The 70,210-nt window shown below is 34.8% G+C and overlaps 1 protein-coding gene across 1 annotated transcript; it reads left to right on the top strand.

Annotated features, from left to right (window-relative positions):
* The first annotated feature begins 769 nt into the window (after positions 1–769).
* On the top strand, positions 770–57,259 carry LOC130048300 (uncharacterized). Its single transcript, XM_056144890.1, has 15 exons — positions 770–1,128; positions 13,654–13,757; positions 17,915–18,060; positions 20,978–21,089; positions 21,312–21,427; positions 22,624–22,721; positions 24,364–24,509; positions 24,785–24,952; positions 27,703–27,836; positions 34,130–34,272; positions 34,475–34,533; positions 39,214–39,334; positions 40,326–40,604; positions 50,791–50,979; positions 57,090–57,259. Exons 1-15 carry the CDS (start codon positions 774–776, stop codon positions 57,191–57,193), a joined length of 2,274 nt encoding a protein of 757 aa, XP_056000865.1. The 5' UTR covers positions 770–773; the 3' UTR covers positions 57,194–57,259.
* Positions 57,260–70,210: the final 12,951 nt, after the last annotated feature.

Genomic DNA, 70,210 nt, shown 5'->3' on the forward strand with positions numbered 1-70,210 from the left:
ACGATACATTACTTATGTCAGATTCATTCGCTGCTGCAAAAGGAAGCGATTGCATTACCTATTTAGGTCATTAGCATTTAGTATTTTAAAATTCAATTGAAATTACTTGTGTAACAAAAGTAATTTAAGAAATCAAATTGGTTGCTTTCAGATTTCTTGCTAGCAGATATTTTTAGTCTTCTTTATGCTCAATTAGATTATAAAAGTTTAGAAAGTAAAAAAATGTCAATATATTACCTTTCCATAGTGATGTAAGAGGAATATTTATTATGCTAATCAAAACCCTTAACAAATTGTTTCAAAATCTATTTCTAAACTTCCCGTATTTACATAATTGCATCTTAAATTCAGATCATAAGGACTTTATTGGAGAGAGAGAGAGAGAGAGAGAGAGAGAGAGAGAGAGAGAGAGACTGGTGAATCTTTTCAAAACCCCTATACCTACCGTATCGTTCTTTCCAGTATAAGTATTCTGATTATCAACTAGTATTGAAACTTTAGATTGCATAATATCAATATTCAAACTGTGTTAGGAAATGAAATTGCAGTTAGGATGATTTATGGCGGAAGCATTTTTCATCGAGTTTCATATAACGCATCAAAATGCACAATACTGAAATTTATACGTCTAACTCGCAGTTTTTGTTGAGATGTGTGGTGATGGGTTTGATACGTTTGTCGAATAATAATGAAACTGATTAGCAAATGACCTTGAGTGACAGAATACTTTCAAATATACACTAAATCACAATGCTCCAAATTTAATTAATGCAATGAAACGACAGTCTGGGTCCGTCACTCAAACTGTAGTGATCATTAGTTCCACATCGAAGATGGTGATTAGCAGTTTCATAGACTGCACAATGACTCGGTTTCTGGGAGTTCTTGTTTGTTTTCTCTCTACAGGTATAAGTCTATGTCGGGTGGTGAAACCATCTGGTAACTGTGTAAATGATGTGTGTCATTTTGAATTTAACGTCAACTATAAATTCACCATGATGCAATATAACTATTCCGATATCAGAAACCCTGAATATAAACCAGTGGTTGTGAAAGACAGCATTCTTCAGCGCCGTGCACCGAGTGTAGTGACTTGTGAAGATGAATTCACTCCTATTTCCAAAGAAGGTAAGTCACCACTTGAAAATGTTGATAACATTACTTACAATTTCAAACTGGATTTAACTATTTCACATCACAAATATAGTATAAATATATCGAAAGAACCACCGCACTTTTTCAAGTATACATCTTTGACAATAATATTTTGATTTCAACGTAATGAATTTTGAAAGTCAGAATACGAGTAAAACTGTGGTCCTGGCCTCGGGAACAAGACGGATTGTGTAACTTTAAAAATTATTTTTTTTCAAAATTTCAATACAGTCATTTTATCCTGAAGAAATTCAACTTTATATGAGTTGTGGCATGGTATATATACAACAGTGCATTCATAAATCGTATTTCCATTTTAACACCGTGTTACATGTCTATACATTATAAGTCAGTGAAGATTTATGTCGCCACGAACGATCGAAATTGATATTAAAGGTGATTCAAATATGCATTTTAAAAGAAAAAATATCCGTTCATATTCAGATCCTTTTTCTTCTTATTGCCTCTTGTATTTTATTCTCATTAAAGCGTTCAATATGCTGTTGTGAAAATGCTTGGATTATATCATCTGATTTACTTTCAGTGGCGTAGCTTCCATTGAGGCAACCGAGGCAGCTGCCTCGGTAAAAAAACCCCACCTTTTACGTTGTTAAAATGTCGATACCAGACCCCCTGCCTCGGTAATATTTGAACCCAAGCTACGCCTATGACTTTGCTTCCCGAAAGACATATTTAACATTTACAATTTTACATTTTTAATGATAGTGATGAACTAGATTGTGGTTAGCCAACAGTCAGATTAGGTGAACTATCTTCACACACATTGATTAGTATATTTAAAAAGTCAAAAGTTTCAGATATTTAACTTCAGTTTCAGTTAATAAGAATGATAAAGGAAACATAGATATGGGGCTCACGGCGGGTGTGACCGGTCAACAGGGGATGCTTACTCCTCCTAGGCACCTGATCCCACCTCTGGTGTGTCCAGGGGTCCGTGTTTGCCCAACTATCTATTTTGTATTGCTTGTAGGAGTTATGAGATTGATCACTGTTTATTATCTTCACCTTGCATAGAGAGAATGTAAACGATTGTTTAAATATTTTACATGCACAGCAAATCCTTCGTACCTGGGGAATAAACCGTAGATAGATTTGATTTATGTTCAACATGATAATTAATTATTATCATTATTTTGTAAATGATTATCTACAATTAATTCACATACACACATCTCTCGTTCATTGGGAATAAAGTTCAGCTATATCTAATTTATGTTTATTTTTAAACAATGCCTTGGAGAAAGTGTTGATTTTTGCATATAAATTTGTTACTTAGCTATGTAAAGAATCTAGACATAAATTGCATGTAAATATATTCTGTTATGAAATTGAGGCGTATGGTTGGTGTCTAAATGTATAACAATTCGATGTACGTTAATAGATGGTATGCATATTGTACGCTACTTTGATCGATATAGTGATATTACCATTACACGGATGTAGATAATGATCTTACCTTTATATGACTATACATAATGATGATTCATGTACAGAATGATGTTACCTGTGCCCGTACACAATCATGTCAGCTGCCATGTACAGAATGATGTTACCTGTGCCCGTACACAATCACGTCAGTTGACATATACATATTGATCTTATTCTTTCTAAGTTATCTTACCTATACATAATCATATTACCTCTGGGGAGGGGTCCCTGTACACAATGGTATTACTCATCCCTAACAATAAATGTATTGCCTGATGACAATTATCTTTTATTAACATTGTAATCTTGCAAGTACATATCCCTATTACCTGTCGACAATTATCTTTTATGCACATGATGATCTTACCTGTACATAAAGATTTTACCCATTAGAATCATTATAATCCATAGTATATGGTCTTATCCATGAAAAGTGAAGATAACGAACAGTGATAAATCTCATTACTCCTATAAGCAATACAAAATAGAGAGTTGGGCAAACACGGACTCCTGGATATAACAGAAGTGGAATCAGATGCCTTGGAGGAGTAAGTATTCCTTGTCGACTGGTCACACCTGTCGTGTGGCCTACATCTTGATCATGTAAACGGAGCTATCCTTACACTGTAGTCAAAATCAGTATGCGAAGAACAGCCTTACAATCGATATTATAGGTTGTGTTGACAAAGTAGATCGTCATAACAACCATAGAATTTGTAAAACGCTGACTTTAAACGATACTGTTGAAACTCCTGCACCATCACCTTGTTTGTCAGTAGCCTGCTTCGATTTAAAAACAGACTATAAACTTTTGAGTATCGAATCAGTTGGAGATATTAACACAGCAAGAACTTTTCTCTTCTCACGTAAACGTTTTTGAATAAATTCTTCTTCATAGGAATATAAACAGGTGTGCTAACAAAGGATCAAAATTCGTGCCCATGGGATTCCAACAGACTGTTGGAAGACCTGGCTCCGGGATCATGAAACTGTCTTAAAGTTAAGTCAAAATTTTGACTTTAAATTAAGATTTGAACTTAGCTAAGATTGCTGACTTAAATGGATCACAAAACGAACTTAAGCAAATCTTAACTAAGATTGTCTTAACTTAAGTCTAAGTCTAGAATCTTAAATTGCTATAGCAACAAGGAACTCTTTTGCGTAGAGGTAACAAAAAGATATAAAAAATAAATGACTTAAATAACATAGTCAGTGTCTAAAAAGTCTAGTTTATGATCACTAATGCTGACGCAGGCACATACATGTACCACCCCCACCCCCTTATTAAAAAGAAACTTATTTTCGTTATTACATACATGTGCATACAAATTTTGATGTATTGACCCCGTCACCTCCCTCTTTCTAAAAGTAGTAATGAATGAAAGTGGAAATGTAAGAGTGATTGAAGCGATAATTTTATTAAATTCAATGCCTTTATTTATTTTGTCGATTGTGTGTGTACATGTAGCAAAGAAGGATAACTCTAATTAATTTCAAATTCGGGCTCGGACTGCACATTATTCGTGTGCAAATGCAGACTGCAAGTAATGATTGTTTTCTTCTTCCACATTGTCAACAAACTCAGTCAGGTAAATACATGTTCTTTTGTAGTAACTTTTTAGTGAAACGGTCGTATGTGTACGTGCTACTTTCACATTTACATCTACTTTACGAACTAGTATCAGGCAGTGAAACGGACAATCGGGCGATCAATCCTGCGATATTTTGATCACATAAGAAGTCATATTTATGCATATATATTTGAAAACACCCGCTCTCAATTTTTCTGGGCTAGCGGTGTTACTTTTCGATTACATGGATTTGACTTCTTTTCCTGTAAACAAACTTTTTATGTCAATACTCTGCTTAAAGAAAAACAATTTTTTTTTTTCATTATATGATTTTCAACGTCTAGATCCTGTTTTCGATCTACCGACAGTCTATTGTTTCTTAAATAAATGATTTGTCCGCTTCATGGTAGGGACAGACATTTTCAACGACGGACATCACGTTAATTTTCTCTTACTCGCCTCAAAAATGCAACCAGTGCGGCCATTTTGAACGAACTTAGCGATAGTCTTAGAAAGTTAAGACAGCTCCAAGGCAGTCTTAAAATTTAAGACAAAATACCAATCTTAAGCCTAAGTGATTTTTTTGTGATCCACTTTAAGATCAGTCTTAAGATTTAAGTGCAACTTTATTGATTTAAGACAATCTTAAAGTTTAAGACAGTTTCAAGATCCCGGAGCCTGATCACCAAAGACTACGAAGATTTTGTCAATGAGGAACTCCAATATATATTTTATTTCAACTTCAAAGTACTTGTGCATGGAATCAGAATGGTGTTTAACTAAGCAGTTTTTTGGATGACTGATCAGTAGATGCGGATATTTCCGATTTCCATTTTTGTTGAAAAAGCAGCTGTCTATGATTTCAAATTGTATAGTCTTTAATTGATCGTGAGGAATGGTAATGTAAAGTGTTGAAAAAACGATTCGTTTTGATGTTGTTGATTTGAGAAAAGTATCACGCTCTCAGGTTTACTAAAAGTTGTTTAGAATGTTTTAGAATCCACAGAAGATTTACACCGCTTCTGGTATATGTAGTCGCACAGTACGTTTGAGGTTTCTCCTTCACAGTTGTTAATGTTTTTGTGACGAGCAAAGATAGGTGCTTGGTAGAACTGAATCATGATTTTGTAGAATTTCGTGTTTTGAAAGGGTAGTTGGAGTATAAGTACGATTAACAAATGTGGAATTAATGCTAAGTTCATTTAAAATACAGTTGTAATAATGAGGCTTACAAACAAAGACAATGTTGTTACAAGCTATGTCAGCTGGCACCAAAACATATTCCTCATGTAACCTATCTAATTCTTTTATTACTTCTGGTTTACTAAACACAGAAGGATAGATGGTACATACTTTAGTTTTAATACGTCTAATGCTGGATTTTGATATCTCTCTTATGCCTTTAATCCATTCTGACAATGTAAATAAGTAATTTTTGTTTAAAATGAATTACAATAAACAAGTAACATGAGCTGAAAAGCTCTTTAACCCACTCTATAGCATAAACCACTTAGCACAAATAGTATTTATACATGCACGGTCATAAAAGCAAACATATTTTAAATAAAAAGTAACAAAATACACATACTATATCAAGAGACCCCCCAGAACAGACATATGCAGGGGTAAAAAGTGGGTAAAAAGCAAAGCACTAATACAGATGGGATACATACAACATGCATATATATATACAGGGACTATATAAAATACAGATACATATAGAAGAATCAGGGATAAGAAGGGGTAAGATACAAAGAAATAATATAGATGGGAAACAAAAACATGCATATATATACAGGGATAATATAAAACACAGACATATACTACATGTAGTATAGAAGAATGAAGACACATACTATATCAACAAAAGAAAAAAAAAGAAAACAGAACAGACATATTCAGGGGCAGAAAGTGGGTAAAAAGCAAATTACTGATACATTTGGGAAACATAAAACATGCATAGATATACAGGGACACTATAAAACACAGACATATACTAGTATAGAAGAATGAAGGGTAAGATTCACAGCACTAACATAGTTGGACAAGTAAACTTTGACTGGTAACAATAATAGATTAGTTTGAAAATTCAAGACTTAGGCAGAAGAAACTGGAGTCTACATGAGCTACATTTACAATTTACTTCCCCACAACAATTTAGGATATAATTTGAGAACTGGCTGTATGATGAAAAGTGTGTGACATTATTTGGTAGAAAATTCCAGAGCTCTGTTGCCTCATATCTGAAAGCTTTAATCCCATACCTGGTTGTTCTTGATTTGGGTATTTCAGCTGTATTTGTGTATCTAAAATTATATGAAAGGGTTTTTATAACAACTAAATCTTGTAGAAAAACTGGACTGATATTGTGAATGAAAAGTTTCCAGAGCTAATGTTCGCATTCTCCTAGTTTTCAATGATGGCAATTTTGATTGATTTAATAAATTTTCATACATGCTTTTGTAATCATCATAAATAAATCTCTTTCCTGTATCTTTTCAATTTTGCTATCAACTTTGTATCAAGTTTTTTTTTAATATTTAACCCATCATCTGGCATAATCCTTGACATAATTCATAATAGAGATGAAGTTTTGTCGCCAATTGAAAGATCGAGGTTCTCTGTATTTAGGACCTTTTAGAAAAAGTGTGTTGAGGTCCTCATTTTCATCTAAATCAACATCGCCAGTAATGGCATGTCCAGCTGGACTATATATCTACATCACCAGTAATGACATGTCCAGCTGGACTATATATCTACATCACCAGTAATGACATGTCCAGCTGGACTATATATCTACATCACCAGTAATGACATGTCCAGCTGGACTATATATCTACATCACCAGTAATGACATGTCCAGCTGGACTATATATCTACATCACCAGTAATGACATGTTCAGCTGGACTATAGTTGAAAGAAGATGAAGACCAAGAACACGTAGGTGGATTAAGTATAAGATGGTCTATATCTAGGCACTGCAAAGTTTGTTTATAATTAAAAAGTTTGGATGCAATAGTAAAATTATATTTGTAGGAAATAATGGGTGTAGACTTGAACTTGAAATGAGTTGGAATACACGACTGAACTCTTTTATGACGAAGAAAGTTTCTTATGTTGACGGCATCTGGTCATTTGTTTGTAAATTTGAACTTACGGAATTTGCGGCATGATTTGGAAGGAATATCATCCATGACCCGTTGTGGCCTAAAGAGCCTGTGATTGGCAACATCCATAATCATATAGCTCAGTCTATATCCTGGTGTTGAAAAATCCAAGTATAGACTAGCTGTGGCTTCTTAAAATAACGTAGGTAACTCTCAATGGAACAGAGTAAACTTTTGTCCGAATATGATGTGTACCTAATTGTATGTTGACGTAAGGCAAAAGTGAGTCAAACGTATACTGTATATGTATTTTCGCTACACATACTATTTTTAAAATATAAATAATCAAGGTATTTTTAAAAAATATATATACCAGCCCAGATATTTATTATATTTTGTTTCAAGGCAAATTCGCTCTAGATACAAAGAACCCGAATATGCACTAAAACCTTGGACCCAAGCCCGAGAAATGGAGAGGGATGTCTTTATTTTTTGTGACCACTTGTAATATATATTTAGTACATCATAATACACGAAACGTATGTTGACGGTTAAGAATTCTACATATATTTTCCGTATTTATTTGAAAATAACTAGATGAATAGTAAAAAGATTTGTACTGATTTCTAATTTCATTTTTTCAGCGGCGGTTTATCTATGACTGGAACCGCCGCGGTGACCTAGGCATTAGAGCGTTCGCCCCGCATGCAGAAGACCGGGGTTCGAATCCCGGCTGCGACAGATCTAAGTCGTTAAAACAGGTAGTGACAGTTCCATCGCCAAACGCTCGGCATCAGGTGTGAATGTCACGGATCCTCGGAGTCGACCTTAAAAACGGATGCCCCTTTTCAGAGCAGGTGCTCAATGGCCGTAAGCGCCGAACAAAGGCCTAAATTTAAAGCCCTTCAACGGTGTTGGTGACGTCTCCATATGAGTGAAAAATTCTCGAGTGAGACGTTGAACAAGACACAATTAACCAATCTATGACCGAATGTGCTTTTGGTAATTTGAATTGTCAAACGTGTTGGGTGTTAGCAGTGTCACAACGAATAACATCCATTCCAAAGAAACATCATGTATACAGCATAAATGTATACATTAAGTTAAAGTATAACTTCACTGTGATATAAATATCATGGTCACAATTTACAATGACCGAGCGAATAATGTCACGTAATTTGCAAACGGAGAAACCTCGAGGTTTATTCATATTCCTAAACTGAATGTTGTCCTTGGTGTTAAGACCCGTCTACTTTGTTTATCATTAAGGATTACCATGATGAAAACTTTGAAAATCAATTAATATTTCGGTATTCCTGATGGCAAAAAGGGAACTATTACAATTCTTCAGTAGCCATCGTTTGTGGTGCCTATGTATAAACTTTTAAATTTTGTATAGTATAGTTGCTTTATTGACCAAGCGAAAGGGGGTCGACTCCCATAGGTGTTTTAAAATCTTCCTTTATTTTATCAACCTTTTCCATGAAAAATTGAAGATAACGAACAATGATCAATCTCGTATCATCCATAAAGAATGCAAGTAGGGAAACACGGACCCCTGGATATACAAGACTTTTGATTTAACCTGCCTCGATTGGAAAACTAATCATACGCAGAACAAGCTCGATCAGTAAAGAGATATAAACATAAAATACAGTTGATAATTGAATGTTGATAATAGATATGAGAGGTTGAGGATAGATAAACTGAAATCATGACATCTGTCATAAATTTGAGTTGTTAATTTGCCGTTAATATTCATTTTCAATACAATATCTAAATACAAAGCACATATGGAGGACTCTGTAGTGTCTTTTATCCCGAGTTCACATGGATATATCGAATCGACATATGAATGAAAATGATTATTGTTAATAGATAAAACATCATATATCTAAATGTCGAGTTGAAGGCCACAACAAGAGATTTTTTTTCTTTTTTGTTGAACCTATCAAACAAATTCTGTTTAATAAGAATATAAAAACATGTCAGCTGACAAATGAGCAGAATGAATCTGGCTGCATATGCATGCTTGGTTGTTATTTTTTAATATTCGTTGGGGTGGGTTCACCAATGGTTATATATATATACATTTTCCTATATGTAACATCAATCAGAAATATATATGTATAATTCTCTATTTCTATCATGACAGTTGCTGCTTGCCTGCAGTTGTGACAAAAATGCGAATAGTGGCATGGAACATCTACAAATATTTCAACCTGTACAATTCTTCCATGTCATTAGTAAACGGGAGCAGAGTAGAAATATTTTTACAGAATTTACCTCCCCATTTCCACTATGAAAAGCAATGATACAGGTCTGTGCATTCAAGAAAAAGATTATTTCACTCCTTGTGGTATGCTTTGTTTAGACTGAATATATTTTGAACAGTAGAACAAGCAGGTTTCCGATTCCGGTTTATTTTATCATTGAGTTAAAAAATGGAGGTATTTTGCAAACGTTTGTACCCATAATTCAATGTACATATTTTTGAACAAGTCAATAAAACAAAATCCTTTCTAAAGCAACAGGATAGAAACAAAATGATACTCATAAACAAGTTGCATTATTGATTAAGAAAGAAAATTCATGAAAATATTAAGGTAGTTTTAAAATTGATTACAAAATAAACTTTTAAATAGTATTAATGTATATAGTTCAACTATATGTGCATCATGCATATATGGTTTGATAAGTCAACAATGAATGCCACATTTCGACATTTTGATACGATGAATTATGAATAATCATTGTTAAAGAAGCTAGAAAAGTCTTGAATCATCTATCAATTATTTTTTGTATCATCCATTGCTGTTTAATTTTTTGTATTCTAACTATCCTTTTTTATGCAGACAGAAATACATACTTGTACAGCGATTATGCAATGTACATGTACCGGTACACACAAGTGCAGATGTAAAATATTTCCTAAGACATTTCAAGCTTCTTTATTTATTCCTTCCTTCTGGGAAGTGTTCACTAAAAGCCATATATGTTTTGAATCACTTTCAACAAAGCAAACAAACATCCACACGTCACATTTTATCACATGACGTCAGACACATTGACATGCGGATCGCGTTTTGTCACTTGCTTACATATTTTCTTGTGTCGGATTTACTTTTAGCGACAACGTTGCATCCAAGGGTAAGTTTTCATGTAGTAGAAGTTTTCACAGAGATAAAAGCCGCAAATTATTGCATTTTCTGATATTTGAAGATTTATTTTGGGTAGGCCTAAACAATGTAATTTCCCGTATTTTCTCAATCTGTCGGAGATGAGCGACTTCAAAGTCGATCTCTATCTCTAAAGGGAACGAAATACGCTTTACATGCATAGTCTACACATATTTTCTATCATGACAAACTTCACCTTCGATAGTCTACAATATTTTGATAAATGGGGTAGGCTCTGTAGAACTGAGATTAAAGATTGCGACCTTCACAGCTAAACGCTTCGAAGTTGTTGCTGATTCATTGCGCGGCTCAGTTGATTTGTATTTTTCCGAGTTTATGTACATTTTGATAAACGAATGTTAGTATCTTTGTAAGCGGATTATAAAAAAACGTACAATTGACGACCCAAAACAGGTTATACTCGTATAACTTGCTCCAGAATTAAAGTCATTCCTTAATTATCCACACAAGTAATAGTATAATAGAGTAAAATTAGAACGCCGAATATAACTCAACCGGTTTCATTTTCAATATGACATTATTGGTTAGTTACACATTATAGATTTAGCTATGGCGTCAAAAGTGACGGATTGTATTGACGCTTTAACAAAGATCATCATGACTTCATGATACAACGTTATATTTATATTACAAATCGCATTCTCCTCTATGAACCAACCATGCAATTTCAGCACGCGACACAATCCCTTCATATTGTATACGAACGGATTCTGAACCAGTTTAAAGCACGTGACTGAGATAGCGTAATGATTAGAAAAAATACTTATGTTACAAAGATCTCGCAAAGTCACACCTCGGATTAAGATTGTGAACTTACGTGGATTATCATTCGAATCTTGTTATCTCTAGCTCCAAAATACAGTGCACCGTGCACTGTTGATAAAAGACAGGGTAAGACGAAATGTGACGTTTTCTCTATGTTTTGATGTACGTCAGAATACGACTGTGACAGAAGCTAGTAGTTCGTTTTATGCAACAAAATATTTCCTGTCTTACACAAGCAATGTAAGCAAATAGTGCTTTAGTAAATGAATATAAATATAAGAAGTGAACAACACTTTCATGGTCAATATGAACGGATTTGAATTTGAGGCAAATTCTCTGTGAATCGCTCAAAAGTGTTGTTTACATGTACCTCTTAAATGAAATATTATATGAAAGAAAAAATAATAAATAAAAACACAGCCAGGCTTTGGTCTGTGCAAGATATAAAATATACAACATGTACAATAATAATGACAAGTTTGTTTACATAGCAGTTGATTTCTGACCTATGTGTTACCAATTAAATAAAACAGATTTATAATGTGTGAGAATGTTTCTCAATTTTAAAAAGTTTTGCATTTTATGGAGCGTTTAATGCAGGTTTGTATCCTCGAATAAACAACTTTTCTTTAGTTTCACGCTCCGTTTCCGTAGTATCTCTCAGGAATTTGTAAAAGGGAAAATAGTTTCGGACTGAAATTTTTGGCACAGTTTCGAATGTGTTTACCGACTTGGGTACCTTGGTATTTTGTTCAAGGTGTACATGTCATCCTGTGTTGTAGGGTATCGTTTATGATAATATTTTTTGAGCCTTTTGAGTGTTACATCTCGTTAACACCGACCTGTAACACTTTTGCCCTTAGGCACCGGAATTTGTACGGCTATACCAACACATGAGGAGAATATGCAATGAAGAACCTTCTTCGTGCTTATGGCTCTTTTGGCAACTACAGGTCTTCTACCGTGTTTAGTTAGCCATATTTTGTTTCCACTTCTTCTTACTGGTTCGATATAGTGAACCCATGTTTCGTCACCAGTAACAATGTTTGCAAATTGTCTGATTGAATTTGGGAAACATTTTGAGCAAGTGCTTAGCGGTTTGTACTCGTACCCGTTTTTGGTCATCTGTCAATATATGCGATATCCATCTGGAGGAAATCTTTTGTACTTTCACAATACGTTTCAAAATGAAATGCACCCGCGATAGCGATATGCCAATAGCTTTGGCAATATCACGAATCGTGTATCTGTTTTCACTTTCAATTATTTTCCTGATTTTTTGAGACATTTACAGTCATAGGTCTGCCAGATTTTGCCAGTCAGGCATTTCTTTCTCCACCTACGAACTGTCTCATAAGATACCTTATCAGACCCATAAACTTCCCCCAATTCAGTAAAAATCTGTATTACCGAATGACCGAGTTTTGTGCGAACTTTTATATAAGCTCTAATTTCCTCAATGTTCTCCACTCGTTTCCCAATCATTTTTACAACGATGGTCAACGACTGGCTCTATTGAAATGGCTTTAAGTTTAAAACTATATGGAGTTGAAGGATCGTGTTTATACCTTTGGAAAGGTATTGAATAGCGTTACTCAAGAGTATTGCACTGTGGTACAATGCACATTATATATTGAACAGTCCTCGTATGTGGCAATATAGAAGTCTGTTCTAATCGAGCGTCAAGACTGAACTCAGTTCAAGTTCAAAACAAAATCTTATATAATAATATTAAATTTCCGAGTTGCCCAATAGTTGTTTCCCTTTGTGGATCTCTTACGTAGATTGAGACGCAAAACATACTTTCATTCCACATGAGGTGGGTATAGATGCCTACCACTGTCTTCATATATTGCCGAAAGGATGATTATCCGACATCAAGCAACCACTCAAACTGCTTGGACACACACTTTTAGTAAGTTTATGAGTATTTGATAATAAAATAGCTCCAACAAAAATTAATAATCACCATCTTTCTTTGATTAGGGTATCACTCGAGCAGAAGAGGAAATAAAACAATAATTACAAATATGATTTAATAACCAAAACAAATATTACTCTTCATATAGTCACTTTAAAGCATACCAACAGCTGATATAAACAAAAATTACGATGTCACACAAATGTAACTTTTATCCTTATTAACATAGCTAGTCTATATTATATGCATACATCTTCTACCCATACAAGCGTTCAACAGTTCAATAGAAGACTGAACATACCTCCATGAAAGAAAATCTTATATCTCGGAAGTGGCGTATTGGGCGCTTACATGTATATCATTCTTGCAATCGTGAACTCATACGCCATAAGAACTACATATATGTACTTTAACGAACAATATTTTGGTGTAGCGATCAACCTTGAATACCTAACAAAGACTCATGGTTCACTTCTGTTTACAGAGTTCAGGGACACTGTGAGCCCAGGAGACGGAGATTACAAGTTAGTGTACGCTATCAATGGACAGATTCCTGGACCTGATATAGTCGTGTATGAGGACCAAGTGGTGAGTAAACTCCTGATATAGTCACCTCTGGTGTGTCCAGGGGTCCGTGTTTGTCCGACTATCTATTTTGTATTGCCTATAGGAGTTATGAGATTGATCACTGTTCGTTATCTTTACCTTTCATAGTGATGTAAGTTTATTGGTTGTATATTGCTGAGCACCTCACTTGATAATTTTTCACTCATATGGGGACTTCACCATTGCCGATGAAGGGCCGCAAAATTTAAGCCTATACTCAGCGATTACAACCTTTGAGCAGAAAGGGATCTTTATCCTGCCGCACCTGCTGTGACAGAGGACTTCGATTTTTGCGGTCTCATTGGAAGAACCCCCATTTATTCGCCTCTTGCGACAAGTAAGGGGTACTTAGGACCTATCCTAACTCGGATACCCACGGTATCATTTAAAGATAAAGTCTGTGAAAGTTGTTTTACATGTATTTAGTTTCTACATAATTTAGCGATTTGTTGATGTTAACGAATGATATGAAACTTCGTCGCAATTTTTCCAAACGAAGTGCACTGTGCATGTAATTTTAGAACTAAATGTTAGAGTTACTTTAGATCCAGCTATTCGTCAGGATCTTTGATACTTAAAGTAGAAGAATATGTCACAACGTCGTAACTACAGCAAAGATAGGGAACGACAGGGGGCTATTGGATTTTCTGTAATTGTTTGTGGGTCAGGGTGAGTAGTGTTATTAGCTTCAATTAGATATTCTGAAAAGTTCATTAATATTCTTTTAAAATGGTTTTCATATATACTTTTACATATTACGGTCAATTCTTTGAATTTGATAGACCAGTTGGTAAAATGTTACTTAAAACCTCTTCAATTGAAATTCATGACAAATAATAAAAGACATCGCAAAATGGTAATTCTTATTATTATTTTTAATGGGACAAGAAATAAATGTAGAAAGTTTTTATCGCAAACGTGTAAATGAGATATGAAGTTAGATAATATTTATTCACTTCAAAGCGACGTTCAATGATTGAACTATCGCACAATACCTTACACTAAAGAAGGTGCTATTTTTTATTGATGATATACTTTATTATGATTCATGTATTGGTTACTAGCCGTATTATAGTGAAGTTCAGCATTCTTATTGTGTACACAGTTAGTAAACGGCTGTAACAAAAATGTTACACTCAATTACAATTCAGAAAATGAAGACATTACATGTGACTTTATGATGTAACTATGAATTTTGAAATATTATGAATATGACTGACTGAATCATAATTAAATATTACTTTGCTTAATAACCCGTGGTTGACAATACTACACCAAAATTATCTATGATTTACAGAAGGAAATCAACACAAGATAACAAAAATACATGACACCAAAGGACTTGATAATAAATCTTTGCAAGTCTTGGTAAACAACAAAGAGTAGTTAAGTTCAGTATTCTTTATTGAGTACACAATTAGTAAAAGGCTGAAACAAAACCATTACGCTCAATTACAATTAAAAACATATAGACATTTAATATGACTTGATGATGTAACAATAATTTATAATAAGAAAATAAAAATATATGACTCAAAACGGCTTCATAGGAAATATTTGCAAGATTTGTAAACAAGAAAAAGTAGAAAAAAGGGAGAATATCTCTTACACAAAACACAAGTCATACCCTGAATTATTCATATATAACACCACAATACACATGTCCAAATCATTTATTATTTTGTTTACTGGTAATAAATCACATCATGTGATACCCTCACACAGTTCAAGTCCACACACGGATTTAACGACATTCAAATAATGGGATCAGGTCAGAGGGTCGATCTTATTCAGCCATTGAAATATCTACGTGAAGACGTGTTAGCTAAATGTTGTGTTCGGATATTTTCTGTTGTATAGATATTGCAAAAAAATAAAAGTGCATGTATGCTTCAATTCACGGAAAATGTTATGTGATGTCCCTTTTTATGAGAACAAAGATGAAAGGACAAGGATGTATTTGACTGGAGAAAATTAATTAACAAATGGATTTCACGTCAACCCGCTACGTGTTCTACATCCATCTGACTAAAGGGAAGTAACTGGCTATACTTACTATTGTAGCTACACGAGCAACCTGACTCCTGCGTTTCTACGAACAACTCACGGAGCGCAAATGGTCTCTAGATCTATGTGGAATAAGTGTCTCAATTTTTCCACAGAGAGCTTAACGTTCTGCAGCTACAATGCACGCTGCTTTACCTGCAGTGTTACTAAAAATAATTTTCCAGACAACACCGTTCGAAATTCACGTGTTCATGGTTTGCATGAAAAGGATGGATTTTGAATTACGAAAAAAAAAAAAAAAAGAAAAACCCACCAAATATCTCTGCATAAGGGATTTGAATGCGAAACTCAAATTTGAAAGTCGACCATACTACAGTTGGTTGATGAAATTTCCAATATTTCGGCTTGAGCATCACTCAAGAGACATTATTTGTCGAAATGCGCATCTGGTGCATCAAAATGGGTACACTGTACCGTATAACTTTTACATTACCATCCCTGGGTCGTGGCCTCTGCTGGTTGACTATTAGTCCCTGAAAGTCTCTATAGCCCAGTATCTAAGTACTTCGTCACTAGCTTGAAAATACGGATGCATATTTAATTGTTATGATAAAATTTAGAAATTCATTTCAAAGTTTTACATACAAATATATAGGAAAAATCTTTAAAAATCTTCTTTTCAAGAACCACTGGGCTAGAAAAGCTGATATTTACATGAAGGCTTCCAGACATAGTGGAGCTTTAAGTTTGTTAAAACCATGCCCCCGGTGGCAGGATGGGGCCACAAGGGGATCTAAGTTTTACATATAAATATATAGGGAAAATCTGTAAAAATCTTCTCCTCAAAAACTACTGGGCCAGGAAAGTTACATGACAGCTTCCTGCCATAGTGCAGATTCACGTTTAATAAAATGATGGCCACCGGGGGGTAAGATGAGGCGACAATAGGGGATCAAATTTTTACATACAAATATATCGGGAAAATCATTAAAAATCACTGGGCCAGAAAAATTTACATTCACATGAAAGCTTCCTGACATAGTCCAGATTCAATTTTGAAAACAATCATGGCCTCCGGGAGTAGGTTGGGGCCATGATAGGGATCAAAGTTTTGCATGCGAATATTTAAGAAAAATCTTTAAATATGAGCCAAGATGACTCAGGTGAGCGATGGGGCCCATATACCTTTTGTTTAATTTTTATTTTCTGAGAAAAATATTAATGACAAACGAGGGTTTGTCAACAGAAGTGCATCATTTAATGCCAGATGGATATCGATCTATATGCTTATTTCACAGACGAATTTCAGGTTAAGCTTTAATTTCAAATACAGAAAGATAAGAAATTTTTTCAAAATATGAAGAACATTAATGCCTTTCTTCCATTTACGCCCATATGAACATAAGAAAACCATATCTATTTTCTTCACGTGGCAATAACGGAAATGTAAACAAGAAGTGTAAATACCGGAGTTGGACAGGAAAATTTTCCGGAAATCGCAAGTTTCGGAAAATAAAAAAATTCGTGGCGGGCCGATTTTTGAGAGGCTGCTGATATTATAATCTATCAATTAAGTTGAATTGACCTTAGCTTAGATATGCAGAACGGTTTATCTCCCTCATGCATAGCTCTGATCCTTAGACAAATTTGACTCCAGTCTTTGGCACTCTGTTTTTTTTAGTTCTTACAAGTTTATTGTGATTTCGGATTTCCAATATTTCGGCTTGAGCACCACTGAAGAGACATTATTTGTCGAAATATCCATCTGGTGCATCAAAATTGGTACCGTTGATTTTAAACACGTCAGACAATACTCTACTGAATGACAATCAGAAAATCGTTATAACAACCATATGATTTGTAAAATACTGACGTTAAACGATACTGTACCATCAACTTATAGCCTCAACTCAGTAGCTTGCTCTATTTAAAACTACATATAGTATAAATGAAGAAATTTATTGGGAGTGGGATCCAGTTTTCGGCTATTTTGTTTATACCGCGAATACATTGATAACTTCAAATCCTCCAACTGAGGTAGATTTGCTATAGAAATCATATCGTTATCTGAGCCAAGAGAAAATTATCAAATGCAAACACTTCAATGCAATATGAATATTGTTTATTTTCAGATTTCCGTAACTGTCCGTAATCAGCTGAGGATTGAGGCACTATCCATACATTGGCATGGGATGATTCAGCGGGGGACTCCATGGATGGATGGGACGGCTATGATTTCCCAATGTCCAATTTTACCTGGGCAAACATTTCAATATAGGTATTTTTTAACATCAGGGTGAGCCCCGAGTATTTTGCTAGGGAGTGGGTCAACATTGATATCATTTTACATTAAACTGAAAAAGAAGCTCCGTTTTTTGCATATTTTAATCGGAGATCAACAGACTAGTACGTTCAGATGGACAATGCATTGCTTGGTAAATTATCCTGGGCCCGTACTCTATCTCTGTGTTAATGGTCCGTTTCAGTAAATCATCAAGGTCTGTAAGGACTTCTTATAAAACATTCAGTGACCCCCATATGAAATACATAAACATCCAAACTTTTACACTTGAGCAAAGCTGCATGTCTAAAATTCCATTGCGTGGTATCAGATATGATGTATATAATGTGTAAATGTATATAATTTTTTGTGCGAATGAATTGTAAGATTGTTTTTAAGGTGATATAAATGATATTGCATAATTAAATCACTGTCTGAAATAAAGTTGGCGGTGGCCTAATTCTTGGGACATTCACTCTACAAAGCAGAAGTTCCCAGGTTTGGAATCTGATCCCGTCGCATCACACCTAAAAGGTTTAACATAGGTTGTAATCGTTCCTTCTCCAAGCGATCGGCATCAGGAAATGGAAGTAATTCCTAGTATTTTTATATAACTTTAAACATGTAGGTTCCTTTTCACAGAAGTCCTTGGTACTCTTCGGCAATGGGGGCCATATACAGACCAACATCTGTGGTATACCATTTAAAGCAGATTACGAATCTATATAAGGTAAAACAATCCGAAATATGACGTACTCCAACATATGAAACTTCAAACATATGTTAGTGTTCATGTATCTAAGATTTCTTTTGTTTGTAAATGGAGTAAGACGTTGCGTGTAAATTATATTTACAGTATTTGCTTTCGTTCGTTTTGATTTCATTGGACAGAGGGGCGTGTCAGTAGAATTGCACAGTGAAGAGACTGTCACTCCCCTCCGTGGAATAAATTCCATACAAATGAAAGTATCTGTAAATTTCTTGTCATGAATATTCATATTATCATTGTGGAATTGCATGTAATATGACGTAATAAGTCAGATGTTGTCAAAAGTTAGAAGTAGGAACGAAAATTGCTACATTCGACATGAAGATGGATGACATTGACTTTTAAGAGTTTCAAAATGCTATCTATTACGTTATCTCAAATATGAATTATAATGGATAATGAAATCGCACGGATGACGGATTAGGCGCATTTCGCCTAAAGTATTTTGCATACTTTACAAAATACACTACAAAACGTGCTTTTTGCAGTTTAGAATCATTACACGCATTTACATATCTATCGATATGTGTGAATGGGCACATCAGTTTTGCTTCATTTTTCTATATGCTCCTTTTCTTATGCCTTCATCATTCAATGTCACAAAATTGTTCCTTTTCTGTGTTCATAGTTTGGAATTAATAGTCCGGTTCAGTGGACGTTATAGTACAGCTAAACTCCGCCCCTAGAAATTATAGTGTGTTGAACTTCTGTGAAATTAAAGGTTTCCTTCTGATTTAAAGTCTGGCTAATATCAAAGGAAACAGTACCGCACCATGACATTAAGTCAAATGCATTATATGTAGAAGTATATGAATGTTACATGTAAACATCATATCTCTATTCATCTTAAATATATCAGCAGGTGATAAATTAGACAGCGTTTGGTGATTGTTTTACTGAAAATTTCAACTGTTGTACATCAATTATTTCCAACTATTCAAATATTTACATCCATACAAAAATATCTATCCCTACAAAAACATCCATCCTTAAATTCGCTCATTCAGGTCTTTACCATTAATTTCCTCTAATATAATATGATTATCAACTTTACAATTCAGCTCTTATAACTTATTCAAGTCCCTCTATTCAGTTATAAATAATTATATTTTTACCCAACGGGACTGACGAGGTGGTAAACATAGCTTATCATCTGCGCATGTAATAATAACTGGATGGATATGATGCAATTCGGCGCTTGAGAAAGAACGAGGAATTTCGGGATGAAACTTGGTAATTATTAAGTACATCGATTTCATTATTTTACATCGCTTTCAAATGGAAATTAGGCCATTTTATAGATGCTAGAATGATTTCTACTATTCTAGAGGTATATTACGGGAAATGCAATACGATTTCGTTACACTTTTATGATATAAGGAATTCTCTGCTGCATCAGGTACCCGACACTTTATAATTCTACATATTGCAAATTCCATCCAACTAAAATAAAGTAAATCTTTTGCATTTTTTCGAGATTTTCAAAATTTCTTAAAACCCTTTGGTTATTATTGCTGTGCATGTACACATGCACTAATTGTGTGTGTGTGGTTGTTGTGTGAGGGGGTGTTTACTGAAATATGTATATCTCATGATTATGCTTAATCAATTGTTTTTAAATTTGAATAATTTCTGAGCCCACACATGGTGAAAACAACTACTACTAGACAAAAGCTTTTGTCATCATTACTCCGTTAAATATTTAACTCTCATAATAATGGTTAGCAATGCAGCCAATATTTATTCACCCAACCGCTTATCAGTAATCCTACAAACTCTCATGATTGCAAAATGATTTTCAGGAACCCTACAAGATGCAATGTTTAGTAATCCCTCTAATACTTAGTAATCTGACTAATTGTCAGTAATAGTTAGTAATTGTACTAATATCCATTAATCCCAGTAATACATGTATAAGAAATCCAAGTAATTCGTGTGTAAATGATTCCACTTTGCCATACGGTTTCTTCAACACTCCCCAAATCCGAAAACAAAACATTGGGTTCCACCCCCTTTTGCAAATGCTCTGGATCACCCTCGGATCACCCTCTTTAAAGTTTGAAATTCAATGGTGACTCAAAATCTTTTTCAATTTACTTTATATGCAATTTCTTACACCTTAGCAGTTAATTTTTGTTAATGCAGATTCCTTGCCTCGCCATCAGGGACCCATTGGTATCATGGACATACCGGCACTCTACGTTCTGATGGGATAGTGGGGGCTTTAATCGTTCTACCGAGGATTAGACCACCAATTGTAAAGAATGATATTACACAGATTTAATAAATACACGCAATGTGTTTAGTACCTGACATAAATTGCAAGGAAATTAAAACACATATTCTTAAAAGTCATATTCATTCCATATTCCTCTAAACATTTTGTTTAACTAAAACTGTTACAGTAACAAATTCACACCTGCATGTACTCAGCATCTTTATTCATGTTTTATTTCATGATATGTGTATGCATTTTTAGCATTTCCAGTCCGAGGCAATACCAGATGTCCATGCTGAGTTTATAGCCATCGTCACTAATTGGTTTAACGTTGGAAGTCTAGAAAAATTAGTTGCTGACGTATCAAGCTTTGGTGTGTAAGTACTAAAATTTGCATTGTGAACTTATGCTGCCCTGTCGTTGCCCGGTATATATTGTCGCCCATTCTCACATTTCATTGCCGACCATAATATTTACCGTGGTTGCTGATCAAAATACAGGTTTTATAAGAGTCGATAATGTGTGTATAAATACTTTATGTTGTCATACATTGTTATACCTTGTTGCCAATGACATAGTGTGCAGCGCAATCTCGCACAAATTACCACCGATAGTCATTCTGTAAAAATGATCATTACCTTAGTGCTTCGATATTATTACGACAGAGAATTTGTGTTTGAAGGTTTGTTTAAACATTTGCCTTTTTGGTGATTTTTTTATGGCTTATATTACCATAACCAATAGGGGCATGTTGAGATTAACAATTTCACTCAGAATTGACACCTGTCTACATGATCCCCATGAGCAATTTAATACAGGTATTTACCACCTATTCTACCATAGTTATTGCAAAGATCAAGGAATACCGCGGTCATTCTGCGAGATACCTTTATATGTATCATGTACATAACTGATTACGAATAAAATTATACACATATCACTTGCATTTCGTGTTTTGGTAATAGAGTCGATAACTGGTAATTCAATTTATAGTCATACAATTATTCAATATATGTTGAAAAACAAATTCATAAATAGATTAAGAATATTTGACATTCAATATTAATCAATCATCTGCATTCCGAGATCGATACATATGCAAACAAACATGGGGATGTACATGCAGAAAAGTTTAAGTTTTTGCACATTAGTGTAACTTTCTTGGACTGTGTATTCAAATTAAGCAGTGGATATAATCCGTCATCAAATCAGATACTTGAAATAATATTTTAAAAAATAAATGTTACCATACACTACCACCTCACCTTTTGGTGAGCAAAACACATTTATATGTGTAGTCTATTTTTAAAACTGGTATGACTTAACGAAGTTACCTAATTTTTAGCTCTATAGGCAATTATTTCTGAGACGCAGTTGGAATGACATTCTTGTTTTCGTCGATGCAGGATACCCTCATCGATCTGGAAATGCTATCACCTCGACTTTTATATTTCAAAGCAACATTTCTCGACCTTAAAGTTACCCGACATTATCCACAAAAACTCGAACTTTGTTTCTTAAGCATAATACAGGCAGTCTAATAAACCACCATCGTTTTATTTTCTTCTGTTAGCTTGGAAGAGTACGACGGCAAATGTGAACCACTTTTGCAGCATCCTGATGAATCAGGTGTGATTTATCATTTGAATACTGGTCTTGTCAATGGAAGAGGTATGCAAATTTAAAAGTTTTACATTATAGTTATTCAAACGATTTTTTCTGTAGCATTCCATTCAGAATAGATAATTGAATATATACTAGCGGAGAAAAGAAAATCCATTGTAAAATTCGGTATACTTTTTCTATATTTATTGTTTATATTTATAAAATCTAAACAATTGATAAAGGTAATGTTTTTGAACAATATCGGATAGTACCCGACTCAGATGCACGGACTTTTTCATGGTTAGTGAACACATGTTGTTTATTGAAGTGTTCTTACGCACGAGTTTTACTGGCCAATACTGTTTGGAATAAGAAGTGTAAAATGTTTGTTTGGACACTATTCGTTAAGGAAAGCACGTTCGTTTTAACAAAATTTACCATTCTGTCATGCCACGACTCAGCGAAAACCAACGTAATCGTGCTGTTGGGATGCTTCAAACTGGAATGGCACAAAACATCGTAGCAAGACAATTTGGAGTTCATCGGAGCACTATCCAGTCATTATGGAGACGTTTCCAACAATCTCGTAACACTCGGGATCGACCACGTTCTGGGCGTCATCGTGTGAGTCACGTCGACAGGACAACTACATTAGATTGTGAATCTGAGAAATCGTTTCCATACAGAGCAAATTTGACTGCTCGTAGCATTTCTGGACTTCAACCAATCAGTCCAAGAGTTGTGCTTAATCGTCTGCGCGAGCACAACATCAAACCAAGACGTCCAACGGTGCGCCCAATACTGCTTCAACGTCATCGTATCGCTAGACTAGCGTGATGCAGACGACATCTGCGATTCAGAATACAGGACTGGACCAATATTCTATTCACTGATGAATCCAGATTTCATTTGGAAAGCAGTGACGACCGTTGTAGAGTGTGTTGTCGTGTTGGGGAGCGGTACCAGAACGCGTGTGTTGTGCAACGTCGACAATTCGGTGGAGGTTGCGTTATGGTGTGGGGTGGAATAACAGCATGTGAAAAGATCCCCCTACAAATTGTCAATGGAAATCTCACCGGTGTACGCTATCGAGACGAAATTATTCAGCGCCATGTGATACCCTTCATACAGAAACAGCAAAATCACATCACTCTGCAGCAAGACAACGCAAGGCCACATGTTGCACGTGTAGTCAGGGACTTTTCTGTTCAACATATTGTCGATGTCTTGCCTTGGCAAGCTGTTTCCCTCGATCTATTGCCAATCGAGCACGTCTGGGATGAAATGGAAAGACGTCTACGCCATTTACCAACTCAGCCAGTGACATTACCTGATTTAGGCCAGGCTTTAACCAACATCTGGAACAACATTCCTCAATCATTTCTGAACACTTTATTGGCATCAAATGAGGCGCCGTTGTCAAGCATGCGTGAATGCAAATGGTGGTCACACGCGTTATTAACTTTGTTAATTCAAGTTCGAATACCAGTGTCTTTCGAGTGTGCTGAAATTGACGTCGTTCGATGTTAACATTAATGGATTATGAAATGTTTTAACGAACACATTTGTTAACAGTATTACAAAAAATAAGATTTGTTCATTGTTATTTTCTAAAATTATTTTTTCATATATTAAATAAGGCACCGTTTTTCCCCCGTTAGTATATCTATACAGGGAAGATATTCTATTATTACGTTTTCCTATGCAGGAAGAAAGTATATACTGAACGACATCAATGCCCCAGAGAAACCTTGGATACCACTGGAAAAATTTATAGTCATCCAGAATAGATACTATCGATTTAGAGTTATCAATTCAGCATTCACCGATCCTTTGGAAATTTCTATTGATGACGTATGTATGCTAGTATTGATAATAAATGTCAGTTTAATAAACGGTTTTCTTTTGGTGAAATGATAGTGATGTTTGTTGCATCTCACCGATGTAATTCTCACTGCATAATCAAAAATTAAAACTTTAGAATAAAGCGCGTATGTACAGCCCTCATCATAATATAAACATCCCCTCTACAGGTAATTTGATATATTCCATTCATTTTATACACTTATTACTCTGGATTTTTCGATTTTGTCTCTAACGTTGAGATATTTGTTCTTGGTCAATCGCAGCATATGCTCATCATTGTTGCATTTGATGGACAAGACGTTGATCCTTTCAAAGCTGACAGTGTGGCTATTCAACCTGCCGAGAGAGTAGATTTCATCATATTTACCGGACGACCAATAGACAACTATTACATCAACTTCTTTTCAACTGCAACAAAAAAAGCTACAGGGGTATATTCTTGGAGATCTTTACTATTACAATAGGTGTAAGCTATATATATATATATATATATATATATATATATATATATATATGTATAAAGTCTCTTTTTTTTTGAAGTAAAATACAGAAAAAACTCTAAACACTTTGTAGAAATATTTCGACCGTGTTACCGGTTTTCTTCAGTCGTGTTTATCTCTGATAGCATATATATATATATATATATATATATATATATATATATGGAATTATACACAAATCTTAATCTCTATGTTATATATATCTTAGGTTTTTTGTGCTCGTTTAACATTTACTGTATTCATAGAAGGTTCTAGATCTATTCAATTATCTATGCAATATTAATTTGAGGGGTCTTTTGCATTCATACTATATTGATCTTCAGTTTATGAAATCGTATTCTTTTGAGCTATATATTTACTACATGTAACAAACATATTTATACTACAGATATATTTTCATCTAAGCTTTATTATCTATGCTAGTTATTTGCACCCTGTGCACTTAAACTTAAAACTCTTTCACGCTTTATACGGCCATTCCTAAATTAAAAACAAGACTTTTTGACATCATAAATAGTTGCTTCTTTAGCAAAAATGAAAAAAAAAGATTCTAGTGATTAGTCATACATAAAAGGTATATATAACGAACAGTGATCAATCTCACAACTCGTATAAGCAATACAAAATAGATAGTTGGGCAAACACGGACCACTGGACACACCAGAAGTGGGATCAGGTGCCTAGGAGGAGTGAGCATCCCCTGTCGACCGGTCAAACCCGATGTGAGCCCTACATCCTGATCAGGTAATAGGGGTTATACGTAGTTAAAATCAGTGTGCCAAGAAACAGCCTAACAATCGGTCTGAAACACTCCGGACAGCATTTGACCCAATGATAAGTTGTATTGACGAACTAGATCGTTATAACGACCATATAATTTGTGAAATGCTGACTTTAATCGAGACTGTTGAAATCCTGTACCATTAACTTGTTTGTCAGTAGCTTGCCTCGATTTAAAAACTGACTATAACCAGTTGAGAGATATAAACACCATATGCGGGTGATAATGGAATATTGTTACATGAATATGGGAAGTTGACGATGGAGAAGCTGAAATCATCCCGTATGTCATACAGTTGAGTTGTCAATTTGCCATTAATATCTACTTTCAATAAAATATCTAAGTGTAAAGCAGAAGTGGACGACTCTGTGGTGTCTTTTATTTTGAGCTCAAAGGGATATATCGAATCGACATATATGTATGAATGAAAGTTATTATTGTTAATAGACAAAAACGCGTCGCTGATATATCTAAATATCGAATTTAAGGCCACAGCAAGATGGGTTTTTTTCTCACATAGAAGTTTTTGAATACATTCTGCTTCATATGAATATAGAAACAGCTCAGGTAACAACGGAGCACAATTCGTGCCCATGGGAATTTCAACAGACTGTTGGAAGATCTGATCGCCAAAGACTACGAAAATATTGTCAATGAGGAACTCGAGCATGTTGTTTTTGTCAACTTCAGAGTACTTGTGCGTGAAATCAGAGTGTTGTTTAACAAAGTCAGTTTTTGGATTACTGTGTTAAACAGCACTCATATTCCACGTGCAAGTACTCTGAAGTTGAAATAAAAGAATGTGCTAAATTCCCCATTGACAATATCTTCGTAGTCTTTAGTGATCAGGTCTTCTAAAAGTGTGTTTGTATTCTTGTGGGCACGAATTGTGCTCATTTGTTAGCTGAATTATCTTTATATTTTTAAGAAGCAGAGTTTATTGAAAAACTTCTACATGAGCAGAAACATATTTTGCCTTAGCCTTCAACTCGACATTTAAATATATCGATGACGTTTTATCTATTGGGAAGAATCATTTTCGTCCATATGTCGTTTCGATATATCCATCTGAACTCGAGATAAAAGACACCACAGGGTCATCCACATCTGCCTTCTACTTAGATATGTTACTGAAAATCAATATTAACGGCAAGCTAATAATTCAACTTTATGACAAACTGGATAATTTCAGCTTCTCCATCGTGAACTTCCCTTATTTATGTAGCAATATTCCTTATACTTGTTATGCGTTTGATCAGTTTCTAAATCGAGACAGGCTACTGACAATCAAGTTGATGGTGTAAGGGACTCAACACTCTTATTCAAAGTCAACAGTTCGCAAATTCTATGGTCGATATAATGATCTAGTTTACCAATACAACTTATCATTGTGTGAATGCTGTCTGACGTGTTTCAAACTGATTATTAGGCTGTTCTTGGCACACTGATTTTAGCTACGGATTTCTCCATTTACCTGGTCAAGACATAGGATCCATGTCTGATCAAGACAGGGCTCAGAACGAATGTGACTGGTCGACAAGGGCCGCTTTCTCCTCCTAGACACCTGATCCCGCCACTGTTGTGTGAAAGGCTCCGTGTTTGCCAAGTTCTTTATTTAGTATTCGTTTTATAAGTTATGAGATTGAACAATGTTCGTTATCTTCACCTTTATTAATCTGAGGTTCTACATTAAACATTCTATTTCAAATGTAAGTATTGATATTTGATGGATATATATATGGGGTAACTATGCTATATTTAATTGAGTTATCTGTATTAATATGTATCTTTGGTTTTTCTCTATACCTACCTTTCTATCTATACATTGGATGCATATTGTTTTCCCTATGCCTAAGCTGATACAACATCCTAACTCTTAGTTTATATGATAATCCCACAGGAACCTATTATTCATCCTGATCGTACACACGCTGTCTTGAATTATTATGGAGAGGATGATGAGCGTGAACCAAGAATCATGCCTCGACAGTGCCGACCTAGTTCTCCTTGTGTGGCTGTAAACCGTGTGTATGGGTAAGTAGACTATAAATAATGTTCTGTAAATCACGCATATGGGAAGCTAACTATAGGTTATATTATGTAAATATAGCTGACGTTTACGTTCCGTTCTTCAAGCCATATGTACCAGTAAGAAATATATGTGTCTGTTAGGTTTTAATCTGAAAATCATGTACACATGAAACTACAATCTGTATATCATTGGTACGAAAAATTGTTATCTGTATGTTAAGTGTGTAAATTTGTATGTATAAAATGTATTTAAAGTATATGTGGGTACAGTTACAATCTGCATATCACGTTTACAAACGTTACAGTCTGTAAACAATGTGTATGTTCAGACTCTGAAGTGTACTATTACACCAGTGGAACGGTGAATGAACGTTGTAAGGTTAAGGAACGAACGGTTTTATTTGGGAAACGAACAGTAGAATGGTTCTCAGCGAGAACGGAACACTTTTTATCGGGAACAGAACGCTTTGAGATTTGGAAGGAACGTTTTTCATGGAGAACAGAACGCTTTGGTCGAAGATGGGAATGAACGGTTTGGCCGGGACACTTTTTATATATGTAAGACTCCAAAGTGCGATTAGACTCCAAAATACAATGACCACGCCAAAGTGCGAAGGTCTGCGCCAAACTCTGATGGTTTGACACGCCAAAGTGCGATGGTCCTCACTCATGCGCCAAAGTTCGATGGTACACATTAATACACCAAAGTGCGATGAAGTGAAACGTACAAGTCCGTTGCTTTGTAAAAGTGAAACTGTACCAGCCGTGTATTGTGTCACTGATATATATATATATATATATATATATATATATATATATATATATATATATAAATGCAAAATCCATGCAAAATGGTAATAATGATAAAAACTTATTTCACTACCATTTAGGTGTCGTGTTAATAAACACAACATTTTCAAACGCGAAATCGCATAGGATGTTCTGCATTATAACATACTCCCTCAGACTTTATTATGTGTACATCACAAGTAGTGAATGATCATGAATTAAAGCATGTTTGGGCGAAGTAGATATGTACTTAAACTTTGCCGTTCCCACAATCCTCAACAGTGTAAGCCTTGCCCTTGCTATCGTCCATGCCAATCTTAATCACCCGGGCATGCCTCCAATATCCCGAAGACGTTTTTGTCAGCAGAAAGAACCTGCATTGGTGCAAACTGACGTTGCACTTCTTCGGTTTGATCTTAAAAGTCGTTGCCAATGACGTCATAATTACGTGATTTCACAAACTTTACTCTACCCCATACCATCGGACTATGGAGTGTCAAACCATCGCACTTTGGTGTGGTGCGCCTGCAAATGACGGGCCATCGCACTTTGTCGTAGTGTGCCTATAGGAGATGGGCCATCGCACTTTGTCGTAGTGTGCCTATAGGAGAGGGACCAACGCACTTTGGCGTCCGTAACGTCAACGAACCATCGCATTTTGACGTGACCATCGCTCTTTGGAGCGACTATCGCACTGTAGATTATCGTACATAGACATTGCGGAAAAGAGAGATATAAATTCCCGAGATAAAAGTTTAATTTGATTAATATTATGAATATCTTAAAATGAAATGACGGAGATGGAAATATATTAAAGGGTCATGGACACGATTTAAACTGACAATTTTCAAATACTATTGTTCCATATTTTTTTGCAATGCTTAACTAAAGTTTTTCTAGTGGTCAACCAAAATTTGAATATGAGTTATTGAGTTACAGGCGAGATAGAGCACTCGCAATTTTTTGAAATGTAAACAAAGCCCGTATCATGTTTTTGTTTACACATATATGGCTAAATAGAGAATAGCATGTTTAAAAGAAAGTGAGATGTGTCAAACACTAGAACCTATTTAATTGCATTCAGAATTAACTTTTGAATACAAAATGTGCTTTAAACGAACTTCTACTTATATATTTAACCTGTGTAAATAAAAAACAAGGCGCTAGCCTTGTTTACATAACAAACAATTATGAGGTATGTATCTTTGATGTGTCTTGACAACTGATATTCAATATTTGCTAAACATTAGAAATACAATGTAGCTTATTTAAGGATTCTAAATATTAAAAATAGAAAAGTAAAATGAGATAAACTTTTGCTCAAATCGTGTCCATGTTCCTTTAATGTATATAGTTATATGTGCCTTAAATTTCACCTGGGAATATTAAAATTTATGTAATGTAATCGATAGAAAACAGAATCACACTTTTAAAACAGTACAAATGGAATTGCGTAATATCTGACTAGCTCTGATTTTAATATTATGAAAGGTGAATATAGGGAATAGTGATCAATATCATACATGTATCTCATATAAGGAGTTGGGCAAACACGAGCCCCTGGATATACCAGAGGTGAGATCAGTCGCCTAGGAGGAGTAAGCATCCCCTGTCGACCGGTCACAACCACCTTTAGCCCTGTATCCCGATCTGGAAAACGGAATAATCCATAGTCAAAGTCAGTGTGTCAAGAACTGTATAGCAATTGGTATGAAACACGTCAGACAGCATGTTACGCTAGACGATTATAACGGCCATAGAATTTTCGAAATGTTGATTTTAAATGAGACTATTAAAATTCCTTTAACATCAACTTGCATCTCAGTAGCCTGCCTCAGTGTTACATTGTCACTCTTTACTCAAGAATGCTATTATTGTTTGTCGATTACTTAATGCACACGAAATCTTAAAGAGGAATTCAGTGTGTACATGTATTGCATACATTTTTGTTACCTTTAACCAATGGTTCATTTTGATGTACTAATGTAAATCACAGTAGTGCGGTAAACTGTTTGAAATTTTATCATATGCATATTTGATTGATTGATTGATTGATGTTTTTCGCCACACTCAACAATTGTTCAGTTATCTGGTGGCGCCCAGTTTTTTATTGGTGGAAGAGAGAACCCAGATACAATGTACCTGGGAAGAGACCAACAACCTTCCGAAAGTAAACTGGGAAACTTTTTTCATTTACCGGCGCGAGCAAGATTCGAACCCGCGCCGACAGAGGTGAGAGACGGTGTGATTTTGAACGCGATGCTCTAACCACTCGGCCACGGAGGCCCCTCCACTCATTTGAAGTAAATGTATCCAATTTAATAGAGCAATACATGTACATGTTATTCAATGATGAATGATAATTACGCAGCTCAGTTAAAGTTATCCGAGAAAAATCACAGTGCTATTATAAATGCACCTCTGTGCACTTCGCACCATATGACCTCACAATGAAAAAGTACGTCACAACGTACATGTACATATTCTTATTGTTGTATCGCGGGGAAAGTGTCATTTATTTTGTCTTTATTTACTACCGTTAACAAGTGATAAACTGTATACGTGAAAACTTTTCTTTTCAAATGGTTGTATATTACTCCTTCATGATATCAAATCACTCTCCATTTTAAATTAATAGTATGCACGAAAATGATTTTAATATTATACTGTGACCCTGAATTCGCCTCTAATCTGAATGACTGATGCGTTTAAAAATTTCCTTATATACATAAATTATCTCATTCAACAGAAACAATGGCAAAGTTCAGGTTCATCTGCTATAAAAAGCAATATAAATTTTTAAAAATATATTCTAGATATATTTATGCTTTTGAAAAGTGCAAGGCGCAATGTCTGTCTTATATATCGACGTTACATGTAGCATGTTTAGTTCGAGTATGCATTTGTTCCCAACATTTTTCATGTAAAAGCTTTTTATTTATTTCTGAGTATATCAACAGAAATTCAACTGGTAATCCGCATGAACCTGAACCTTAGTTTACAAATAGCGTCTCTTGCTGTTTCCCAAACAAAAGTGTTACGGGATATTCAACTGAGGTCACGAGAAATTACCCTGGGGGAAATTTACGGTAGCTCAGTCACAGTCAACATATGGGTAGCATCGTCTCGGTATTTAACCGTAACAAGTGTAAAGATACCTGTGAATTTGAGGTGTAATTTCACCCAATAATTATAGTGCATTTTATTATGGAAGCCCTTCTAACTTAGTTGCGTAAGGATTCTAATTTGAAAATCATTGATAATAATTATTTTCAATACAAATGATTTATTTTGTGTTAAAATCCTATAGGAGAATGCCTGCATTGTATCAATATCATGAAAGGTTGACGGTACATGTAATGGTACCCATTTGATACTTACTTAGTCCTCTTCGTGCTGGTTTGCACATAAGGCTTCCACTAGAGACATCCAGTATGCTCTGTCTTGAGACCAAGTCTTTAGTTGTCCCCAAGTCTATCCTTGTTCCTTCATCTCTCTTTCTACTTCTCTCCTCCATGATTCTTTTGGGCGACCTCTTTTCCTCTTCCCTGCTGGTGTCCATCTTAGAGCAACGTGTGGGATCGATGTGGGATCCATTCTCAAAACATGGCCTAGCCAGCGCCACCTCCTCTTCTTAATTTCCTCTGATACTGCTGTTGTTTTAGTTTTGTTGTAAATTTCTCTGTTTGATATTCTGTTTGGCCAAAAACTTTTAGAATTCTTCTTAAACATCTCCTCTGGAAAACATCAAGTTTATTGCAGACAGTTTTTGTGACTTTCCAGGATTCTGAACCATATAAAAGAACTGAAATTACATTGCTTTTGAAGATCTTGATTTTCGTGTAAAGTTTGATTTTTGAGGAATTTCAGATTTTCTTTAAACGTGCAAAGGCTCCTCTGGCTTTGGATAGACGGTGATCAACATCGATTTCTGAGTTTCCATCTTTTGTAATTTTACTTTCCAAATAAATAAAGTCATTTACATTCTCTACTGTCTGGTTGTTGATCAAAATAGGATCCATTTGATACATGTACATTAAAAGGGTTCTGAAGACATCTGTCAAAATTTAAAAAGGGATATCAAGAAAAGCCAATGTCACTTGAGACGGGGACCTATAGGGTGGACTCCGTGTCCACTCCCCCGTAGACTAGTGCATGTACACCGTTACTCTGGGAACTCTTAGTATCTCGATCACTTCATACCTGCTTTTTAAGATGACAACACGCGAGTAAGAATTTTAACAAATATTTCATTAAATTTAATTTTTCAACATTTGCAGCATTTTGAAACATGTTAGGCAAAGAGTTATGCGTACGTAAAGTAGATCTTATAATTTGACATTTTGTTTGTTTCGAACTCCCCAATCGACCAAAAAAAAAACCAATTAACAGTGATATTATCATTACTCGTCTATCCATGTATTGGTTTCAAAACGAATAATCCATTTTCACATATTTTCTTCTCCAGTAAGTTGATGATGTCCATTCATAATCTTGATGAAAGTAAATTTGACTTTTACCCCAAAATGAAAATACATTTATGCTCCGTTATGTTGTGATGAACTGTAAACTTTTACGGATTTGAACTGCAGAACTCCATTTTTGTACAACTTCAAAATATTGTGTACAATGAAGAGAGGTATTAGTCTTTTTCCAGCTGGCCAAAGCGCATATTGTCCTACGATAACAAACTGACGTTCGAATTCCAAATGATCATTAGAGAACGAACGGTTTGAGGGAATGATTGCTTTGAGAGAACGGACGGTTTCAGATGAAAGAGGAACGCTTTGGGCTAGGAACGAAAAACTGGACGGTTTGATATGGGAACGGAACGGTTTTTATCGGAACGGGACGTTTTAAATGGTGTAGTAGTACGCGTTAGAATCTGTAAAGTTAGTAACTGTAAATTACATGTATTTGTATGTTATGCTAGAATCTGAATATCGAGTACAGTGAGTTGCAAGCTGTATACCATGTGTAGGTAAAGTTACAGTTTGTAAATCATGTGTAGGCCTAAGAAAAGTTAGAAGCTGTAAATTATGTGTAAGCAAAGTTGGAATCTGTAAATTGTGTGTATATAAAGATAAATGCAGGAAATTTTGTGTATGTACAGTTAGAAGCTGTAAATTATGTGTATGTAAAAGTTAGAAGTTGTGAATTATGTTTATGTAAAGTCAGAACCGGCAAAATGCATACCTTATACTTGGCTCATAGATTTATTTTTGTTCCCCCGAACAATACACATAATTAATGTAATAACAATAAATAGAGAATACGATTTGATAATACAGGAATAAAGAAGGAGCGGGGTCCACTGAACATATTTTCTATCGTATACGGAGGAGAAATACACATTTTAACATCACTAATTTTGAACAATAATTTAACACGATGAAAAATATGTACCAATTTTGGATCCCTACACAAACAAGAAATTTAAGTTTGAAGACAAGGACAATAATCAGATTACATGATGATACAAATGATGACACGTTGTTTATCTGTAGGCTCTCACCAGCTGGTACTAACACCGTCAATGTGCCTCTGACACACCTAACGGCTACACAGTGGACGCTGAAACAAAATCCTGTTCCTATCGTGACACCAGGAGTTACTAAGCAATTGTTCTTTCTTAACTTTGCCCTTCTACGTAAGTACACATTTTCTGTGTTTCTCTGTTTAAATCACCCCTGTCTATACCTTAATTACTTTCTAGTGTAATGGGTGATGTTAACCCCATTTTATGGATTGAAAGGGAGATATAGAGAAAGAGAGAGATAACTTAGAAACACCATTGATTATTCATTTTATTCGTAAAGACAGATACACAACGGCAAATTGTTTCATTTCAGTTCCGAGAGGACCACAAATCAATGGCCGTCGATTTGTCAAACCAACATCACCCCTTCAGGTACTTTATACAATTATTGTCAAATAATTTAATTCTTATTGTATCCTTGTCTCTGATTGATCAAATTCCAATTGAGGAACGCAGCATATTTTTGTATAACCTGGTTTGGTATGGGGACACACCTTTTTGACAACCAGAAGCCGGAACTATTTTTTTCTCTCTCTAAATTTACATCGCAGCACTGTTTTCAGTCTTCTTTGGAATAGAAAGTCAACGTCTACAATAAGATACTTCGGTTTGATACACATACTGTTTTCTCGTTGTCAATTAGTATCTACTTGTACGCTAATCACTGTTGTAAATCACCTTTCTCTGTATGATGATCGAATAATTTTGAAATATATTAAAACAAAGATATTATATTCGAATTAATGATTTACCAAGTAAGAATTGTCCTGGGGAAAGGGGGGGGGTGTTTCATTGCTGATCCGCCTTTCAACAAAGCAAACAAAAAAAAAATCATACGTCACATTTTACCACATGACGTCAATCAAATTGACATGTGGATCGCGATTTGTTACTTGCTTACATGTTTTCTTGTGTTGGATTTACTATTAGTGACAACTTTGCGTGCAAGGGTAAGTTTTCATGCAGTAGAAGTTTTCACAGAGTTAAAAGCCGCAAATTATTGCATTTTCTGATATTTGAAGATTTATTTTGGGTAGATCTAGGCCTAAACAATGCGGCAATTTTCCGTATTTCCTCAATCTGCCGGAGATGAGCGACTTTAAAGTCAATCTCTAAGGGGCAGCGAAATACGCATTGCAAGCAAAGTGTACACATATTTTCTGTCATGACAAACTTCACCTTCGATACAATAATTTAATGAATAGGCTAGGCTCTGTTGAACTAAGACAAATTGACAACGAATTAAGATGGCGACCTTCAAAAGCTACATGTAAACACTTCGTCGTTGTTGCTAAGTGAATCATTGCACAGCTCAGTTGACTTGTATTTTTCCGAGTTTATGTACATTTTGATAAACGAACGTTAGTATATTTGTCTCCATTAAATTATAAGGAATTCGCCGATTATAAAAAAGCGTAAACTGACCCAAACCAGGTTATACTCGTATAACTTGCCCCAGAATTAAAGACATTCCTTAAATAGTGCTGATGACACTTTTCATATTTTACCAAATAATTATATAGCATAAATGATAATCATAATTTAAATATTAACATAGGAAATCAATAGACTTTTTTTTAATGATATGCCCCATTTTTATTCACTCCATTGAAAATTAAATCGCGGATTTAAATTCAATATACACTGAGTGGCCAAAAGTATTGCAACAAACATGGCTGACGTCATCACAATGTAAATAACAGCTGCATGGAAAAAACCAACTTTCAATGAAATAAACATTATTTATTTACCATTTTTTTCTAGTATTTTGTTGCAAAGTCTTTCTGAATAATAACTTATCGTAGTTTTGAAGATATTGAAGCATGGAAGCTACGGATATATGTTTGAGAGAGGCCATTCCAAATTTTTGTCACTGCAGCCATTAGGTCATCCCGGTTTTTAATATCATCAAACTCACGGGACAGTTTGATTTTGATACAACGCCAGACATTTTCAATGACATTAAGGTCCGGGGACTGTGCAGGCCAGTTGAATTTTGTAATACCGTTTTCTTGTTTCCAAGTATTGGTCTGTCTAGAGGAGTGAGGGTGGAATTATCGTCTTGGAAAATAAATTGCTGATTCCAAAAACTTTGACAACAACAGGCCATAAGTGATTATCCAGTAATTCAATATACTTTGCTGAGTTTAGATTTCTATCAACAGGTGCACGAACACCTATACCATAATAGGTAATACACCCCTAAAACATACAACTTCCTCTCACGGGCGTTTTGCGTTGGTTCAGACGGTAAGGTTTCCTCTTCTCGGACGATTTTCTCCACAAACTTACAGAGCTATTTTGTCCAATGACTACCTGTGTTTCGTCTGAGAAAATAACTTTCTACCACTGTTCTGTTCAGGTTTCCAATGTCTTTTCCTCGGCACCACAAAATTCGGCGTTGTTTGTTGACTTTAGCGATTGTAAGCGTTTTCTGAATTTTGCCCCTCCTGTATCCTTCCTGGTGTAACTTACGACGAACAGTTCTCATGGACACATTTGTACCTTCATTCCTATTAAAAGTTGATGTAATGTCTTGAAGAAATTGTCTTCTATTAGTTTTCAGAATGCGATAAAGTTTCTGATCACCCCTCTCATCTATCACTCGGGGCCTTCCACTCCGGGGATCGTTTTTAACACTTTCTTTTTGACGGAATTTTTTCAAAACTCGTCAAACAGTGCTTCAATGGATTCCCAATGATTCACTAATTTTGTTGTCATTAAATCCCTTTGAATTTAGAATTACAATCCTTTCTTTTACGTCCTTTGACAATTCTCTCTCATTCTTCGACATTGTTTTCATTCGATACCTTACCGGAAATCGTTTGCTACTTTGAATTACAAACGGTTCCCCATATAATTCGTACCCTAGTTAATTCGCATACCTGACATCACGACCCTAACTTACTTTGGTACACGTCAGCAATAAAAATATAATTTGAAGCGAGTAAAATTGTGATGACGTCAACCATGTTTGTTGCAATACTTTTGGCCACTCAGTGTAGTAATATTAGCATGACGTTGAATTTGTTCTGTATTTTGTTAACATTTCATAAATCCTCTCTATTTACTATGAAAGCCTCAAAAGCTAATTCGAGATTCAATATTCGAAATACAAGATTCGAAATTCAATATTTAGATTACCTAATCAAAATTTAAGCTACATTATATTATTTCAAAAAGAAAACATTTTAAAGAGACACTACAGCTCATTTCAATAAAGTGTTTTTAAAACCATGTATTGATAAAATGATAAATTTCATATCGAAACTGACAATTTTGAACAATTGGGATGCATCAATTTACTCTCAAATGCGCTTTGAAGATCGTTCGGAATTCAAAGGTTTCTTCATGCTGACTCGGACTTTTGAATGCTTATTTACATCACGTGGTTTTGAATGACAGCAAAGGTGTTCTGTAGGAAATTATTTAAATTCCCCTTCAAGGGGGTCCACACTCGCCTTTCAAGTATAAGATTATTTCCTGCTCCTTATAATAAGTAATTATAAATCATTATTTCAACAGAAACCTGCCTTGTTCCCACTGACCGATGTTTTTACAACTAACACGTGTCGTGTGCAGATAAAAATAGCACTTACTTTTAAACGTGGTGTCTTCGCAGTTAGTCTCAATGGCAGATTTAGGGGGCCAGGATCCCCCTCCCTTTTTACCCCACAGATTGTGAATGAAAATCCAAATTTTGCACCAGAATGGCCGATTACTTTGGCTAATCTTTGACTTTCACACCCCTCTTCGGAAATCCTAGATCCGCCACTGAGTTACATGTGTTTATCCGAGCTCTTTGTTTTCCAACGGTCAAACTGATACCAAGGTAAATTTTATTTCACGTATGAGTTTTATCTCATTCTAATTTTACCTCTTTTCTCACAGAATCTGTCAAATTTCTAGATCTATCAACTACACTTTCTCTCTCTGGACGACATGCTGCACTGTTTACTGTCTATGCGCATGCGTCTGAAGACTGAAAGGAGGAGACTCGATATTTTGTGTATAGGCCATCAAAAAGTATTAATTTTTACGTTAAAACGATAATTTTTAACTTTAGATAAGTGTTATTTTCGCAAAGTTCATACTTTCAACAATGCAACACAAATTGAGAAAGCGCTGGGAAAATTGTCATTTCATGATTTTTGCGCAAAATGAGCTGTAGTGTCTCTTTAATCAAACTCATTAAATTTTAAAAGATCACCATCTTTATTTTAAGATTAGAGGTGTGAGATTACATAAACTTGGAATATGACAGAAACCAAGTAAAACACTGTGCTTTTTACTTCTTTTATCCAAAGCTATGAATTCATGCTATACTTACATGCGCGATATAGTGTAATAGTTTTGGGTTACGTGACACTTCCATTTTGGAGAATTGATAGAGTTCCGAATCGAAACACATTGCTCAAATTTCACCATTTATTGTAATATAAACGTTGTATACATTTCCAATATACAGACCGTAAAATAAAGACGCTTCTTGACAGTTTTGGCAAGACATTTAGAATTATTCTTGCATACTCACACATGTTTCAACATCGACCTACCCGCCTACTTGGATATTGAATGGACCAATGAATATACCAGCTTTTTAAGATCCTTTATACAAACAAGCATGCATACATGTACATATACACAGTTCCGTGTTAGTATAATAAATATCAATAAATTGTCATCCAATGTTTCATCAACCGTATAAGTTTCATCTCTCTTTCAATAATCTAAATGTGTTAAAAATGAATGATATATACAGGTAATTGATGAAGAATAACTTACATTTGATGTAAAGCTGTTAATAATTTCAACTGCAAGTTCAAAAAAATAAATTGACCAAGAAGACATACAATGGAAACGAAAGGACTAACACATTGTCTTACAGTGCATTTTGTATTCTATAAAATGGAACTACGCATTTATATATATATATATATATATATATATATATATATATATATATATATATATAAAATGTTCATTTTCATCTTCTCTATAAGTGAATTTTATCAACATTTATCTTTATTAAAATATTCCATTGTGTTATAGACATATCCTGGAATGGATGCAATAACCCCCTGTGGAACATGTACTAGCAATGAGTGTGACTGTACCCATATCCTCAAATTTGATCTGGGAAATATCATTGAAATAGTTATTTCAGCGATAGGTAATATTTTATTTCATAGTACATGTATGCAGAAATATATGTGAACGTTTCGATGTATTTATATCGGTCGACAATCACTTGGCGGTAAAAGCAATCATTCTCTGTGGATTTTCCTGTAGCAGAGTAGATAAGGAACTATAGCTCTATAAGCGGAAATTGGATAGACCAGGGAGATGCGGGTATATCCTCTATTCAAAGCTTTAATTTATAGGGCAACCGATCTCTCCATACGAATCGGGACCTATACATTTGTTGTTTTTTTTAAATATCTCAAACGTTAGTATCAAACAATTACTATCACTTACATGTGCCATTTACATACATAATGTACCTTTAATAACTTTTCAAAAACTTCATTATAACTGAAAATTTACAGGACAATAAAATTCTCATGTTTAGATATTCATGCTTTCCCATTTAAAGCTACAGTTCTGCAGCTGGTAAGGATATGAAAGTATTCACCACTAAGATGGATTTATGTATCAGGAACCAAGAGTCATATGACCTATTACAATATGTATGTACTTGCCCACCCTTCTTATATGTAGTACATCATAAATTGTTAAACATTCTAAAAATTGCTATCAATTGGTCTATAGCAGTGCGCAGCAAAATATTAAGAGCTTTGGACGTCTTTACTAAAATGTGAAAATCGTGTCCCTTTGATTCTGGATTACGGTTCAGGTTCCGGCTTAGAAAATTGAGCTACGTATGATTACAATGTAATTAATATTTATTGATCATTCTGTTATTGTTTTACTTCTAATGTGACAGGAAAGCGACATGATCTTGGTAAAATAAATCAAAAGCTGAAACTCGCAATAAACAGGTTATTGTCTACAAGCATACAGAGATATCATTAAATGAATCAGGTAGAAACATTCTTCGAAATGACATAATTTCAGTCTTCTTTTGCATGTAGATTAACATTGTAGAGTTGGGTCACCCAAAAATTAAGAACGTGTTAATTAATGTTTCTGTACTATTTTAGGTGTTATAGGAATATCCCATCCTGTGCACATCCACGGACATCATTTTCACGTACTTAAGATGGCGTATCCACCTTACGATCCCGTAACTGGAAATACTACTGGACCAAATCCAGATATTAGGTGTTTAAATGAACGCTGTACAGAAGCAACTTGGGCAGATCCATCTTGGAATGCTGGGTACATACCGGGAGTAAATTTGGAGAATCCTCCACTAAAAGACACAATTTCGGTACCTGCGAACGGTTACGTCATAATCAGACTAAGAGCAGATAATCCTGGTACAGTAAAACTGTTTTTCTATGAATTAAATCTTAAATATCATGAAATATAAAGTTTTCCATCTGCAAAGTATGACAAATTGTATGGTTTATTGTAAAATGCTATGAAGTGGAATTGGGGACAATTCAGGGAGGGGATTAAGGGGCGTATATATACGGATTATGTATTGATTTCATGTAATGTTTAGACTGAACTGCATACATTATTTGATGAAGAAGTTCAAAAGAATTTATAACATGCCAAATGGATTGATACCACTGTTTTACAACACTTCAATTCATAGTCCTTCATCATTTGATATGTCATTCGTGATTTCCATGTATATCAACTCTGAACGATTTCGACCAATACTTGTAAAGGGCACGATATGAAGTGAACCAGTAATACGCCCGTCACGAGGTTATAAAGGTGGTTTTCGTATATTAAGAGCTGTAATAATTACTTAATGTAGTATCCATTATCATCAAACTGCGTAATACTTTATTTCGCATCGTGTGAGTAAAAGAACTCACCTTAAAACTGTGATAAGAAATAAATGTTCAAATCAAGATCTCTAATGTCTAGAATATCCCAAAAGTGATTATGCTCAAGGTGTATGTTTTGCAAACATTTAAGACGATTCAAATTTTTTAGGCTGGATGGTCAGTTGTATATTTTTCACTCATATTGAAATGTCATCCTTCCCGGTGAAGGGCTATAAAATTTAGGCCTGTGCTCGGCGCTTAATGCCTTTCAGCAATGAGGGGTCTTTATCGTGCCACACCTAATGTGAAACGAAACCTCAGTTTTGCGGTTTAATCCCATGGACTGCCCCATTTAATCGCCTCTTACGAAAAGCAAAGGATACTGGGAACCTACTCTAACACGGCCAAATTTGTTTAGGAATCAAACTCCTTGAAATACATAAATTTTCAAGACCTTTCTTAGCTTTAAATATGTGAGAGGAGTTGAATGAAAAAAATTGTAAACACTTTGTAACTCTTTTTGGGAAAAAATTATTGACTAATTTCAATATCTTGTAGATTTCTGAAAAATTCAAGAAAAACTAAACAAATAACAACGATAAACAAAATTGCCACATCATTAGCATTCTCATCTTTAATTCCCATACATGTTTTCTATAAAGGGTACTCACCAAAAACCCGTGGAAGGAGTTATACGGATAAATTATGAGCCCTCTATATAATGCTACAATAATACAGAATATGTCCCGTTTGATAACGGTCGTATAAAACATAGATTTATACCTTTTGTATTCGTAAAAACAATTTGATTTTATTAAGAATATACTCCTTTACTACAAAATGTTATGTGACTATGAGAGAAGTTCTTTCGGTGTGAGATAATTCAGTGAGGATTGTGGGTATGGATTTTCATGTTTTCGGATAAATGTACAAAATTTCTAGAGGTAAATTAGCTTCCACCATTACTTTACTTTCCAAAGCAAAATCAATGATGCTGAATACCAGAGTACCCTACACAGACTTTAAACTCATCATTTCACCGGTAACTCTCATTCAAAAGTAAGAAATACATCCTGAAAAAAGAAATAAAAAATGAATTTCCTATTGGATTCTAAGAAGATGTTTTCATATCGGAATTTCGCAAGTTTCTAGTTGAAAATGTTTTCTAACGAAAATCAATTTCCTACAGGAAAATAAATTTCCCATATGAAAATACATTTTCAAAGCATTTGCTTTGTATTTCAACAAAAATGCATGTTCTTTTAATTTTCCTGCATGAACTTTTGCTGGCAAGGAAACTTTCAGATACGAAAATCGAAATTATATTAGGATCTTTACTTTTCAAGATGATGTTTCTAACAACCTAAAAGATATTTCTTTTCCTATAAGGTCTGCTAGGGTATGTTAAGGCATATTCTATTTATGCACATAAATTACGTATCCTTTGATAAAATCTACCCTACACAAAAGGGAGGAAACTGTTAACCTCTTTAAACAATGTGGAGTGTTTACATGAAAAGAAAGTGTATCAAACATACATATAGTAGATATGTGCTCCCCTGTAAAGTTGTTACGTGTTTCTTGTAAATAAATCACAAATCTACTTTAACAAAAAAATGGAAGAAGCATACTACTATCCCTGGGGTTTAATCATTGATCAAACTGGCGATAATAACGGTAAACATCTACCTGTATCAGCAGTTTAACAATCGGTATGAAACATATCAGTCAGCATTTGATCCAATGACAGGATATACAGAACTGTATTGGCAAACTAGATCATTATAATGACCATATAATGTGCGAAATACTGACATTAAACGAGACTGGTTTGTCAGTAGCCTGTCTCGATTTAAAAAACTGATCATACGCAGAACAAACCCTTGTGTGTCGAATCAGTTAAAGCTGACATGAATTAATAAATATAGTATAATTCTATATGTCCGCCGTATTTCTTTGCTAATCCGCCATATTAGTTGGATATTCTATTGTTATATGTATCAGGGTTCGCATGGTATATAAGGGGACGAGTTTTGCTACGCTTCACTTCACATCAGTGTCTTCGATTTACCTGTGCGGGTCACAGGGGCTAAGTCCGTTTTGGGCCCGAACTCTGTGATACCATAAATATAGAAAGGGGTCTAACTCTGACACAGATAAAAAAAACTAACCACTCCTAACAAATGCCTAAAAAATCTTAAACTAGGTAAGCTATGCGTAATTTGCCGGTCTCCTAGCATATGTTAATGTTTTAACTACTTGCATGCCAAATTTCAAGTCACTGGTTCTTAAAATAACAAAGATATACGTCATCGTTCTCTCGATTTCACTTGTTTACTTTTACTAGGACATTTACCGGTCCAGGTCACGGAGTCGTTTCTCGCCTATGACAGCAGCGAAATTCAGACTAGTATGGAAGATTTCGGACCTGTCAATTAAAATTTCACATCAATTATACGCTACTTACTAACTCATATTTTAATAATGTTCTTCGTGTAGACGTTACACGACTTATTTTTCCTCAGCAGCATCAACTGTTGACAAGATCTGCCATTTTAATGAATACACTAAATACCCGAAATGTCTAAAACTTTAAAGAAGGGGAAAATGGGTAATAATAATCTAAAGGAAATAGAATAAACAAAAACAAAAAATTAAAAAAGCCAAGAAATAATGTTCAATTTCCTTCTCTACGTGCAATATCACAAGATTGATGTTTTGATCAGTTTTAAGGTATTTGAGATTTTAAGTCTATCGGGTATTTAGTGCGTTCATTAAAACGGCAGCTTTTGTCAACAGTTGATGCGGCTGAGGAAAAATAAGTCGTGTAACGTCTACAAGAAGAACATTATTAAAGTATGAGGAAGTAAGTAGCGTATAATTGATGTGAAATTTTAATTGACAGGTCCGAAATCTTCCATACTAGTCTGAATTTCGCTGCTGTCATAGGCGAGAAACGACTCCGTGACCTGGACCGGTAAATGTCCTAGTAAAAGTAAACAAGTGAAATCGAGAGAACGATGACGTATATCTTCGTTATTTTAAGAACCAGTGACTTGAAATTTGGCATGCAAGTAGTTAAAACATTAATCTATGCAAGGAGACCGGCAAATTACGCATAGCTTACCTAGTTTAAGATTTTTTAGGCATTTGAAGCGAGTGGTTAGTTTTTTTTATCTGTGTCAGAGTTAGACCCCTTTCTATATTTATGGTATCACAGAGTTCGGGCCCAAAACGGGCTTAGCCCCTGTGGTACGGGTAGTTTCGACAGGTAGCACGTACATCTCCGATACTAATTTATAGGACATCAAGAAGAAATGAAATCACGTTTTGAAACACCATGCAGTGCTCAAAATTACAATAAACATATCGTACAGTAGTAAATCATTCTAAAAGCTATGGATAAATAAATATAGAATGCCTTTTCTATACGTGAATGTGCGTACATTTGCAATAAATATGTCAAAACTATACAAAAACGCGGAGAAATATTTCATCTAGATCTATTGATGAAATGGAATAAGCAAAGGGTATAAAATCTATACCATTCACACTTACTTCAAGCAAAATGCAAATACATAAATGCTACTGTACGTATAAAGAAGACATGGTCATGTATGCTCGTCATGAAAAAGCATCGAATGCGGATGACTCGTAATATCTGTAAAGGACCGAAGATGTACGTGTACAGTTGTCGAAAATACTCAAAGTAGTAGTAAACCTCCCTTTATTAGCATAATCCATGAAACAAAACGATACACTCCATTTGTATTCCAACAGTAAACAACATTGTCCATTGTACAGACTGCGACACACTTAGCCCGTGTCGATCAGCTATCTTCAATCAGGGGAAGTATCAGAGTAGAATATTTACCCTGTATTGTGCATGAAACCTTATACCGTACGATTTACTTGTCAGAGTATTGCAGATTTATAAATCAGGAAATCATTTAGATACATACATTGTTTGTGCATAGATAATTTGCATATACAACACTGCACGAGTGTATGGAGAGAGAGAGAGAGAGAGAGAGAGAGAGAGAGAGAGAGAGAGAGAGAGGGGAGTTGCATTAAAGTGTAAGACTTATAATGATTTATTTGCATGTTTGAAGAAAAGTCTGTTTTAAAAGAAATGTTTATCTCAACCTAGAATATCCGTCCTTTTACAAGAACATTTATGCTAGGTCTAATAGGGTAACATATGAGAGAGAGGGAGGGAGGGAGGGGATTAAAACGATGATCTTGTAATAATCGCGCTCTTATTAAGACAAATGATATCGTTAATTCAATATAAGAGAACAGTAACTAATATTGCTCTCATTAATTGATAATACAGATTTATTTGATTCATTTAAAGCACGCAATAATTAAAAATTAAACATATCTTTAAATAATGTTATTTTCAATTATTTCATTTAAATGCTAAGTCGGCGCTCAATAGATCTTATATATCTATGCCATTTTGCTTTATTACATTCTGTGTTGAACTCGACGCAAATTGTAGTAATGTAAATGTAATAATTGAGTTTATCATATGCGTAGTTATCAAGCACATCGATTTTTTTTTTATTTAAACACATTTTATTGAGAAACTCAACAGGATTGGGCAAGAGGCATAGCCTATGTAGGCCCTCTCTCAAATACAAAGGTCAAGTACAAAGTACTTAGAATCAAAGGGAGGGGACAAGAATGTCTGTCCCCCACCTTTGATAACAATATCCTTTTTTTATGTTTTCCGCCACACTCAACAATTTTTCAGTTATCTGGTGGCACCCAGTTTTTGTTGGTGGAAGAGAGAAACCAGATACAATGTACCTGGGAAGAGACAACCGACCTTCCGAAACTTTCTCACTTACCGGCGCGAGCGGGTTTCGAACCCGCACCAACAGAAGTGAGAGGCCGTTATTTTGTAATGCAAGTAGAAATATATTGGGTGACACCCCCCCCCCCCCCAACTTTACCCCAGCTTGAAAGTTCTGATATAATAGTAGAAGACACACACCACCACCAAATAAGAAAATGAAGATATTATGAGGCACTCATAGTAGAGGACTCTAACCACCCCATCCCACCCCCAACGATGGAGGAAAATGGGGTGTAAGGGGAAATTATTGAGGCAGTCAAAGTAAAAGACTCTTAACCCTTCACCCCCACATTAGGACTTTGAACATCAGATAAAACATCTTGGTTTGTTTGGGTTTTTTGTTTTATTTTATTGTTGTTTTCGTTCATCGTTTTTAATTATTATTTTGAATGGCAAGACATTTTGAAGAATCCAATTTTCCATTTTTTTCTTCCTGTTGTATGTTGTACCACCCCCCCCCCCCCCCCCTGAAAAATGACGATACATGTACATTTTACTTTTCAACACATGCATGCATACTAATTGTATGGTGTAGAATTGCACCCTTTACCAAGTTTTCCTTCATTTACACAGTGTAAGGAATGGTAAACCAAAATCACAAAACAAAATGCATAAAGGCCAAGATAGTTTTAAGCGTAGGAACTTCATTCACGAATACATAAATACATGTATTCAGAAAAATCGCATGCATGCATTACAGGACTATATCATGTGTGTTTTAACGTTTATGTAACATGCCATAATGATTATTTTCATTTCGTAGATCTGGCGCAATGGATATATTCTGAAAATAGACATACCGCTGTACGTCGAAATTTCATATCCAAATGTATTCGATAAGATGTTAGTATATATTCATAAATCAGTAAAATTTATGTTGAGGTTTTATTTGATATGATACAGTGTCAATCTACTGTAATGCATTAGTAGGATATGCAAAAGGCAAGAGTATAAACATTTTCTAGTATCGATATCTATATGATCACGAGAAAACATTATATAATTGTATCCGGATTCATATGCCGATTTAGATATCAATAAAAACAAAGCTGCATAGTTTGGGGGAGGGGGTTCTAATGAGCCTGATGAAATTAAAAGAAGGAACCCCACATTTGCATTCAAACTAGATGTACTTCAAAATGAATTCATTTCTGCTCTAACTGAAAGCATGATTCTAAATTCGGGAACGAATCTTGCATACAAAATAATTAATAGGGGAACACATAAATTCGAGTTCCTTTGGAATTTAATGAAATGCAGATATGCACCTTTCTTTCAACACGAATTGATATGTTGTTTCAGGAACGTATACAGGGGGTTGGGGTGGGCAGGGAGGCTGGGCTGGTCTGCTCTCTCCACTTTTTTGACAATTTACTTTTTTCCGTTATTCTAACATACAAAGTCAGTATTTTCTACATGCAGTTTAAACTGATATATATTTTTTTAAAATTTGTAATGAATTCAATTATAAGCATCAACTCCTGTAACTTTTTAATATATTGTCAATAACACATTTTTAAATAGCTGGAATCTTTTAATGCTTGTAAGCTTACCATTATATCACTGATCAATTTTCCTTCCTTCTGTGAAATGATATATTGTACATCGAAGTAGGACAGTCTCTCTCTCTCTCTCTCTCTCTCTCTCTCTCTCTCCTGTTCAATCAATGAATATGGACATACAGAGACCGTAAATATTTATGTGGTTCCCAAAGAAACAATAAAACTATATTTTCGTTTATACATTTCCTTTTATGTGTGTCTTTGTGTAATCAACTGTTTATTATGGATTGCAAATGTAATACCCGCATTTTTTAACAGATGTATATTTTCGATCATTATTCCCTTATTTGTATATCCAAATTTGTATAATCCAACCAAATGCTCAGTGTATATGATTAGATTCCCGATTTCTATAAACTGCAAAACCACGACCAGACAAGCATTCAATACAGGAACATTTTCGACTCTGACATATCCCCTGATTGAAGACACCCTATTTGGCACGGGTGAAGTGTGTCGCAGTCTGTATAATGGAATGACAACGTGTTATAAAGTTCTAACGAGATACAAATGGAGTTTATCATTTTGTTTCGTAGATTTATCAGAATAAAGAGAATCTAATATTTTCGGTAAGTGCACATCTCCGATACCTGTTGAATAGACGTCTGTATTTGATACGGTGTATTTTGTGGCGAATATGCCATGTGCATTACATATTATGCATATGGCATGGACCTGTATTTTGCAAGAATTGATATAAATAATATGTTGTATGCTCTTTGCTTATTCCATTCTATCAGTATGTAATTGGCAAATGATTTCCCCGCATTTATTTCATAAGAAACTGCAAATACTTGCTTGCACTTGCAAGTATGCAAGAAAAGCTTTTTTTTTTTGCATTTTTTTTTTCTAAATTATCTAAACGTTCGGAATGTTGCATTGGTATACAATAAATATTTTGTAATTTTGAGCAAAGCATAATGTTTTAAAATGTGATTTTATTTGTTTCGCATTTCCCTATATATTACTATCGGAGATGTGCACTAGTCGAGTCCACCTAGAAAAATCACTCAGGTGTGACAATCACATTTGGAGTATATACGGGTAGAGTAAATTTGGCTACCTGAGAGAAATATGGCGGATAAGATGAGAAAGGTGTACGTATTTATTAATTCATGTCAGCTTTAAGATATATAAACACCATATGCAGGTAGTAATGGAATGTCGATACAAAATATGGGAAGCTAACGATGAAAAATTGAAATCATCACGTTTGTCACAAAGTTGAATTGTTATTTTGCTGTTAGCATCCATGTTTGATATGATATCTAATTACGAAGCAGATGTAGAAGACTCTTTAGTGTGCTTTATTCCAAATTCACTGTGATATATCGAATCGACATATGAATAGAAATCATTATTGATGGATAAAACGTTGTTGATTGATTTAAATGTCGAGTTAAAGACCATAATAAGAGCTTTTTTCTTCTGATATAAAAAGCTGTTTTAATCATTTCTGCCTCATCAAGATATGAAACAGATCAGGTAACAAATGAGCACATTTCGTGTCCATGGAAATTCCAACAGACTGTTGGAAGACTTCGTCACGGAAAAGCTACGTAGATATTGCCAATGAGGAAATCTAGCATTTTTAAATAGCAACTTCAGAGTACTTGAGCGTGGAGTAAAAGTTGTGCTTAACAACTCATTTTTTAAATGACAAATCACTAGATGTGAATACTTCCGGTGTTCCATTTTTATCGAAGAAGCCACTGTCTGTGATGTCAAAACGTCTACTCTTCAATTTATCGTGAGGAATAGTCGTGTAAAGTTTTAAGAATTCATACGTTTTAATGGTATTGATTTGAGAAAAGTTTGGGTGGGGGGGGGGTTGAAATTTACTATCCTTGATTTATTGTTATGCCATCATCAGTTTACTTTCATATTCATTAGACACAAATTACAGATCAACAGTAACATGGTTTCTGTATAAATGAAACTTAATTAAAATAAACTAGGAAGTAGATATGTGTACTGAGTGATGTGCTTATGTCAATGATGACCTCTCGTTGTTTTGTGGATTTCATAGCCTCTCATAACGTATTCTGCTAAGATGGTATGCTATTACACGGCACTGTTGTTATTTTAACTATTGCTATTTTAGAAGAAAGGAGTGGTATTTGCGATTTACCACTTTGGATTTGAAATATGTATTCGAAGAAATAAAATGGATCGTGTGTCTCGAAGAACTTTTATCAAATTCAAAATCAGAAAAAAAAATCCAAAATGGAAAACAAAACTGTACAACACAGGCAGTTGCTTCTTCAATAAAAATTGAATATTGAAATATTCATATCTTGTGATAAATTATCCTGATACTTACGTTATTAAACATCACTCTGATTCTGTGCACAGGAACGTTGAAGATGAAAAGTTCCTCATTGATAATCTCTACGTATTCTTCGATAATCTCGTCCTCTAATAGACTGTTATAATTACTTTGGACACGAATTGTGCTATCTATTAACCGATCTGTTTTTGTAGTCTTCCGAAAAAGAATTTATTTCAAACGCTTCAATTCTACATTTCGATACACCCATGATGTTTTACGTGCTACCCGTACTCACTTTCAGTCATATGTTGATTCGATAAAATATCCTAGTGAACTCAATATAAATTCTTTAAAGACATTTCAAATTCCGATATACATGTATCTCTAATAGTTGGGTATTTTGTTGAACAAATGTGTACGTTATGGCAAACAGAACGAATTCAGATTCTCTATCATCAACTTTCCATATATACGTTTTGATCAACTTCATGTAGAGTTTATGTCACCCGATAAACTATTGCATGTTCTGTGTGTTTTTCAATTTTTAAACTGAGACGGGCTATTGACAAATGAATTCGTGATACAATGGTTTCAAGAGTCTTGTTCAAAGTTCATATATTTCCTAAATTCAATGATCGTTATCATGATATAATTTGTAGATACAACCTGTCATTATGTCGAATGATGTCTGACGTGTTTCATGCCAATTCTTAAATCGCTCATTTTATACTCATTATGACGGCGGATTGCTCCATTTACGTGATCATGGTATCGGAAACACAGCGGGTGTGGCCGATCGACTGGAGAAACTTGATCCTCCTGTGCAGCTGATCCCTTCTTTGGTGTTTCTAGGGGTCTGTGTTAGCCTTATTTTCAATTTTGCATTCGTTGTAGGATTTCTGAGATCAATTACTACCTATTGTCTTAACGTTTTATTCATAGCGTTTGTATTCTTGATTTAGACCTTTACCAGGTATTGCAATTTTACATGATGAGAATAATCATGATCAGTTAAATTTTCAGGATTCTGGTTTCTTCATTGTCATTTTGCTCACCATCATTTGAAAGGAATGTCTTTGGTCATACAGGAGGGTGAGGTAGAGGATATGGCTCCAGTACCTTCTAACTTTCCCACTTGTAGCGACTTTCAGTTTAACGCTGTTCAATGGCAAAGAAGAATTAGAAGCCAAAGGACCCGGCTTGCGTCAAAAGGTAAATAAAACAAGAAATCTGCATTCGATTGATACACAAATGCTAGAATGCTTCATCCACACATTTTTATACGCCCGTCTTTAGACATTTATACGTCACGTATTATGGTACAGCGATGTCTGTACGTCCGTCCGTCCGTCCGTTCGGAGTTTCTCTTTATAATTTCATTTCCCTTTCACATAGCATGCTGAAACTTGCTGTGTGGCTTTTTTGTGGGTCACTGTAGATCATACTGCAATTTTGATCTATTTCGACCTTTGTTCCAGGAGTTTTGTCCCTTTATTTGGAAATAATTATTATATGGAGGGTACATAATTTGTCCGCTCTACTCCTCCCACAGTTTTCAAGTGAGAGCCTTCTTATTTTGTGGAGTGTTTGTATTGGTATTGAAGATGTGCATGTGGGATGGATTTTTGAATTTTCTACAATTTTTGAGAAAATTACAGGTTGTTGAACTTAGTTTATTTGGAAATTAATATTCTATGGAGGGTACATAATTTGTCCGCTCCACTCCTCCCACAGTTTTCAAGTGAGGACCATCTTATTTTATGGAGTGTTTGTATGAGTATTGAAGATATGTATCTGGGGAAGGATTTTGATTTTCTTCCATTCTTGAAAAAAAATTACAGGTTGTTGAACTTGGTCCATTTGGAGGAAATCTCGATTTTTAAGCTAAGACCCTTTGTTCATATGAACGTTTGTACTACCTGAAGCAAAGTTATACAAATTATAGCACAAGGAAAACACCCTATGTAAGCATTTCACGGGCGCATCATGTACCGTTTGCGGTACTCTTGTTTGCATTAAAATCTGTTGAATTTCATGTGGTTGATTCAAACTCGGCATGCATTCATTATAGAGGAAATCCATTTGAACAGTTGTATCAACGGGTTATCAAATTTAATGTGCCATTAACCCTGATGAGTTGATAGATCCTTGATTAATGTAACATTGAATAACGGGTTCATTAAATACCGTTCTACATTAAACACCCCCTACGATTTCTTCGCGGATTAATGGATGTGGGCGGAGCTCATCTATGGTCATTGTTACTTACCTGGAATTTACATGGCCAATATATCAGGGTGTTGTGTATACTTTTGATATATACAGGGCATGTATCAGGGCCGTCTGCAGAGTTTCTGTGGTCATGTTGATTGTATAATGGCTGTATTCCTAATGGCAGCTGGCACACAGTCTACACTCACCCCTCTTTCTCTCTCTTACTCTCGGTCATTGACTCAATAAATAATTTTTATACATACATGTATAGAGGTATCATCAATTGATAATATATATTATTTCAAGAAGTTACAAATTTTAGAAATTAATGTGCAAATAATTGTTTGATTTCTGATTGTGTAATTTACAATACATGTATACATAGGGGGGAAGTACAATGATATTAAAATTGCATTGTTCAGGGGTCATTTTGCAAATTTGGAGTTACGAGAAATAGGAGTTGCGGACAGGTACATGCTATCAAAACTCAGGTACACTGGGCTTCCAACACCTGTGGAACGCTAGTACTCGGAGAACGCTCGATTTGTATTGGCTTGTATCATATATTACAAAGATCTTAGAAAAATAACCTTCCACTAGCAGGCATGTAACTTCGTTTTTCGAGGGGTTGGAAGAGAATCTGAATTATCAAAATACTTTATTCACTACAAAGCCCCTTAATTTAACATGGTCTTCAAAATCCTAAATTGCAAGGGGTTGGAAAATTTATATGCTTAAACCGCTTTAAAACATTTCCAGATCAGTTCATGACGTTCGAGCTTACATACGTCTCATTCAACGCTATTATTAAAATCAGAAATAATAATCATTCTACGCGCCTGACTAGCATAAAAGCTGAAGGGAATTAAAATCTGAATTCAAAATATTGATTGATTGTTTGATTCTATCTTGCTTAACGTCCCACTCGATAATTTTTCACTCATATGGAGACGTCACCAAGATCGATGAAGGGCTTCAAATATAGGCCTATGCTCGGCGCTTACTGCCATTGAGCAGTAAGGGTTTTTTAGCGTGCCACACCTATTTCGACACGGGACATCCGTTTATAAGGTCATCTCTGAGGACCCGTGACATTCACACCTGATGCCAAGCGTTTGGCGATGGAACTGTCATTACATTTGAAGGATTAAGGTCTGTCGCGGCCGGGATTTGAACTCCGGCCTTCCGCATGCGGGACGATCGCTCTAACCTCTAGGCCACCGCGGCGGTGAATTCTAAAGAAAGTTTAACATAATATTTTTGTCTTAAAGAGGTTCGCAACTGAGATTTTGTGTGATGACATTTTTTTTTAGGAAGTTTAGTTTTGATTTCTAGATTGAAGGAGAATTAGGAAATTAAAAAGAAAAACTGGGGTCGCAATGCTTGTTATTATGCTACAGTGTTCTAAACATGACCTTTGTGCACTTAGAATTTGTTCAATCAAACTTGATTTGTGTGTTGGTGTCAACACAACATAAGCAACACAAATAAACGATTACATAAAATACAATGTATATACATAAACATGTCTTCTAACACTGCAGATAAAAAATAAGTTTACTACTAGTAATGGAAATAGATAATGACCTTTTTCACTTGATATGCAAAAAAAAAAAACAAACAAAAAAAAAAAAACCACCAAACAATCATGATATCAAATTTAAGAGTTTAAAAGGACATATGATGAGTAATGTCAATTTCTAAAATTTCACATAATTTTCAAAGTCTTGTCTTAAAATTTGAAATGGAACTAAAAAGGGGTGGGTTAGAGGCCAACTGTTTAAAATATTTGCGAAAAAATTGAATTTTTATATAAAATTTCTAGTAAATTATATTTAAACCTTTTAAATTCTGTATTCTGTTTATAACTATTTCAACCCGACTAATAAATTACAACATTGGAACTATTGCCAAGTCTGAACTACTTGTATCATAAATCATTAAACTGAATTACGCGTATAGGAGTATAAAAATAGAAGATATATTTGATGAAGCAGAAACTGTAAATTCATGCAAATTTAGAACTTTTGGATTAATCAATCCTTCCACCACAAAATATAGTCCCTGCAAAACCCTTTCAAAATTTGAATTGACACAAAGACGCTTAACTGAATGTTTTTACTATGTAAATATTGGGTAAATAAATTTGCTATTTCTTCTGGTTAAAGGACACAACGCACGTTTCTAAACTATTTCATTTTTTCAGCAAACTTAACTTTTTTTTATGCCTAAAACTACTTTAAATGTGTTTTAAATGAAATATTTTGCGTAGTTTTCGAGTTTGAAAGCGATGAAATTCAAATCTTGCGATATGCATATTTTCTTTCGCTAGTTCACTCGCCATTATGTGTGACGTCATATGCGCCCTCGGGTTTGAAAACATCTATTAGGCATTTCATGAACAGATTAGATTTAATCGACAAAAATCCAATTATCACGTTAACGGCTTGTAAATAATAATGCATTAAGATGTTTTGTGCCGTGCTCGGGTGTACTAGTTGTCGGTAGAAAGGTTTAAGACTGAGTATTTTTCAAAGGAAGGTACGAGAAAAAAGACGTGGATAATTTTTTTGTTAGAGCAAGAACTTCACCTTAAAAAAACCACCCAGTCACCTTTTCAAAAACCGCTTGGACAGAGACTCTGATAAACTTCGAGAAAATGGATATATCGAAGCTATAAGCACTGGTAGGTATATAGCATACATTCTGTTTTGCTCTTCAAATTCAATACACACACGGATCAACTGACCTTCACCTTGTAACAACATATATCGACGGTAACTTCTACCAACTGGTAGATTTCCCCAAAACATTAAAGATACAAAATAATTGAACTTTTAATTATACAAATAATAGAATATTGTATTTCCTAACTTTAAATTGAATTATAAAATTATTTCCTTATTGAACTCGTAGCATCTTGAGTGCGTCAGTAGGCTATAACGCCGTGCTCCCACTTCGTACTTCCTAAAGACGTGCTGATCACAATTCAAAAATAGTAATAAGATTGCTTTATCAAAATAAAATAATGTGATTTCCACTTTAGATTTGAATATTTTTATTGATTTGTGAGTGTGTTGTCTTTTTTCTTTCTTTCCGAAGTGCACTCGTGACAATAGCTTGGCATAGGGCCTAGTTGTCAACAATTTAACGTATCAGAATTTGTCTAATCCAAAAATAAATAATGATTGCACTGTTTATTTTAGGAAAACAGCGCCAATTACAGATGTATAAAGGAATAACATCACCAAACAGTTTGTAGACAGCGACCCATATAAAAATTATTTACTCGCAATATTGTCGATTTCATACACGCTTTACTTGCTGTATTTGGGTATTTACATCGTTATATGTGTGCACTGGTGGCGAACACATATAAAATTCGGACAATTTGTCAACATCGATTTAAATGTTGCCCATGGTAAATAAATTAGGCCCCTAAAAGTTGAGTTTTTAATAATATCTCGCAGTACTTTCACAATCCGAAGGGCACATGTGACGTCACTGTACCACGTGACTACCTACCTAATTAACTAGACTTTTTGAAATCGGGGCTTAGATTTAAGTCTGTATTGTGGTTAATTATCCCAAAATTTCGGCGAACGAACTATTAGAATTAATAACTATAAGCATAAAGAAGATGAAATGCATGTAATGTTGTATACTTTGAAAACACGAGATGTGTCCTTTAATGCTAGTCATTAAATAGTTTCTGATCTATCTGTCTAGGGAAATAGTCTCAAAACTATTTACCGGATGCTATATTTTCCCGCGTTTTCTTTTCTGTGACGTTAAGGAGGTATGCTACACTAGAGAAATTTGATGTAGATGAAAAGTGGAGGATATGTACAACAATATTTGAAGTTGAAAATTTTCAAATTTACTTTATTTTGTCAAAAAATACAGTTTTAGTAGAAGGTAATCTGAAAAAAATTTAAAACCCCTGCTGGACTCGAACCTACGACCTACATTTCAGCAACCGGTATTCTAACCTACTGAGCTACTCGGCTAGGTATTTAAATCGAAAAGGAAAAGTCAAATATTGCTGATATCGATTTTATCATCCATGTTTTTAAAGGAAGTCAGCCATTACGACGATATAGAGTACTACCTTAAAGTCTGATAACTCTAAGTAGTTTACCACTCGGATCACCTCGATTCCATCTAATGTCAAATGTTAGTTTACATCAATTTGGTATGTCTGACACAAGTAAAATCTACATTGGTATAACAAAACACCTAAATACTGACTATTTGGACAATAACGTGGAGATCCGAGTTAGAATAGGTCCTCAGTACCCCCTTGCTTGTCGTAAGAGGCGACTAAATCAGGCAGTCCTTCGGTTAAGACCGCAAAAACTGAGGACCCGTGTCACAGCAGGTGTGGCATGATAAAGATCCATCCCTGCTCCATGGCCCTAAGCACCGAGCATTGGCCTAAATTTTGCAGCCCTTCACCGGCATTGGTGACATCTCCGTATGAGTGAAATATTCTCGAGTGGGACGTTAAAATATTCAATGAATCAATTCAATGAATCAATCGGACAATAACAAGTTCATTGGCCTTCTCGACAGCAACTATTGCACAGACGTACGTTTGTAGTGTTTTCAGAACTTTTGTTTGAACTATTATCCATTGTATTTATTTGAGGTTCTGTAGACAGTACGTGTAACGTATTAGTTTTATCCCCAATAATGGGTTCATCCATGTCCGCGCAGACGGTATCCTCTCCGAATTTCCTAATCAATTCCACTTTTTGAGTGAAAATCGCTCTCAGAAGACACGATCGTTTTCTAGCCCGTCCTACTGTCCAAACATTATGTTAGCCACCATATTTAACGAAGACTTAAAGTAACTCCTAAGCCATCTTTAATATCAAGGATTTTAATTGTCGTTAATATGCCAATCTATGCATCTTAAATCGATGATACTACGGAACTTAATGTCACATTATTTATTTCCATTATTTCACGAGGCTTTAATGTCACATTAACGGGCCCTGGGTTACGGAAAGCATAATTCGTGCTAAATAAAACAATGTATGTTACATGTACAGTGCATATGCCAAGATGACATTTATGTTTCACGAATATTTTTATTGACACAGGTATAATACCGAATTTCAAATCAGGACTGACACTCCACAGTGAATTACAGAATGATGATCGGTGCCGTCTCAATCCATGGATGTGTAAAACCCAAGTGTATTAATGAAAATTAGCATGATGTCACAGCTTGTATTTCGCACTGAATTCTGCAATAAATTGTTGACGAAAGAAATGTTCAACTTTCTTTAGCCATGGCTTAGTAATCCGTCCCACCCTAGAAAGCTTGGAAGATCCCATCACTAAAATTTTATGGATCCCAAGTTCGAAATTTGGAAGTAACGAAACTGCATGTTACAACCAGAAAAGATAATACACAGAGAACATTCTGGCAGGAAGGTTTTTTGTTAATTCCTTGCTGTAAAATTTGTGGTGAGAAATTATAGATTAAGGAGAAAATACTGATGTATTTCATGCTCTCAATTTAGATATCAAATACTGTTTGAGAAAATCGGCTTACTCAGCCCCCCCCCCTACTTTGTTATTATCCCAGATAATGATTAACAACAATACACACCGTTGGTTGAAAAGTGTCATATGAAAGGTGATGATAACGAACAATGATCAATCTCATAACTCCTCTAAGCAGTTCAAAATAGATTGTTGAACAAACAAGGACCCCTGGATACATCAGAGGTGGGATCAGGTGCCTAGGAGGAGTAAGCATCCTCTATCGACTGGACACAACCACCGTGAGGTATCTGTAGTCAAAATCAGTGTGCCAGGAACGGTCTAACAATCGGTATGAAACATGTCAGACAGCATTTGATCCAATGATAGGTTGTATTGGCAAACTAGATCGTTATAACGACCATAGAAATTGTGATTTTTGATCGTTTTGATGTTTTCCGCCACACTCAACAATTTTTCAGTTATATGGTGGCGCCCAGGTTTTATTGGTGGAAGAGAGAACCCAGATACAATGTACTTGGGAAGAGACCACCGACCTTCCGAAAGTAAACTGGGAAATTTTCTCACTTACCGGCGCGAGCGGGATTCGAACCCGCGCCGACAGAGTTGAGAGGCCGTGTGATATAAGCGCAATGCTATAACCACTCGGCCACGGAGGCCCCTAAAAAATTGTAAAATGCTGACTTTAATAGAGACTGTTGAACCTCCCTGTACAATCAACATGTTTGTCAGTAGTCTGCTTCGATTTAAAAACTGACCACACACAGAACAAGCTCTTGGGTATCGAATCAGTTGAGAGATATAAACACCACATGCAGGTGATAATGGAATATTGCGACATAAATATTGGAAGTTTGACGATGGGGAAGCTGAAATCATTCCGTTTGTCATAAAGGTGAGTTGTTAGTTTGTCGTTAATATCTACTTTCAATAAGCTATCTAAATATGAAGCGGAAGTGGACGCCTTTGTGGTGTCTTTTATTTTATATAAATCACGAATGCATTGTTGAAGTTGTTAACTTATTTACAATTCCTAGAATAGGGCGATCCCCGAGCATCAATATTAGAACTCAGACAACCTAAATAAGAATAATATTTGGATCTCCCTAATATTTTTTGTTATAAATCTAGCCAAATACAAAGACCCCTTCCCGAAATGAATTTTAAGGTGGGTTGATCGTCATGTGACTTATCAATATTAATGGTTAAAAGTGGAAAAACTATATTAATTTCCACTCAATATAGTTTAATCTAATCAATAACCAAAGAAAATGTGTATGTTGACACTCTTTTAAAGATGTCAGACATACAAAAACAGAAGTATACATCAACATTAAAAAAAAACAACACATTTTCGTTAAACAGAATGGTGAAAATTAATAAAAACTTGTTGAAATGACAAATTTTAAATGTCAATCGTTAAAGAATTCTGATAATTGATAGATATATAAAAAGTGTGGATATTAGGGAAATCATTGTCATAGACATGCAGTAGAGGAAATTCCAGCATAGGAGTTATTGCCCTTGACAACATTTTTAAAATTATAAATAATTGATTATCTATGGAAAATAAAAACTTTTTCAGTATCAAAAGTTTACCAATTTTTTTATTTTAATCAGTGAATAAAATTCCTCTGAAAGATATATTTCAATCATGCGCAAAATTTAATTAAATAAAGATTTTGCAAAAACCTATGACATCACATGAGGATCGATCAACCTTAAGAGATGTCGTCAGCAGAAATAAATTGCTGACTTTTCATGGTTTGAATATTTAAAAAAATGAATAATTAAATTACCTCTTTGAATATTCAATATCACAATCGTAAAATATTTCATGTAAATTTCAACTCTTTTAAGCCAGTATTTCTTGAAAAGATTTTAAACGTTGTTCATATGCATTAGCACGTAAAACTTTTGATTCCGTACTGTGGTCCCACAACAGGAATTTCCACTTTTCTGTAACAGTGATAATGACAATAAAATTTGCGAAATGTGGACTTTATTCAAGACTGTTGAAATCCTTTAACCGGCCTTCATTTAGAAAATTTTGATTATCTCAGCCAGCAAATGGAGAACCTGCACCTGTCAGAAGTGAAGAACCTTAATGTGTGAGCAGCCAGATACATCAACTGGATGTAAAATTCTTTATTTGATTTACAGCACTTCTGGCAGATGTTGTGGCACACTGCGTCTAAAGTTTCTCTACCATAATAGTTATTATTTTTCGTGAGGAGTAAAGACATGGGCTTTGAAGTTAAACATGTACTGGATCCTGCAATGTACGAGCTCCGATCAAAGTTTTCGTACAATATTTCGTCGTTCAAATCTGAATTCCGTAACGCGTTTGATTTAGACGTCATTTTCAGTAATGAGAGAAGAGTTAATTCTCTTTTTCTATATATGAATTTGCTGTCGTTCAATATGTAAAAATTCAATGTACATTTATCACCTGGTTTCTCGTTGACATATGTCGCCAGTTTACCTACTTTGGATTGTGAAACAATCATGGGGCGAAAAAGTAAAGAATTACGAGGGATATTCTGAAACTATTGAGACGTTTCCTTTAACCCCTTAGAAGAAAGTGACCAATTCTAGAAAATCATTCGAGGACATATAAAACATATTTATCAAATTTTTACATGCAGTTAATTGTATCCATTCATAAGTCATGGTGCAAACTTGTATTGATCAATTGACCCGGAGCAATTAACAGACACTTTTAAAGTTGTCATCTAGTGATCCAACAGTATTTAATGTGGCTTGTTTTGATTTTGTGAAATCGCAGAATTGGGCGGACATTTAGTACAGGCTGACATATTGTGTAAGCGGACATATAGGGACTCAGCACTGTCTGACGCGTGTCATTCTAAAACAAAAACTTTGATTTTATTTATTGTCTGTATATCATTTGTTTAACGTGCCTACCTACCAATTCTAACTCAGGAACATAGTTTAGAAAGGAAAACAGACAGAGTACCTCAATAATGATAACATTAATAATAATAATAGCCCTCGTAAGTTTAGAAGAAAGACAATAAAATGTATCCTTAGAAAAAGCATATTTTCCACATTACATTAAATATAAGATATAGAAAGACCATCACCCACCCATATCGTTTTTAAGTATCAAGAAGATACTTAAAACAGACCAAGAAGTGGCCAACCTAACATGCTGCATAAAAGATGATAACCATTTTTCAGGTTGGTGAAAATGAACCAAGGACAAAGTTTAACGAATATAACAAATGCCTGAAATGAAGTTAGTCCAGCGCCTGTTTCAAAAAGTACTGTAAAGTGAATTTTAACTCGACGTTTCAGTGGAGATTTGTTAAGAAGAAAATGAGAGTGAGCGAAATGAAGGCAAAGAAGCGTTAAAATGGGGTATGAAATCGATGGAAAACTACTGGAAGAAAGTAGTTTTTACAGATTAGTACAAGGTCATGATTGATGAAGGACGACGGGTTTATATGTAGAGTAGAGCGGGCAAAAAATGGGACCTTGAATTCATTTTCTGATCAATATATCCAGACATTATCCGGTCGGTGACGCACACCGACCGGATAATGTTTGGATCCAATGATCAGAAAATGAATTACTTACAATGGTATAGGTACACTTTATGTTGTAAATGGCAATTAAAAACCGAGGAAAATATGGAAATAATTAACAATACTTGTTTGACCTCTTATTGTAGTACATTTTCCGTTCAGTTACTACATTTTGCAAGACTATGCACTCCCATATGCATAATATGAAGTTTGTCAAAGAGTTCATAGAACAAGATAATATTCCGACAATCGAATATTTACGAAACTTAAACAGGAATTGTGTGAAAGAGTTCAGAATTTAAGAACCACAAATGGAACTACAACCTGGAAATTGCCATTCGGCAGAGGTGGAGAGATAATTTCCCCAAGGTCTGTACAACACCACTACCCTCAGATTACAAGCAGTAATAGAGACTAAGGGATGTTTACAAAATAATTAGGTAAGGTTATACTTATGATAACGCTTGTACGGTACGGTAAAGTCATTTATATTCCTTTTTATGTAAATGAAATTTAAAAAAAACAATGCATAATCGAAAAGTTGATTTTGAAGTAATACAATTCATCCTCAATTCTTATGAGGCGAAACAGAATGAATTCAGATGCCGAATGACTTCACTGCACTACATCACACGGACTGCAAATATCGAATTTACACTGCTATTGAACACATAGGCATGCAGTCGTAATTTTTCGGCAATGTCTCCATATTGCAAGTTGGTATCAAATATATATCGTTGTTCTTGCAGTAAAATCCTGTGCGTGACGTTATTCGATACTTATTTTTTCAAATGAGTATTGGTACCAGTCTGTATTTTCTCGACTATTATGATAGAAATATACGGTAAGAAATACATAATGTCATATTATGACACTATAGTCAAACCTACACAGAGCATGTTATCTACAATAAATACCTTGATGAACACAGAATATCTACGTCGATATTGTTTTATGGATAATCTGCTTTTCTATTTTCATTTGCATTAATTGGCCTTAACTCAAATGCGAAGCAAAAAGGCTTGATGAACCTAGTTTTGTTTAATTCGCTGTCATTTTGTTTTAACAAATAGTAAGTCTTATGATCCGATACAGTATTTCTGAATGGGTGTGTGTGAAGTATAGAAATCCAGTATAGTAACGATAACTCAAATATATTTGCTCCATTGACAGGAATAATGAATGCGTTCAATAATGAAACATGATTTAGAATAATTTTTTTTGAAGGTGAACAAGAGTACATGTTCGATGATCTAATGTGCAACTGAATACAAGCTCTTCTAAAACATAGTTGCAAACTTTATGCATAATTACAATTCACTCCCACCTCTGGTATGCCCAGGGGTTTGTCTTTGCCCAACTCTCTATTTTGTATTCCTTATAAGAGTTTCGAAATTGAGCAATGTTTGTTATCTTCATTCTAATATTGCTAAATCAAAGTACATGTAACTGAAAATTTTCAAAAGAAAAAAAATGAAATTTAGTGCAAATATGATTAAAGGTAAATTGATTGAGTCATGTGCATTTCATGTTTGTATGAATGATGTCCATGTCAACACCTACGTCATTGTATATTGGGAAAAAAGTCCCATCACGTTCACATTATTCCTATGTGGACTTTTCCAAATATTCTACATTATCATTGTACCCATGTTTGCTGGTCACATTTCCTCATGTGTTTGGTATTGAAACTTCATTTAGAATAGTCAGCAACTGTTCCTTCGACATGTGTCTGATATTATAAGTAAAGCGGTTCACGGCGCAACACCTTACTTTCTATCCTTAGCTACAATTTGTAATTTTGGAGCATAACAACACTCCTTACTTTTGAACTCCTTACAGATGCCACATGTTTATATTGTTAATCTATCATCATAAATGTCGGAATTTCGGTTTTTAATGAATATGTAATTTGATTATCAACATTGTTTTTTGTTTCCGAATACCTAATTATGGACCATGTCTTGTATACATTAAAATATAAATGTGAGATAATTGCAAATATTTCATCTTGTCTGTACTGTTATCCAAGATTTTTCTTCTTCAAGGTAAATGACATTGTAGTTGTATTTAATAATTGTAAATGTTGTAGCATTTAAGTTCAGCTAATGTTGTAGATTTATGCTTGAAGATGTTGTATAATAGAAATATCTGTTCCGGGGATTCATAGACTTTACCCACTTCACTCTAAATTATCACAGCTCTGCTTCCCTTTTCCATCCTGTAATTATTCTGAAATATATTCACATTTTAGAGCAGATACTATAAGACATTCATCCAACCTTCCCCATCACTTTACTTCGTCGGGACGATTATCTGGAGAGCTCTTGTCATTACGTCCTCGTCACATATCAATGGAACTTTAAATTTGAATATATCTTTTGAAGTAAGCGGGTAGGGCTTTGGTATTTCACATTTAGGTTTCTTCCAACAAGTCCTTTCATTTCGTGCCAAACATTTGACCCAGTAACCTTAGACTTTTACCCACATTTCAAATACTTTGTCTTTGGCTATATATTTCGATTCAAGGAGGATATTGTAAATACAATCACGCTTCACAGATAGCTACCTTGACCTCTGAGTTCATTTCTTCTGCTGTTATGGGTTTTTAAAGATACCATTGACTGTCAGCACTCCTGGATGTTCCATACATGCACAAGTCGTCATAGTAGTATTCATGTTGGAATCAAAACCAAAGTTGGATGTTGAATTTATCCTATGTGGATCCTGGTTACAATAGGTCCTCAGTAACCCTTGTTTGAGTATGAGGCCACTAAATGGGGCGGTGCTTCGGATGAGATCGCATAAACCGAGGTCTCACGTCACAGCAGGTGTGGCACGATACCCCCCCCCCCCTTGCTCGATGACCCTAAATGCCGGGCATAGACCTAAATTTTGCGGCCCTTCATCGGCAGTGGTCTCCATATGAGTGAAGTATTCTAGAGAGTGACGTTGAAAAATATATAATCAATCAATCAAGGATGTAGAATCGTGATATTGAATGTTGATATACTGATGTTGATTTATGAATTTTCATTTTATACAGGTTCAAATCTAAATTAACATGTGTTGATTGTGTCATTAGCATAACTGCGATTAACCTAGTATGCAACTGACCATTAGACAACACATAAATTTTTATTTCAGTGGATAACCCCGGTTTTTCGACGACTTCACAGTTTAATTTGTTGTTTATATGTTTCTGACTGTTGTGGCTAATATCTACCAAACAATAAATTTTAAAACTCTTATAGAATGTTGTGTTTTCATTCTTTATGAGAAAATAAATATATGTTACATGGGTTCTATGGTCGTTGTGGCGATCTAGTTTGTCAGTGCAACCTATCATTGGGTCGGATGCTGTCTGACGTGTTTCGTACCGATTGTTGGACCGTTCTTGGTACACTGGTTTTTACTGTGGATAGTTCCGTTTGCCTGATCGGGATGTGGGACTCACAGCGGGTTTGACCGCTCGACAGGGGATGTTTGCTCCTCCTGTGCACCTGATCTCACCTCTGCTGTTTCCAGGGGTCCGCGTTTGCCCACCTATCTATTTTGTATTGCTTATAGGAGTTAAAGGGAAAGGCAACCCAATTTTGTTTTACATGATACATGATTAGAATAATTATATGATAAAGATTTGTCATACTATTCTGTTGATACACGGTCTAGATAAGCCTCAGTACTAATTTTAAAACATTAACAATTGAAATCCCCGCCATCTATAGAGGCTGCCATGAAGCGGAACTCTTTTGTATTCAAGACCACAAAATCAATAATTTTAACGTCGCACCGTCTACTCCGGTTTTGATGAGATTTTAAGATCATCAACGATGTGCATGTGGTAGAGTTTAAAAATACATTGTAAATATGTGAATGCCTTCTTGTCAAGCAGTTAATTACACGAATGCGAAGGGGAGATGTGAAAAAAGTTTTCCCCCCGAAAAAATGACCCAACAAAGTTATCTCAGAGAGTGCAGATAGACACAAGCAGTACGTGTTTATATATTTTATTTGGCGATAAAGGGCACGGTTGATTAAAGTATCAAAAGCAAACAAATCAAGCTCAAATTGTGGGCTGCCTCACACAAATGGCAAGCCCCAAAAGCATCATATCAAAATCAATATCAATTAGGGATGACCTTGACCCTGGGATATACAGAGGTCAATGTCAAATTCAAAAACAAATTCAACATATGACCTTGATCCTGGGAGATGCAGAGGCCAAGGTCGAGATTCAAATACATCAAACAAACATGGCCTTAAGCCTGGGAGGAGCAGAAATCAAGGAAAATTTTCAAATAAAATGTCATATTTGTAACATGTACATAATAAGCCGCTCGTTGGGCAATGTACCCATCCATCACACCAGTCATTGTTTCGGTATCAGCCGCATCGACATTTATTTGGGAAAGTGTAACCTGAAAAATAAAACAAGCACAAGCAGTATCCTGGTTTCAGAAGAAAAAGCAAAGACAACAGAACAATTCAGGGTGGATGGGTTTTGGTTTTGAAAATTCAGATATTAAATACAAATTCTTGTGAAATAGGAGAACACCAACCTGTGTGTAGTAGTAATAAATGGAAAAGGTTGATTTAATCCGGGACACTTAATTTATATATGCCCAAGGGAAGTAATTGGAAAGCAATGAAAGACAACTCAAATGGTTTGCAGCCTTCGATAACAGCATCTTATGTGAACATGCGTATCACATAGATGCCAAATTATTTGAAAAGAAAATACTATGTAAACTGTGGATCCATCATTTGCGTAATGAGAAGTTGAGGTTTGAGACATGTACATACAAGAAGAGACGAGTACCATCTGCCTGGTCTGCGACTGGACTGAACGTTTTGTTTTCTTAAATTCCTCTTGCGAAAGAACGGACTCTCCAAACTTAACTGTTCGTGACTTGTCTTGTTTACAGTGCTGCTGATGAAATAAACCGGAAACGATGGTGTGACGTAACAAATTAAACTTCAATGGCCGCTCTCTTAGCGGCGGGTAATTTGAAATATAAGATATATTAATATTGATTTAATCGTTAAGCAAGAATTTTTGTTGTTAAATACTGTCATTTACGATATCAGTAAGTAATACTTTATTCATAAAGGCAACAATGTGGTTAGGGTTGCCTTTCCCTTTAATCACTGTTCGTGATCTTCAATTTTAATACTTACAATTACCTAAATTGTTGAAGGAATAAATACACTCTTTGATAATTAACTCCAGCATGACGAACTCGAAATTTCTTACAATCATTTATAATTCATAACGATAACATAAAAACGACTGGAGGTGTAGAAGTTGGGAATTTTGATTTACTGGTTTTCATAGGTAAAGGCTGCAATTATTGAATGGTAAAAATCAAAATCTAAAGATAAAGCTAAAGCTCGTTCATGAAAAGGGTGTGATTTTATGTCCCACCCAAGTCATAATTACCGTATAGAAGATACCATGCAGTAGATTGGGAAATATTTTCAATTCGGAATATCATTGTGCTAACAAATCTAGCTTAGCACCATTTCATCTTTACACCAAGATGAAATCCATCAGTATATTTCTATAAAGAGTTAGAAAACAGTTTTTTCATACAGAATAACAATGAGGTAATTTCTAAGACCTTTGAAAATATATTTGTGAAAATGGTAAATAAGAACAAAATGTTTTGATTACTTTTTGTTTTAAAGACAGCATTGGTGTTTTAGAAAGCTCGGGTGTATTCCTGTTGTTCCGGTCTGTCCATCCGTCCCACATGTTATCGCTAAAACTCTGGTAACTTTTAAGACGCTATCCACATGATACATGTCCTACAAGAGCTGAAAAATTAATGTCCCATAGATACACAACAAGGGTTTGGAATTTTCATATTGGCTCAAGGAGCCAAAAATAAAGTTTTGTTTTCTATTCTACAGCTCGTCACCTAAATTCCATTTATATTTTCAGGAGAATTCACATAATGTCGAAGAGCTGAAAAGGAAAAATCCTATAGATGCGCAATAAGGTTTCGAAATTTTCAGGACTAGTCATCGAGTATTCCAGGACATGAAAATGAATGCCAACTACACAATAAGATTTCAAAAGTTTCACATTGGCGGCGGGTGTTCGACAGGGGCCGAAGAATAACAGTTTGAATCATAAAAGGTGTCATTGGAACTGCATCTACATTTTTTAGAGTAGGCAGAACACATCACGAAAAAGGATTGAAACATTTTAAAAATATTTAGCTTATTATTTTCCTTTATACAATTTATAGCTTTGAAAGTTAAATAATCGGTTCCATTAGATTTTTCTTATGTATGCATGGTTTATTTGAAGATAAGGAACAGTGATTAATTTCATAACTCCTATAAGCAATACAAAATAGAGAGTTGGGCAAACATGGACCCCAGGATATACCAAAGGTGGGATCAGGTGCCTTTGCGAAATGCTGACTTTAAACGGGATTGTTGAACCCCTGTAACATCAACCTGTTTGTTAGTAGCCTGCCTCTATTCAAAAACTGATCACATGCAGAACTAGCTCTTGCGTATCAAATCAGTTGAGAGATATAAACACCACATTGAGGTGATAATGTGTTACAATAACACAATACTATATAGCAGGTGTATTCATACAAATAAATGGTCTCTTAAAACACCCAAGCGCATGCTCTTATTTATAAATACATAAAGATGACACATTTTTTCCCCTTAACGATATCTTAAAATACTCAGATGCATGCTTTAATTCATAAATATACAAAGCGCCAACAGGCCTTATTGATCACAAGAGTAGTAATCAAAAGTATCACTAGCCCCAAGTACTATGGACTTTAAAACAAAATCCCAGTTCTGTACATCTAATCTGAATTCTATTATTGAACAACATTACAATAAAACAAGGTGTGTTTTTAAAACATAATTTCCTCCTAAAGTGTCTATACTAATGAAGGAGTCTTTACTAAAATATCTTATATGTAGTATCAACACGATATGAGTATTTTAAACCCACCCTATAGTCAAACTCCTGGGGCTGCAAAATTCCAAATATTGATACATCTGCTTTTCCTAAATATGTTTTTAGTTCTTATACCGTATACGCAAATTGAAAGTAGTATTTGACATGATCAAGACAATAACCATTAATATAATGTTGGCACTGTCCTGAAACCAAAACCCCTACCCCTGTGATCATGAAATTTTACATTTGTTTGGTAGGTGTTCCTGCTTTATATGATTATACATATTTTCTTTCTTGCAGATGTAGAGTTGTGTAGAAGATTTTTGAATATTGGTTAATGTTTGGCAGCTTTTATCTTGCCCTTAAGGCCCCTGGGTGCATTAGTCGTAAAGTTCAACATACATGTTAAACTTATCTCAAAGATGCTTCATACTAAATTTGAAAAGAATTGGACGGGTAGTTAAAATTGTTAAAATGATAACACATGTCATCACTATGACCATTTTGGCCATATCCTGGTACCGAAAGATCTACCCCTGGGATCACCATAATTATAATTTCGTTGAAGAGCTGCCGTCCCCTCAAGACGGCTCATTACACTTCAATTTTATTCAATTGATCGTTTGATTAGCTAAATTAAGCATGATTTTACCATTTAAAAGTAATACAAGCTTTTAATTACTTTATACGATTTTTTGTGATTTAATTTCGGAACTATAAAAAAGTGTTTTGTTTGAAAATAAGAGATAGAGTCCACATTTCGCCTTTATTTGATGCATGATATGAATATCTAATAAAACATGACTAAACGACTCAGATAGACGTTCTATTTTTTTTTATTTTTTTTTAGAAAAACAAATACTTGGGAAAATTGAAAACAATATTTATATGCCTGCATTCATATGCATACATTTATAAACATATAACCTTTGCTCCCCCTTCCTATAGATGTTGCATACCAAATTTAATCCAAAATATTTCTGCACATTTAGTGAATAATAAAATATTAACACATTTTAAAGGTCCACCTTATATTGAAAACATAGGTTGCTGAAAATTGTTGCCGTTTGAACCAAGCAGCAATCAAGGTTTGCAATATCTAAGCGTAGAATAATAGAACTGACATTTTATAGGTCCACAACATCAAAATTATGTGATATGAATAACTGAGAGTGCATGATAAACAGTATATTCAATGTTTCAAGAACAGCTCAGTGAATGTAAACAATTGATTGAACATACGAATAGTGGATTCTTAAATTTTAATTGCTTATTAACCTTTGTTAAACTTTAAAGTGAAGAATTATGGTTAAGTACGGACGTTTATCACGAAAAACATTCCCGAAGGAGATGGCGAGTTGACGATGCGATATTTATATTTTGTGCTAAATGTCATCTTCTTTCACTGTTGCAAAAGGACGAGATCGTATTATCTTTATACATCATACGTATTCAGTGTCTTCATACATCATATTTATTTAGTGTCTTCAACTCAAGTGAAATTACCTAAGTGATAGATGCATGCTTTTAGAATATCAAATTGATTACTTTCATGTTTTAGCAAATATCTAAGTCCTCGAAATGTCCCATTTGATTAGAAAGGTTTACAAATTATTAAGTGGGTGTCATAGGAAGATCCTGTTTATTACTAAGAACCTCTGCAAGTTTTGTTAAATGTATATCTGTATCAATGTATTTTCATATAAATTATATATATGCCTTATATAAAATAATATTATAACAAAATACATTCAATCCAATGGGCCCCTGGCACCATTGGTGAGAATTAAGAGGGAGTATCCGAGGATATTTTATCCCAAATAGTATGTATACTTTTTAATAAATGATGAAAATTCAAAAAAAAAAAAAAAAAAAAAAAAAAAAAAAAGAACCTCTGCAAGTTTTGTAAAATGTATATCTGTATTAATTTATTACCTTGGTATTTCATCTAAACCTCACAATTCAGATCATTACATCTTCAAATTCAGATCACAGGAACTTATTGCAGTAAGAGGAAGAAAGGTAAGTTATAAAATAAAACTGTGAATGAAATAAAATGTGGAATCTACCTAGAGTTTTCAAGACCCCTACACATACAATATTCAAACTCTTCTTTCCAGTATTTTATCAGCTAATATTGAAACTCTAGTCTGTATTTATATAATGCCAATATTCAATATGTGATAGGAAATGAAATGGCAAATAGAAAAATGATTTC

Source organism: Ostrea edulis, chromosome 7 (assembly GCF_947568905.1).
Source record: "Ostrea edulis chromosome 7, xbOstEdul1.1, whole genome shotgun sequence".
Lineage (NCBI taxonomy): Eukaryota > Metazoa > Mollusca > Bivalvia > Ostreida > Ostreidae > Ostrea > Ostrea edulis.

Bases quoted from the DNA above. Each gene is read 5' to 3' on its own strand.
- LOC130048300 (XM_056144890.1), top strand. From the start codon at position 774: ATGAAACGACAGTCTGGGTCCGTCACTCAAACTGTAGTGATCATTAGT. The intron at 1,129-13,653 runs GTAAGTCACCAC...TTCTGTTTACAG, and splicing joins CACTCCTATTTCCAAAGAAG to AGTTCAGGGACACTGTGAGC. The intron at 27,837-34,129 runs GTAAGTAGACTA...GTTTATCTGTAG, and splicing joins GCTGTAAACCGTGTGTATGG to GCTCTCACCAGCTGGTACTA.